Source organism: Ovis canadensis, chromosome 1, assembly GCF_042477335.2.
Source record: "Ovis canadensis isolate MfBH-ARS-UI-01 breed Bighorn chromosome 1, ARS-UI_OviCan_v2, whole genome shotgun sequence".
Lineage (NCBI taxonomy): Eukaryota > Metazoa > Chordata > Mammalia > Artiodactyla > Bovidae > Ovis > Ovis canadensis.
Genome location: NC_091245.1, coordinates 242369372 through 242430319, shown reverse-complemented (window position 1 = coordinate 242430319; position 60948 = coordinate 242369372). Strand labels below are relative to the sequence as shown.

Here is a 60948-nt window from a genome sequence, read left to right as displayed (position 1 = left end):
TTTTAAGCAGTACTGATGCTAACTTTAAAAATAGATGTAATTTAGCGAAATTATCTTTCCCCCATTCTATTTAAATTTTATCCATGTGAACTGCAAGGATAACTCAACCACAATTACTGGAGTGAAATTACCTTGATGGAGGTGTATCATTCGATTCATAGACAGCTCCACAGGACACTCCCTCACCCTATCTTTAGTAGGTAGCATCAACCTCTAAGGGATGCTGTGGCCCTAAGTTCAGTGCTTTAAAGTGGAAATAAGGAATCTAAATGGACTTTTCTAAAATTTCAAGGAATTTTTAAGAAGAATAAAGCATAGGAAAGCAAATAAAATCCATGTATCTGAGATTTCCTGCACTTGAGACATTTTGGCTCTGTCTCTTGCAACTATAAGTTAACAGCTGGCAGGTTAGCAATGTCACTTGCCTGAGCCTTGTAAAGAATAGTAAAGATTGAGAGAAAAAAAGAAAGAGAAATTTCTGCATTAAGCCTTCCCAGTGCAATGGTGCTGTATACCCTCCCGCCTGGCTGACCACAGACTACTGCTTTGGCAGACCGATGCTGCCCAGCTTTGCCTACACAGGAGCCCATGACTGTGAAGGCATCTCTCATTATCCTTCCTGTGACTTACTCCCACCCTGGGGACCTAAGACAGGCTCCAAGCTCTTCCTTCAGTCCCCAACTCTTACCTCTCCAAAGCAGCAATTAACCGACAGCATAGGAACAGCTCCCTGGCTCTTTCCTATCTCCAGTGGTATTGCCACAAGACTAGCAAGACTGGTTTTCCAGCCTGGAGAATGGGAGTTCTGCTAGAATCACATATCGTGTATTCATCTTCTTTGCCAGATAACCTATATGAATTGATCAAAGAGAGAATTTCAGGTATAGAAGGAAGACAGAAGGAACCGTGACAATTAATAAGGTTATTTGGTGGCTATATGGGGCTGTGATGAGCCTCTTAGGTCATCTCATTTGAGCAGGTAGTCACCCCCCTCTAGCCCTATCTGACACTGCCTGAATCACACATCCAGGTATCTGTCCAGAAACATCACCTTTCGTGCAACTAGTAAAGACATGTTTCTCTGCAGCACTCTACAGGGCACTCTCAGTTCCATGTTAAACATACAATATCCATAACTAAAGGTAGCAATTCGTTCTTTCTGACATTTCCTTTATGAGATATTTAAAGGTATTCCATCAGTTTACTATATTTGATTTACAGACAAAATTATTTGAAGAATTCTAGTAAATCACATGAGAATGTTCACTTCCATTTTCTAGGACATTTCCTTTACGGTAATAATGTTTGAAAAATATAAAGAAAAGCATACTTTAAAAAATAATGTTATATTTTTAACTGTGTCTAGACATACAAAAATCCTAGGAGTGCAAAGACCCAGAAAGATGGAAAATTACTGTTGTGTGAAGCATTCAATTTTAGATATCTTTTTAAAGAGCTTAATTTAACCTGTGAAACACCACACCATCTTACACAGTTAATTCTAAAATGATACAGTGTCCAACAACTACTCATCCTACTCCATAAATATGCCAAGACCTCTCATAAATCTCGATGTAGCAATATAAGGTTGTACTGAACTATGCCTGCCAAGAAATGAAACTGGTTTTGATAAAGAGCTCCAAAATATTCTTGAAATCCATAGATTGGGAAGGAATGGGAGGTCTTAAAGCATCACATACCTATGTCCTACTCCATAAACAAGGAATTGTCAATATGCAACAGAGGTTAAGAAGTCAAAGACTGTTTATCACCAAAGTCTTAAGAAAAACCAGGATCCTTCCAACCGTTACTTCAGTTCAGTTCAGTTCAGTCGCTCAGTCGTGTCCAATTCTTTGCGACCCCATGAATTGCAGCATGCCAGGCCTCCCTGTCCATCACCATCTCCAGGAGTTCACTCAGATTCACGTCCATCAAGTCCGTGATGCCATCCAGCCATCTCATCCTCAGTCGTCCCCTTCTCCTCCTGCCCCCAATCCCTCCCAGCATCAGAGTCTTTTCCAGTGAGTCAACACTTCGCATGAGGTGGCCAAAGTACTGGAGCTTCAGCTTTAGCATCATTCCTTCCAAAGAAATCCCAGAGTTGATCTCCTTCAGAATGGACTGGTTGGATCTCCTTGCAGTCCAAGGGACTCTCAAGAGTCTTCTCCAACACCACAGTTCAAAAGCATCAATTCTTCAGCGCTCAGCCTTCACTTAGATCCCCAAATAAGAGTGTTCTTCCTAGTTGACCTGAAAAAACAGACATAGAAGCCTTTTCTCTATAGTTTTGAAACAAACCAAACAGAAAAAGGCTTTAACACAGAAAATATATCAGAATGCTAGAATTAAGAATGACTTCTATTTTCTTCTTTCAACTTCTCTGTATTTTGATAAATTATTTTTCCATGTGTATTTATTACTTTTAGAATCCAAATAAAATTCCAAAAAGCAAAGCTATAACATAAAATATTTTTTACTTGAAGCAATACACATTAAAACAAATACAGAGATATTTTTGCCTTATTGGACATGGCCACCACTTTAACCTCCCACCTGATATATGCTGATACTCATCAGTCCTGAAGCCTGATAATGGCCAGTGTGTCTGTTTATATAACTTGATAATTGTATTAATACTTAGAGGATGGGCTTCCCAAGTGGCACTAGTGGTAAAGAATCCACCTGCTGATGCGATGTGAGAGGTGTGAGTTTGATCTCTGGATCAAGAAAATCTGCTGGAGGAGGGCATGGCAACCCACTCCAGCATTCTTGCCTGGAGAATCCCATGGACAGAGCCTGGAGGGCTACAGTCCATGTGGTCACAAAGAGTCAGACATGACTGAAGTGACTTAGCAGGCATGCACTTGGAGGACACAGGCATGTTTTTTGTCCCTACAATCTACCAAATCCCTTACATATATATTCATCTCACTTAACCCTCATAACCACTTGATGAGGTCCCATTTGCATGCCCAGGAAACTAAGGTCTGGAAGGCAGCATGCTCAAAGTAAAGCAGCTAGTTCTTCCTTTTCCTCTGTTCTCTTGCCAAACACACCCTTAGAATCAATGGAGCAAGAATCTGCTCTGGAATTTTCTAGTGCTGATACACTTCTCCAATATCAATAACATGAAGGCATTTGTAATCCCCTCTTCTTCTTTACCTGCAGGATCATGGCAAGGGGACCCTCCTGAGGGACAAGTCATACTGTACATCTCTCAGATGGAGAGGAATGAAGCTGTCACTGCTGTACATATAACAGGAGTACCTCCCCAACAGAGTTATTTTTATAATAAAAATATAAAACTTGAGAAGTTTCATTTATGATTGTCTATACATCTGTCAATGTGAAGAGGGAGTTTTAAAAGGAAATTCTAATGAGCTATCTGATCAGACAACTTCATTCACTTTATTACCTTACCTATAATTCTGGATAAAGCTGCTGCCTTCTCCAATCCATAATTAATTGAGTTGTGTTCAAGATTAAAGATCCCCTGCCAGACACTTTAAAAATGACTTATAAATGACGTTTATAAATTCAACTTTCAAAAAGCACTAATTGGGCATGTATAGCATTTAGACCCTAACCAGAATAGCCAATGAACAAACATTTGAGCAACCATGTTATCTTGCCCTTTACATGTCTTCAAGTTGCTTTATGAATAGGGGTTCTCTCTGGAGATGAAGGGATAAAAAAGGGGAAAGGAGCAGGGAAGTAATTCATCAATTTCTGTAATGTTTACTTCTTTACCAAGAGTAATTTAGCAGTTACAGTCAGGTTCACTTCATTATACTTTTGCCATCATTTATATAATCATCATTTATATAATGATGGTAAAAGTATAAAATTTAGACAGTGACCATAACAACGTTTTCCAGATTACTTCTAATATTTTTAGTATATTCAAAATAATTTGTAATATAAACATTTTTAATTTAACAACTTACAATGGGGCTTCAAAAGCATAGTTTTTGCCATCAAGGTTCTATGGCCAGATACCCTAATTCCTCCAAGGTTCCAAGTGCAAATTTAAACCGATTTCTTCCATCATTTACATCAAGTGCACGATAGAGTAATATTTTAGAGCAAAGAATTGGATTCAAAGGTCAACTTTGTGAACTTACTAACTCTGCTCCCTTGGGCAAAAGTGAAAGTGTTAGTCGCTCAATCGTGCCAGATTCTGTGCGACCCCATGGACTATAGCCCGCCTGGCTCCTTTGTCCAAGGAATTCTCTAGGCAATCAAACCGGAGTCGGTAGCCATTCTCTTCTTCAGGGGATCTTTCCAACCCAGGGATCAACACCAGATCTCCTGCGCTGTATGCCGGCTCTTTACCATCTGAGACACCAGACAAGTTATTTGCTAAACAAGGAAATTTGCTTCCCATTCCATCTATACATTGGGAATTCTTAATTATAAAAGGTCTGTGAGTAGCATGGAATTCACCTGTCACAAAGAGGGCAATCAGTGTTAACATTGCCACCCTACTCCCCTCCCCAACCAGAAAATGGTGGGGCAAAGGGGTGGGGGCACATTCTATCCACCAGAACCCAAAGAGGAAACTAGCTGTTCCTCCAGATAAGAGTTGAGACATAAAACCAGCAGAGTGTCTTTGGACAGGCAAAGAAGAACCATGAGGTTCCTCCTGCCTGTGGGTTTGATTGCCACCACCCTTGCAATTGCTCCTGTCCGCTTTGACGGGTAAATCTCACAGCCCTGTGTTCCAGACTGTGTTTGGGAAGACAATGAGGAAATGCTCCTTTCCAGTTCACAAGTTTCACCTTTTGCGTTCTTACAGGGACAAGGTACTCCGTGTGAAGCTCCAGGATGAAAAACAAGCAAACACCATCAAGGACTTAGCCAAAACCAGCCAGGTAAAGCATGTAAAGGGCTATCTTATCTTTTCTATTTCCTAAAAGCTGCTTCTTTTGCCTTTTATTTTTAACAGCCACAGAGCTACCAAAAACAAAGATTGGGGGAAATGGTGATAATTGGATAACTCAACTCACTGCTAATCCTTTCATTGTTTCTGTTTATTTTTCTCCAAATTACCACTTCTTTTTCCCAGCCAAAAACTTTGCAAACAACAGCATTTTCTAGGTGGAATTGTGAAATAGGGAGACATTCCTGGCCTTATCATGGCCTCTTCTTCAACCTTGACAGTGCCTGCCTACTCCATTCTCCTTACTACCATCCAGATCTATACCAGTGGTCTAATTTCTGTGGCATAATCATAATTATGATTACATCAAAGTACTGGCTTAACTGATAACATCAATGCACTGTTTGATAATACCAAGAAGTGTCCCTTTCTAAGAGCAGGTCCATTTTGAAAGGAAACTTTTAAAGTTAGCTTTGTCTTTTAAAATCCAATGGACTAAAGTAATCATTTTATCATTTGTTCAACTGCTCCTCTGTACAAGACACACTGTTCCAGCCACCTTGTTGTTATTCAGTCACTAAGTCATGTCCAACTCTTTGTAACTCCATGGACTGCAGCACACTAGGTTTTCCTGTCCTTCACTGTCTCCCAGAGTTTGCTCAAATACATCATTTCAAATTCATTAGATTTTCAATGTCTGTGTCCTAATTTACTGTGTTTAAAACAGAAGAATTGAAGTTCAAAGACAGTAAATTAAATGACCAAGATGACATGTCAAATTTAAACCCAGAATGGAATCCGAGATCTGTCTAGTCAGATACTCCCTTATTTCCACATCAAATCAATCTGCCTATACTAATTCCCAGATGTTTCTCAAATCCATACTTTCCTCTTCATTCCCCTGTCACTGCCAAATTCATGTCAGCTCTATCTTTTTCAGGGACAACTTCAATAGACAATTACAATTTCTCCTATGATCAGGGTTCTAGCCTTGCCTCCCACAAAGTCAAGCTGCAACCTGATTGCTCTAAAATTGGACACTTACATTCCTCTGTTTGAAGGTTTTCAGTGAGAGGTGGCCTAGTACGAAAAGGGCATGGTCTTCAGAGGTTCAAATCTGTTTTACACTAGCTCTGTGTCCTTAGGCAAGTTACTTAACCTCTCTGGGCTTCAATTTCCTCCTCTATGAAGTGGGGACATAATAATCATACCTTCTTTCTAAAGTTGCTATAAAGACTAAATGAGCTAATATTTGGGTAATGCTCAGCTGGCCTGGTCATAATAAGTACTGTAGAAAGCATCTTCTATTGATATCGATGTGGTATTCCAAGAACTTCATAATCTCCAACCTCTTTACTCCACCCTCTTTCTTACCCTTTAAGCACTATTAATACCAAACACTCACCCACATTGGCTCTATACACCTTTTCTCGGGAGAGATGTATTTTCCTCTTTACTTGGCTAAATGCTACTTATTCTTCAAGATCCAGCTCAGGCAGTATCTCCTGGAGAAAGTCTCTCTCTGTTCATCAGCTCTCATGACCCAGATGGGTTGCTTCTTGTGCTCCTAGAAGCAACCTTGTGCTTGCCCCTGGCACGGGTAAGCATGTTGGAAATGCATAGATGGCCTGTCTTCCACATTAAGCTTCTTGCTTCTCTATTATTAACCACCACAACCCTGGCATCCAGCTCTGTACCCGATGCTTATTTAGTTCATGAAAGTCCAGTGAGCCCTAAACTCTTGCACTGTGCTTCCCTGGTGGCTCAGTTGTAAAGAATCCACCTGCCAATGCAGGAGACTCATTTTTGATTCCTGGGTCAGGAATATCCCCTGGAGAAGGGCATGGCAACCCACTTCAGTATTCTTGCCTCGAGAATCCCTTGGACAGAGGCGCCTGGCAGGCTAGAGTCCATGGGATTGCAAAAGAGTCAAGGACATGACTTGGCAACTAAATGACAACAAATCATGCACCACATAACCCTGTTAGGATAGAGAAATTGCTATTGTGATGGCCTAACTCACCTTTAATCATTCTTATACCTCACAGATGTCTAATTTATACTGTAGCCTTTTGATCAAAACAAACCAACAAATATTGGTTGGTTCACAGCAGCCTAATACTGGAGCAGGACTGACCTAGAAGTAGAGTGGGATTCATCTACAGAACAGCCGGGCAGGCTCAGCTATGCCCACAAGCTTGGCACGATGGGTGGAAAGTTAGCATTTTCTCCACATTTCCAAGGTTGGGAAATGATACATCATTTGGTTTCATGATTGAGTATGATTTTCAAGAATAAGAACTGGGAACTTCTCAAATTATTTTAATCTGAATTCTATCTTTACAGTGCTGTTCACCAAATTTCTGAAATTCTCAGCTAGCAGAAAATAAAGAGAAGGGAACCAGCAGCTGCTAAATACTGTGTGGCCCAGATGTCATAGCTGCTTCATAACCTCCACAACACTCCCAATGGAAGGCTGTTAGCTGCGTTTCTTAGGAGGAGGATTGAAACTCGAAGAGTTTTAGTAACCTTCCCAAGGACATACTGCTGGGAAAATGACAGGGCTAGAGAATATGTCTTCACTGGACACAATCTTTCCAGGAATTCCAGAGTTTACAGGGACATCTGGTTCTGAGGGATGCCTGATCCAAGAGCAGGGGCAGGGGAGGGAGAAGCCACATATGAATCCATATTCCCAACCAGAGGCAGATGCTGTGGCTAAATCAGTTGTGAAACAACTCCAACCGGTGGTAGAAGAAAACAGATTAACCGAAAGCTGATCATTCTTTTTGCATTTGAATATATTATGTCCAAAAAAATATGATCATTATAGTAGCTTTTTTTTCCCACTGCCTAATATTCAACAGTTTTTAAATACATTTGCAAAAATCTCATTGGTTTATTAAGAGAAGAGCTCATACTTAGCCATGTTGAACCCAAAATTCTTTTCATTGCGTATCACACATGGTCATTTATTAATAAATATGTGTTGCATGAACAAATAAACAACTGTGAATAACACTGAACTCATCTGCACAGCTTGACTTCTGGTACCCAGATGCCACCCACCATGTAGCTGCTAACATGACTGTGGATTTCCAAATCAGTGCGAAGGAATCCCAGTTTGTTCAGTCTGCGTTGGATCAAAATCAAATGCACTATGAGTAAGTCCTATGAAAATATGCAAATGTGTTAGATACTCAAAGTCTGAGGAGTCTTGAAATTGAGAGTATAATTTTATACTGGGGCCCCTCAAAATGAACACTCTAAGAAGTAACACTTATTGTTGCCTACAAACAGAGTATGGAGGCCTGCTTATAAAAACGATGAGCTCAAACTTGGCACTCAAGTTCTATCTTATGTTTATTATGATCTGCAAGAATGACAGTTATGGTATCTGCCATCCCTAAAACTCAACCCCTGGTGAGGACAAAGAGCACGTGAGCAGACATGGATGGTCTGGTCACATTCATTACTCCTGACAGGTAATCAGCCCGGAATTCAGCACTACTGATGACTACCAGCATTGCATTTTTTTTTTTCATTATTTAAACTTTTTATTTTATACTGGAGTATAGCCAAGTAACAATGTTGCGATAGTTTCAGGTAGGTACACAGCAAAGGGACCCAGCCATAGACATATATGTATCCATTCTCCCCCAAACTCCCCTCCTATCCAGGCTGCCACATGACATTGAGCAGAGTTGTTCCTTGTACCCACACCAGGTTCTTATATTCAAATTCTCCTGATACATAAAAAGAGACCCAAAGTACAATGTTTATCTTTGAGTCAGAGATGTGGGAATATAAAATTTATAATAAATAATTCTTTATGAAAGAAATTCTTCCTCAGAGAAAGCAAAACAACACAGTAAAATAAGACTTAAATCTAAGAGGAGAGAATTCTCAAAAGGCCTAAAATGCAGAAATGAGTCACTGTGGTCCCATAGAGAAATAAGAGGAAATTAGAAATTATCAAACACTAGCCACGGGTCATGCACACACAGTCTGGGCCCTAGGGCAACAAATAAGAAGGGAGCTCAGAGATGAATATCACAAATCAACATATACTAGAGAAAACAAAGTGTGTTTTTATACTTTAAAATATTTAGCAGTTTGATGTACTGCGGGGTCCTGTTTGAACTCCCCCAGCCCTTGTCATTCCAGCAGCACCTTTTACAGGGACCCCATCACTCAAAACTGCTACACATTAGTTCTTTCTTTTTGATTTAACATTTCATGCTTCTGCTACCTAACTTAGTGCTATTATCTCAAAAAACCTTCTACTTCTGGTTCAAAGATCCTACAGTGTCATATTAGAGAGCGGGATTTATTGCTGCTCATCATGACTTGATTGTATTTATTAAATTGCTACAATATCCCTAACAAATTTAAATACTATTAAAAGAAATACACACACAGACAAGTAAACAAAAAACATTCTTGCCTATGGCTTAGAGTCACAGGTTATTATGTGTGATTATTGTTAGTCACTATCTTGGTTTTTGCCATTGTTTCAAGAAGGCTGTGAAACAAATGTGTAAGTTCATGTATGGTGAGAATATATTCAAAAGTAAGTTATTCCTTGGTGTTTAATCACTGTCATATTTGACTCTCTTGCAACTCCATGGACTATAGCTTGCCAGGCTCCGTTGTCCATGGGATTTTTCAGGCGAGAATACTGGAGTGGGTTGCCATTTCCTTTTTCAGGGGATCTTTCGGACCCAGGGATTGAACCCACGTCTCCTTCATTGACAGGCAGATTCTTTCCCACTGAACCACCAGGGAAGTTAATATATGAGAAGAACATATTCAAAATTGTTAATCTAAACATTTTTAATTAATACATTGATAACTTTTTCTATAATTTTATAAACTGTGCCACTAAAATTAGAAGCAGAAACTCTATAAACGTAAGATCACAGAAATTAGTAGGACATTACGGACTCTGGGCTTATGTTGAGGTTGATATGCTATCTTGAATATTTCTAAAAGAAATCACCTCTCATTCAAGGTGTCTTATGCAACCTACAGACCTCCAGGTCTTCGATGAGAAGCTCTCATCTTTCTCTGCTCCAGCCCTACTCTTTATACAGCTGTTGATTTGGGTTGGCTAAAAAGATAGTATGATGAATTTTAATTTTCTTTAATTTTACCTCCAAAACATGCGTACAATACTATTGTGTATAAAGATGTAATGCATACAGAACATTTTTCCCCTCAGTTCAGTTCAGTTCAGTAGCTCAGTTGTGTCCGACTCTTTGTGACCCCATGAACTGCAGCACGCCAGGACTCCCAGAGAATATTCAGGACTGATTTCCTTTAGGACAGACTGGTTGGATCTCCTTGCAGTCCAAGGGGCTCTCAAGGGTCTTAATGTGAATCACTTCCTCCACATCCTCTCCCCTTTTGGTGTCAGTCCAATATATGCACACCAGCTATACAATGTTAAGCCGTCTTTTGTTTTCTGAACTGAAATTCATCTTAAAGGCATTGCCAAATCTGTTGATTATATGTCATGATAAGGAGAAAATCTAGATATTATCATTTCAGTGTTTGAGTTTTTCTCCTGTTTTCAATGTGTTTTTATGGAGATGATTGTTCAATGCTGAGATCAACTGCACCTGAGAAGCTTCCCTCATTATATTTACTAATTTGTATAGCAACCAAAAGGTAAAAACAACAACAACAACAACAACAAACATACTTGGTAATTTCATGAATTTAAAAAATAGCCCTGGGGAAAAAAAATGCATCACTTTTTATTTTGTATCACTGCTGTGTTTAAGAAACCTAAAAAAGGGAATTTCATATTCTCATATTTTGACAAGTACTTTACATTTGCTTGAATAAATATTTTACTATGAAAAAAAAAAAAAAAAAGAAATCACCTCTCTATACTATATACTTCCTGGTGACCATCTCTTGAATCACTTGACAGCCAGATTTCTAAAACATGTGCCTCGATTTATACAATCTTTACTTTACTCCATTAATACAAACCTGACCCAGATTCCTTATGCTCAACTAATTCTTACAAAGTATCTGCTGCTGCTGCTGCTGCTAAGTCGCTTCAGTCGTGGCCAACTCTGTGCGACCCCATAGACGGCAGCCCACCAGGCTCCCACCATCCCTGGGATGCTCCAGGCAAGAACACTGGAGTGGGTTGCCATTTCCTTCTCCAATGCATGAAAGTGAAAAGGGAAAGTGAAGTTGCTCAGTCGTGTCCGACTCTTAGCGACCCCATGGACCACAGCCTCTCCTCCGTCCATGGGATTTTCCAGGCAAGAGTACTGGATCTAGCCCAAGCTAAAATAAATTTTAGCTAACTTTGTATAATTTGATTTGAACAGCAGGTTAAAAATAAAGTAGTACATTTTCCTCAATATCCTGATACTGTAGACAAGAAGCTGACTGCTTGACACTGAGTGTAGTTAGTGGAATAGATCACTGTGACAGGAGACTCCAAGGCAGGAGGCTGCCAGCCATCCACTCTATCGGCCTTTATTCCTCTTCAGCCTTCTCCAAGCTTGGCACAAGTCTGACTCAAACAGAGGTCTGAATCCAGATCCTCATTAACAGTGTGCTTTTTGTTTTGTCATATGCCAAGTACTTTCTTTCTATTTACATCAAGAAGCAAAGTGTTAAACTACCTATAAAAATTAGTTTTATCTAATTAGGATATGATTTCTAGAAATTGGTCCAAATTAGACACAGTTGTGGGAAAGCCACATAATCAGATAGCTACCTCCCTTGGAAATATAAATATGTAAAGTGATCTGTACAGACAAGAACTATTTAAAATCTTATCTCCAAGTACTAATTATATAGATAATTTTATTTGCATATTAATTACATGTGTTACTTGGTGTCAGTCAGTAGCAGAAGTGGGTTCTAAGCACAGAAACATCTGGTTGGGCCAGACACCAGTTTGAATAAAACCACATTAAAAGGCTGGTTTGACACAATGATTTACTTAGACACCCTTCATTAGACAGTGCATATAAACTACTATTTAGTTTAAAGCATCTGTGTGATATTTTTTTTTAATTTCCAGAAAATTAAATTACCAAGACAGATTTTACCTTAAAGTAGCACGTTTGCTCCCTTTCCCACAGAAAAAGAGCAACAGGATAACTAGAGACTGTCAGCAGTGGCACACACATCAGCAGTGACACCCTTTCCCTCCTACTGAATAAAAATTAGTGCCTTAAAGTTTATTATCTAACATAGAAATATGCCTCCAATGTTGGGGGAAATCCATGTCCATAAGTGCCGAGTAGGATACAAGGTAATTCAATTAGGGAGTCCCTGGAGAGAATTGAGATCATGCAGAAACCTGGAATCATGCTTTTTGAGTAGACCTGCCGTCTATGGGGTCGCACAGAGTCGGACACGACTGAAGCAACTTAGCAGCAGCAGCAGCACCCTGCAGGAATGTGGGTATCAGGGAAAGGTAGTCCAAACCAATTTATAACATGACTCTGCCTCCCTAAAACATCCTTCCCCACTGCACTTACACACACACACACAAACACACATACGCACACGCCAAAACTCATGGTAACACATACACTGGCCCACAGTTCTCCATTCCTTCTTTTTTTAAAATTGAAGTACATTTGAGTACAATATTAGTTTCAGGTGTATAGCACAGTGTTTCCGTATTTTCATAGATTATACTCCTTTAAAATTTATACCAATGGCTGGTTCATGTTGTGGTTTCACAGAAAACAAAATTCTGTAAAGCAATTATCTTTCAATTAAAAAAATAAATTTTTTTAAACTTATTACAAAATAATGGTTGGTTATAATTCCCTGTTTTATACAGTATATTCTTACCTATTCTTATAAAAGTAGTTTGTATCTCTTAATCCATACCCCTATCTTTTCCCTCTCCCCACTGCTTTGCTTTCTAAATCTGTGAATCTCTTTCTATTTTGTGATGTACACGTTCATTTGTTTTATTTTTTTAGATTCCATAAATAAGTGACATCATACAGTATTTGTCTTTTTCTGTTTGACTTATTTCACGAAGCATATTATTATCTAGGTCCATCCACTTTGCTGCAAAAGGATAATCTCATTCTTTTTATGGCTGAGTAATGCTCCAATGTATATGTATACCACATCTTCTTTATTCATTTGTCTACTGATGAACACTTGGTTTGCTTCCATATCCTGGGTCTATCTTTTCAAATTAATGTTTGTTTTTTTCTGGATATACACCCAGGAATGGAATTGCTGAGTCACATGGTAGTTCTATTTTCAGTTTTTTAGGGAAGCTCCATACTGTTTTCCACAGTGTCTGTACCAATTTACATTGCTACCAACAGTGGCAATGGACTCTCTGGACTCTCTATTATGTTCCATTGATCTATGTGTCTTTTTTTGTACAAGTACTCTACTGTTTTGATGACCTAGCTTTGTAGTATAGTCTGAAGTCAGTCAGAAAGAGTGATATCTCCAGTTAACCAAATCCAACAATATATTAAAAGGGTCATACATCATGATTAAATGGGATTTATTCAGGGTTGCAAAGATGGTTCAACATTTGCAAATTACTCAACGTGATATACCACACTGACAAAAGGAAAGATTTAAAAAACTCACTTGATCATCTCAGTAAAGATGACTAGGTACCTGCAGTCAGCTAATCTATACAAAGGAGACAAGAATATACAGTGGAGAAAAGACAGTTTTCTCAGTAAGTGGTACTACAAAAACTGAACTGCTACATGTGAAAGAATGAAATTAAAACATTCCCTAGTACCATACACAAAAAGTAACTCAAAATGGATTAAAGACCTAAATATAAGGCCAGACACTCTAAAAGTTTTAGAGGAAAACATACAGAAAACATTCTTTGACATAAATTGCAGCAAAATCTTTTTTGACTCACTTCCTAAAGTAATGAAAATAAAAACAAAAGTAAATAAATGAGATCTAATACAACTTAAAAGCTTTTGCACAGCAAAGGAAACCATAAACAAAACAAAAAGACAACCCTCAGAATGGGAGAAAATATTTGTGAACAAAGCAACCATCAAGGAATTAATCTTCAAAATATACACATAGCTCATGCAGCTCAATATCAAAAAAACAAATAACCCAGTCCAAAAAATGGGCAGATCTAAACAAACATTTCCCCAAAGAAGACATACAAATGGCCAAAACGCACATGAAAAGATGCTCAACATCACTAATTATTAGAGAAATGCAGTCAAAACTACAATGAGGTATCACCTCACACTGGTCGGTCAGATGGCCAGCATCAAAAAATCTATAAACAATAAATGCTGGAGAGGGTGTGGAGAAAAGGTACCCTCCGACACTATTGGTGGGAACGTAAACTGGTACAGACACTATGGAGAATATTCATGGAGGTTCCCTAAAATACTAAAAATAGAGCTACCATATGACCCAGCAATCCCACTCACGGGCATATACCCAGAGAAAACCATAATTTGAAAAGATATATGCACCTCAACCCTCATTGCAGCACTGTTTACAAAAATGAGGACTTGGAAGTAACCTAAATGCCCATCAACAGAGGAAAGATTAAGAAGAAGTGATACATCTATACAATGGAATACTATTCAACCATAAAAAGAACAAAATAATGCCATTTGTAGCAACATGGATCTACAGATCATTATACTGAGTGAAGTCAGACAGACACAGAGAGATGAATATCATATGATATCACATGAATGCAGAATCTAAGAGAAAGGGTACAAATGAACATATCTACAAAACATGAGTCACAGATATACACAGCAAACTTATGGTTACCGGGAGATAAGGGGCAGGAGGGATAAACTGGGAGACTGGGATTGCCATATACACACTACTGTATATAAAGTAGGTAACTAATAAGAACCTGCTGCATAGTGCAGGGAACTCTACTAAGGACTCATAATGGCCTAATTGGGAAAAGAATCTTTAAAAAAGAGTGGGCATATATATTAATATATGTATAACTGATTCACTCTGCTGTATTCCTGAAATTAACACAACATTGCAAATCAACTATACTCCAATAAAATTTTTTTAAATTGGAAGGAGACAGGTAAAATTATCACTATTTGCAGAAGATAAGATACTTTACATAGAAAATCCTAGTCTCTATCCAAGAACTATTAGAATAAATGAATTCAGCAGTTGCAGGATATAAGATTAATAAGCATTATCTGTTGCTTTTCTATATACTAACGTGAACTATCAGAAAGAGAGTAAAAAAAAATTATGCTTAAAATTGTATCAAAAAGAATAAAATACCTGAGAATAAACTTAACTAAGGTGGTGAAAGACCTATACTCTGAAAATTATAAAATACTGATGAAGGAAACTACAGATCCCATGCCCTTGGATTGGAAGAACTAATATTATTAAGACACCCATACTACTCAGAGCAATCTACAGATTTAATGCAGTCCCTATGAAAATACCCAGGATGTTTCTCACAGAACTAGAACAAAATAATCCTAAAATTTTTATGCACCCACAGGAAAAAAAAAAAACATACACACACACACACAAATTGCCAGAGCAATCTCCATTCCTACTAAAAGCAGCATATGGAAGGAGCCATGAAATTGTTAAAATAAGATTCGTTTTGCTTCTTCTCTGAACTAACCTGCTCCCTGATCTTGAGACTTGGGCTTTCTGGAGAGCTAGTCAACTGATCTGGAGAAGGCAGTGGCACCCCACTCTAGTACTCTTGCCTGGAAAATCCCATGGACAGAGGAGCCTGGTGGGCTGCAGTCCATAGGGTCGCTAAGAGTCGGACACGACTGAGCAACTGCACTTTCACTTTTCACTTTCATGCATTGGAGAAGGAAATGGCAACCCACTCCAGTGTTCTTGCCTGGAGAATCCCAGGGATGGTGGGAGCCTGGTGGGCTGCTGTCTATGGGGTCGCACAGAGTCAGACATGACTGAAGCGACTTAGCAGCAGTCAACTGATCAAACTTTGTAGAAGCCTCAGTAGACTAAGGAGAGTTTAGATCTGACAGTAATACCCAGGGCTTTCCCTCCTTATGATGGATAACTGTTGTATAATGGTTCACAGCTAGAGTACTGAAGTGAGACATTTCTAGGCTCAAATTTCAACTTCTGTATTTTAGTTATATCAATGTTGGAAATCTACCTAAAATCTATGAAAATGGGAGTTATAATGGTACCAGATTAATAGTGTTGATGTAAAGATTAAGTGATAAAATGTAAATATCATGCTGAACAGAATTGCGCATAAGAAAGACTCAATAAACACTGGCCATTTACATCACTAAATCCTCAGGGGTGATTATTTATCCTTTCACCTATATTTAGGAATATTTTTAACAAGTTAAGTAAATCTTGGAGTGCTAAAATAATATTTAAGAGAAAGTATTTTGGTTTCATCTACTTAAATCTGGCTGCTGGTTAGTGGAATGCCTCAGGAAAATAACATCTGGACATGGATCTTAATTTCCAGCCTTAGGCTTAATTTCTAGTTCCCATCAGCAGCAATCTGGCACCATTCTGATGTCCTCATGCAGCTGCATATGTGGGAAGGTCGTATTTCAGCTCACACGATTCTCTTTTGCCACTGTTATCACAAGAGCTAAATTGATATGTGTAAGTCTAAAAATATTCTTAGATACGAGCTTCCTGTGACTAATTAATACTGCCATATGTTACCAATCAACCTCTGAGACCATAAAAATCTCTCTTTTGCCTGATTCCTCTGCTTTTAATGCAGGTGGAGCAAAAGCCACAAGCCCTCTTTAGAGTTTAAGACAATTAAATATGGCTGCAGGGACAACCCAAAATATAATCTCCAAACTTTTCAGACTTCATATGAGTTTTAGTGCACAACAGGCGCCCCTTGATTCTAAATGTGTTGTCAAATTTTTCTTTCTCAAAAATCCCAGATTCATCCTAAGTCAAAAGCCAAGCATACAGTGAGATAACTATAATATGCATAATAAAGTGCTTGTCAGTGATGTTAGTGAGAATCAATATTCATGAGCAGTACATGGTCTCATGTCCTAAATAAACTCTAATTAAGAGTATACCTCACTTCTGTTCTTCCTCTAAATTCAGATCAGTCAATCAGCAAGAACAGCACTGCTCTAGATAAATGGGAAGATAGGAATCCAGACACACAACATATCTAAAAGACACGGTTAGAGAATCATGAAGAAACAGTGTAAACTTGATCAAAGACGGAGATGAAGGAAGAGAAAATTTCTGCAAGTGAAAGATAACTGTTTTTCTTTCCTCTGTAAGTGTGTATTTTATCATTTCCCCCTGTCGAACAGAATCTTGATTCACGATGTACAAGAAGAGGTTGAAAAACAGTTTGATGTTAAAGAAGATAACCCAGGCAGGCACAGCTATGCAAAATATAATAACTGGAGCAAGGTATTGTATAAAATGCCTGTACTTCCAAAGAGAAAAATGTCACCCTCAACATTTGTTATCACTTGGTTATCTTTTATTCTAATCTCTCAAAATTGGTTTTGTTCCTAAGATTGTTGCTTGGACTGAAAAAATGGTGCATAAGCATCCTCAAATGGTCTCTCGTATCAAAATTGGAACTACTGCTGAAGATAATCCACTGTACATTCTCAAGGTAAAAGTAATTCAAGAACTACTGATTCTTACTATTGTCCAAAAACATGAATCTAAGAGTTACTTTGTGACACAACTAGCTAGTTTTTATTTATTTGGTGTTTATTTTTGGCTGTGCAGGGTCTTCACTGCTGCTCCGGCATTTTCTCCAGTTGGGGTGAGCAGGGGCACCTTTTCATTGCAGTGGCTTCCCTTGTTGTGGAGCACAGGCTCCAGGGCACACAAGCTTCAGTTGCTGGGGCTCCCAGGCTCTAGAGCACAGGCTCAATAGTTGAGGCACATGGGATCTTCCTAGACCAGGAATCAAACCCATGTCTCCTGCACTGGCTGGCAGATTCTTATCCACTATGCCGACAGGGAAGGCCCTAGCTAATTTTTAGACAATAAAAAGTCTTATTTCTTTGAAGAACATGTAAGCTTTAGACAACCATTCACGAATAGAAGTGACAGATGGTTTTAGGTGGGACCAAGAAAGTCTGTGAATAAACCACTTGACAGACACAGTGGACAGAACCAGACAAGTTTCTTATCCTATATCTTTATTACAAGAGCATATGATGTCCCTGGTGCATAAAAGAGTTTTTCATCCATTAAAATTCGGGGAAATGGACAACCAAATGTCAAGCAGAAAAGAAATGTAAGAATCATATAATTGTAGGAGTCCAGTACAGTAAGTGAGGCATTTTAACTGTGTTGATAGGGATTTCTGTCTATGACTGAGCTGACAACTGCCATTCAGCTGCCGCTGGATTTCTGTACATCTGAAGACATTGCTCCCTAAAGCATCCTCTCAATAACTGAGAAGCCCTTCCATACTCTGAATTCCCATCCATTCATGCTCTCCAACCACTCAAAACAAATATAAATTCTCCAAATGACAGCCCTTCAAATATCCAGCCCTGTTCCTCCTCCCCACTGCAACATAACTACAGAGTCTTTCCCACTTCTTGTTTATGAAGTAAGAAAAACAAAAGAGAGTGGCAGAAACAGAAGCAACTTTATAATCTACATCTCAGACCAAAGGATGTTAGCAATAAAACAAGAAAAACATAGATTGTGATTTTTAAACTGATTTATTTAATTGGAGGCTACTTTACAATATTGTGGTGGTTTTTGCCATCCATCGACATGATTTTTTAAAACTCTAAAAGCCACTCTGACATGAAGAAAAATTTTTGAAAAATAATCTGTGAAATAGATGATGAAAAGATACGTACCATGGTCCTCCCTGAGAAAAATAAGTGCACACGCAATGACTCATGCAACAGGAGACAGGTGAAATAATTGCTTTGAGACAATGAATGAGCTCTTGGACAACAAGAGATCAGCGTGTGAGTTCATGTAAAATAACATCTCAGATTTATTTTTTAAAAGATTGGGGGAAAGAATAAAAGAAGAAAGGCTATTTTTATGGACTGTGGCATTCATGCACGAGAATGGATCTCCCCAGCCTTCTGCCAGTGGTTTGTCTATCAGGTAAGTCAATTGGAACATTCACACAATTCTCCTTGGACTGTCAAGCCTCCAGCACTTCACTGGGTGGCAACACCCCTTTACAAATGAATGCAGTTCCACTTAACTAGAAGAGCCCACATTTGGTGCTGTCAGGGAATAAAACACTCTAGATTTTACTCATCGTTGAGGTTTTCTATATAATTGACACCTTCCTTCAAAATTCTTGAAATCCAGATGATGCCTTATAAAATTTTTTTAAATGGCTACAATATGGTTTATCCTATAGTTAAGTATGGAAAATCTGAAACTATCTTTATACTTAAAATCTACAAAATTGGCCCTACTTAGGTGAATTCAAAGCACAGAACACTAGTTCCCACTTAGATATTTAATTGGTACACACACTTTTGGAAGCTTCATACTTAAATTTCCTTTCCAAGTGAAAAATAACTCACTTTTTAAAGAAGTAAATCCAGTTTATGGGCTTCCCAGGTGGCATAGCGATTAAGAATCCACCTGCCAAGCAGGAGATGCAGGTTCGATCCCTGGCTTGGGAAGATCCCCTGGAGAAGGAAATGGCAACCCATTCCAGCATTCTTGCCTGAAGAATTCCATGGACAAGAGGAGCCTGGCAGGTTACAGTCCATGGGATAGCAAAAGAGTCAGATACAATCTAGTGACTAAACAACAACAAATCCTGTTTATAAGTTTGTTGTTCCTCTCACTCTATTTCTATTGTATTCTAATTCCCATGATCTTTTAACTCTCTCTTTTCTGCCAACTCTTGCATATAACATGCTGCTGGAATACAACATCACAACCACTTTCAGGGCAAGTTTATTTCCACTAGGAATGAATCTGCCAATCGAACTGATTTATCCCAGCAGTTGTTTTAGTTCTTCAGCTGAGGGCCGAGAGCTCTGCTTACTTAAGCCATAAGGAACACACAAGATAGGCCTATAAGAAACATCTTTTCTTGGGACTTCCCTGCGGTCTAGTGGCTAAGAGTCTCAGCACCCAACGCAGGGGGCCCAGGTGCAAACCCTGCTCAAGCAACTAGATCCCACATATCACAACTAAAAATCCCACTTGCTGCAATTAAAACCTGACACAAATAAGTAAACTTATTTTTTAATGAAAAGAAACATCTTGGCTCTAGTGCAGATAAACGTGGAAGAGATTGTCCAAGAATAATGAGAGATTTTAGTGAGCCAAAAAAAGGCCAGATAATCAGAGAAATTTCCATCTGATGTGAGAAAAGTTGATTGATCAATCTAAATATTCTAATTTTTTTATTAATAGAGTGTTTTTCTCTTTAATCCTACTTATAATTAATTCATGAATCCTCTCCAATATTTACATGTTCCTATGCTTACACACTCAACCTCTATTTACCTAAAGATGTGAGGGCAAGAATCTACTTAAATTGTACTGCTAATTTCTCAATTGGCCTCTATTCTTTCTATGAAATGTTTCTTGCATTTGCATTCTACATTTGGAATGCTACTAGTCTCGGTAATTCAATGATCCTTTAAAGAATATCCAGTCTTCCCTTGTGGCTCAGCCGGTAAAGAATCCGCCTGCAAAGTGGGAGACCTGGGTTCTATCCTTGGGTTGGGAAGATCCCCTGGAGAAGGGAGAGGCTACCCACTTCAGTATTCTGGCCTGGAGAATTCCAAGGGGTCGCAAAGAGTAGGACATGACTGAGTGACTTTCACTTTAAAAAATATTCAGTCAAATTCATTTCACTAGTCTGAATAAGTGTAATTTTTTCTGTCATCTATATGGGTCATTTATCTTTATGCAGTTTAGGTGAAATATGTTTGAAATAATGTGACCTTGGGCAAATGACTTAAGGAGTTGTCGTCATTACAATTATAACCACGGCTCTCCATATGGTAACTAAACTTTATACCAATAGCTTAATTTTTTCCTACTCCTACAGGCAACCAAAACTTATGGTAAAAACAAGATTATGACCAAACTCCTGAACCAGATGAATTTTTATGTTCTTCCTGTATTCAATGTTGATGGATATATTTGGTCATGGACACAGGTACTGATCTATAATCTCCTGTTTGAATTTAGATAATATATTATGTACTGACTTTCATGCACACTGGGGCTTCCTAGGTAGCGCTAGTCGTAAAGAATACATCTGTTAATGCAGAAGACAGAGCCGACGCAGGTTTGATCCTTGGGTCGGGAAGATTCCCTAGAGAAGGGCATGGCAACCCACTCCAATATTCTTGCCTGGAGAATCCCATGGACAGAGGAGCCTACAGAGGCAGGCTACAGTTCATAGGGTTGCAAAGAGAGGGACACGGCTGAAGTGACTTAGTACGCATGCATGTTGATTGTTAGGCATTAAGTTTAACGTTTAGCTAACCAATTAATTCCAATTCAAAAACTCAGTTTAGACTAAGGACAGCATGATTTCCTGGTTACACAAGAGTCCTTGAAATAATATGAAATTTTGGCTCCTGAAGCTAATAATGGAGAAAAATGAAATAAAGCAGTAATTATAAAGGAAATGTATGTTACACAATATGGTGAAAGTATTTATGGCTAAGAATAAAAGTCACTTAGAAACATTATGAACATACTGACTTCAAAACCAAAACCACTGTATTCAATCAATTTGGGACAGAATCTGAGGTGAAATAATTATATCCAAAAAAAATCAATAAAAAAGTGACACAGGTATCTGTCTTTTATAGAATTCTTTATGCCCTGCTGCTGCTAAGATTAATTTTGAGATTTCAGACTGATACTATCACAAAAAATTCTTTTCTGAAAATTGTGCTGCAACAATCACAATTTGACCTGAATTATATCTGAATCTTTAAATGGTAAAAGGTGTAATGAAGTTAAAATTCAAACTACAGATAATTTCAGAACATCAGGGATTACTTTTTAATACTCAGAACTAAACAACAGTTTTTAAAACTGTATTTTTTATCAAGGCCTTATAATAGTAACATAAAAACAATGTTTTTGAAAATATTACAAGTTATAAGAAAAATGTATATTTTCTTTAATGAGTCTCAGGTTAACTAGATAAATTTCAAATAAAGCTATAGACACCTGCAGAGAGAATCTGAAATGATCAAACTGAAAAATGTAAACTTGTGTAAACACGCCCATCATTCAATCCTGTAGAACCGCATGTGGAGAAAAAATCGTTCCAGGAACGAAAATTCCAAATGCATTGGAACTGACCTCAACAGGAACTTTAATGTCTCATGGAACTGTAAGTAGCAGACAAGATCTCAAGGGAAATAGCTATAAAGAGTGTGTAGACACTGAATTTAGTTAAACTATCTACTTATTTTAGGAAAGATAGGTATTAACTAAGCATTAATTTTCTAATCTAAAAAATGATAGATACATGTCCATCCCAAACTTCATAACTATCCCATCTCCCCAACTTTCCCCCCAGTAACCATAAGTTCACACTGCTATATTCAAAATGGATAACCAACAAGGACCTACTGTACAAAACAGGGAACTCTGTTCAATGTTATGTGCCAGCCTGGATGGGAGGGGAGTTTGGAAGAGAATGAATATATGTATATATATATATGGTTGAGTACCTTTGCTGTCCACCTGAAATTATCACAACATTGTTAATCACTATCCCAATACAAAGTAAAAAGTTTAAAAATAATAATAAGTGTAAAAGAAAGCTATAACTAAAAATAAATGAAAGGTAATCACCACTACTTTAGAAGTATTATGAATGTTTTGTTGAATGGGAGGAAGTAGGGGGTAGGGCTGTTTATAAAACCATCTCTTATTTAACATATCTAGTTTTCTAAAAATCAGGTGCAACCCAGAAATTCAGATCATCTGAACAGAGGTCTCAACTCCCTTCCTGACCTGGTCTGATAAAATTTGAGAAATACCAGTGGTCAGAACCAACAAATAGGCAGTTCCTCAAATGTTTAGTGAAAAGAAACATCTGGGGCAAAGAAAGCAGAAAGGTTTCATAGAAAAGCAGAGGCCAGAGAGATGTTGTGGGGAGGGAGGTGGGAGGGGGGGTCATGTTTGGGAACGCATGTAAGAATTAAAGATTTTAAAATAAAAAAAAAATAAATAAAACGTTAAAAAAAAAAAAAAAAAAAAAAAAAAAAAAAAAGAAAAGCAGAGGCCTGCTACACCAGATAATATACAGCTGCTACACAAATATGATTTTATAATTACATTCATTCAAGGAGAAACTACCAATACCCCAATTCATAAATTCTTCTTTATCTAATATTGTTAAAAATACCACCTCAGCATCTAATTATATTCTACCATAATGAATATGATAAAAGCATATATCCCTAAGTGAAAGCTGCCTGATGAAACAGATTAAAGAAACTCAGGCTCAAAGAAGGTAAGGTACACCAGCCTCCAACAAGCCAAATCTGAGGCTGAATTGGAACAGACTCCAGGCCCCTAAGTGCTTCTGATGCATTATTCCCATGACCCTTAGAAATGGAAGGAAAATAAACAAGGCTAAGAATAAGAATATTCAAGTGGGCTAAGTCTGCCATACTCTGTGTCATGTGTGCAAAGTACTATATAGTATCAGTAGCACCAGGGACACTGGGAAAGCCCTATAAACCTGGAAAACTAAAATGTTAGAAATTTAAAAAAAAAATGTGAATCTATACCAAAATAGGTAGAGGCTGTACTGGGGGGTAGGGGGAGAGGGAGATAGATTTTGATCTCAATCCTCCATGTCCTCGGCAGCTTTCCCTAACACCAATGATCCATGTCAGGAGATCTATCGGGGTCCTGCACCAGAGTCCGAGAAAGAGACCAAAGCTGTCAGTGACTTCATTCGAAGCCACCTAAAATCAATCAAGGCCTACATTACCTTCCATTCCTACTCCCAGATGTTGTTGTTTCCCTACGGGTATACATCAGAACTGCCACCAAACCACAAGAACCTGGTATGTAGGAAAAAGCCTGCGGTTTATGCATTGGTACCACCACTGCCTTCCAGTCTGTTCATCATTAATAACTTGGGTTATTTTGAAAAAAATTCACATTTTAATACCAAAGAAGAAAAGTCTACCTTAGAGTTAAAATCACAGTCTTAAGTTAGTTTTTCATGTGATAAACGTATATAGATAATAAAACCTTTTGATGCGATTTTAAGTTAAGCCACTGTGAAGAAAGGTCTAGCCTACCAAAGCAGAATTCCATTACTATCCAGATGACTGTGCAGTTAAATGTTTACCATGAGTCATAACATAAAACATAAAGAGCAAGAGCCTAAGGCAACAGCAAATACATCTTGCTATTCCTATCCCAAGACATCAGATTTAAGGAGAGCCATTGTATTTTTATCTTCTTGATCAACTTGGAAATTATATTAATTTTAAGCTTCTGCACCAAAAAATATACTCTGTCCAAAATTTTGATCCACTTGGACTGCAAGTAGATCCAAACAGTCCATCCTAAAGGAGACCAGTCCTGGGTGTTCATTGGAAGGACTGATGTTGAAGTTGAAATTCCAATACTTTGGCCACCTGATATGAAGAGGTGACTAATTTGGAAAGACCCTAATGATGGAAAAGATTAAAGGCAGGAGGAGACGGGGATGACTGAGGATGAGATGGTTGGATGGCATCACTGACTCAATGGACGTGAGTTTGGGTGGACTCCCAGAGTTGGTGATGGACAGGGAGGCCTGGCATGCTGAAGTCCATGGGGGCGCAAAGAGACACGGCTGAGCGACTGAACTGAACTGAACTGAAGCATTCTTTTCCTTTCTATGAGAACTAGTTTGACCATGTTAGGTTAAAAAAAAAAAACTGCATTGAGTGATATTAAATACGTCTAACTGCTACAGAAGAAATAAAGCAGAAAACAGTCAATGTCCCAGATCCCATGGGGCTAGCAAATATAATATCCAGTAAAAGCTGTAATTCTATCCTGCCTCAAAAAAATTTTTTTTAATTTTTTAGAGGTTACAATTGTCCTTCTGACTTCAGTCAACTGTTTTCAACATTTCCTTTTGAGTAGGAGCAGAGATTTGAATCAGTAATTAAAACCTTCTGTGTATATACAATAAATATACAGGTAATATGTGGTCCATATGTGATCTGACTTTGGGAAAGACAAATATCTGACACCAAAAAAACCTCAGAGGAAAAAGAAAGAATATGTTTCTTTAGAAGGAAGGCCAGAAGGAAAAAGGAAGGGAGAGAGGAAAGAGGAGTGAGTATAATGGAAGGACAGAAACACAAAATGAGATATGACTTTATTGTATATAACTAATTTCACATTTAGAAGGCCTCACATTAACAACTGGAGAAGGAAATGGCAGATGGGAGAGGCTTCTCTCCCATATTCTTGCCTGAAGAACTCCATGGACAGAGGAGCCTGGTGGGCTACAGTTCATGGGGTCACAAACAGTTGGACACAACTGAGCAACTTTAACTCACTCACATTAGCAATATTTGTATCTTACTTTAAACAAATTTCTCAGTCATTTGTTTTATTTTGAACTTCAAATGGCAAATATCTAGTAAAACTGACCTTTTTTAATTCCCAGTAAATTAACTGCATTTACATAGTATCCAGTTACTCTACTCTTAACTTCCCTCTCTCTCCAGGCCAAAGCTGCAAAGATCACCACGAATGTTCTATCAACTCCATATGAAACCCACTACACCTATGGCCCAATAGCATCAACAATTTGTAAGTTTTTCCTATTACTGTGTCGTTTCCCCTAATTCTCTTTTACAGATATTAAGGAAAGCTAAAGAATTCATGACATAGAATTAGAACATATGGAATTGCTAATTTAAACTTCAGTTTTAACAGGATATTCTGAATTACATGTGAACTCAGAAGAGAGATTCTACCTTATGATAGGATAAGATTTTTCTAGAAGCACATTATACTGAACCTTTACAAGGTGACAAGGTCAATAGGAATAATTACATCAAGACAAATTTACAGTTTAATTCTTCCACCTTCCTATTCTCTACCACCACCACCACAGCTGTGGCAGAGTCCACCTTTTTTTTTTTTTTTTAATCGTTTAGCTTTGACTGAACTCTTTCTTCCCTGGCCTTGTCCCTGTGCAAGCACAATCTTTCCCCTAGCTCCTGAGTGACTAGGTAGGCCAACACTTTCGGCCACTTTGATCACGTAAAAACAGTCTCCGGTGGCTCGCATCAGCCATTTCCTACTGTGTTCAACTGAAATCTACATGGTGAATTAAGAAAGGAGGTCCCAAGGTCCTAGTTCTGCAGCTTTTTTTTTTTTAATATCTCAAAATCACTTCTTATTCTTCACTTTTTAAACTTTCATTGTCTATCCATTTTGTTAATTATTGATTTAAATTTCTCACAAGTCAGGCACTGTGCTTAGCCCTTGATTTTCACAATCTCCTCACAATCTCCTCTCTTTCACAGTTACTCCTCACAATATTCTATGAGGTATGCAGTACTTGCAGCCAGCTTAATGGGGATACAAGCCCAGGTTTAAAAAAAAAAAAAAAAAGTCCATGATCTTAACCACTGCGCATATAATCATTTCCCATTTGGTTTTACAGCTAAAATAATTAGGCGTTTCCATTTCCAAGCAATAAAAAAAAATTCACTTGGTTTTCACCAAAGACCCTTAATTCAGACCCTGGGAAGTGAGACCATTTCTTCTCCGATTCCACCGAACTCAGTTTGGAAATTCTTTAGTAAAAACCACCTCTTCTCCAAACTATTCCCAAGCTTAAGTCCTTATGCCCAAACTTTAAAAGAAATTTCAATGAAACTGCTTATAGTCTTAACTTCTTACAAAATTTAATTTCTCAAAAACAAGGATTATACTTCAGAGGTCCTTTCAGATCATATAATATCTAGTACAGGGCATGGAACAAAAGCAAAATTGATTCTCATAAACTTACTCAATGAAATGGTGTCATAACTTGTCCAAAAGAAGTGAACATAGATTTAAACCACAACAAAACTAGACTTGATATAGAGTAACCTATATTACTCTCTAGAGCCATGATCGGAGAAGGCAATGGCACCCCACTCAAGTACTCTTGCCTGGAAAATCCCATGCACGGAGGAGCCTGGTAGGCTGCAGTCCATGCGGTTGCTAAGAGTCAGACACAACAGAGCGACTTTATTTTCACTTTTCACTTTCATGCACTGGAGAAGGAAATGGCAACCCACTCCAGTGTCCTTGCCTGGAGAATCCCAGGGACCGGGGAGCCTGGTGGGCTGCCATCTATGGGGTCGCAGAGTCGGACACGACTGAAGTGACTTAGCAGCAGCAGCAGAGCCATGCTAGCCAACATTTTTAGCACAAAGACTATTGCTTAACTTTTAAACACTTCACGGATCAACTGACCAGCACTAAATACAAATGATTATTTCCATTATACTTCTGGAATGTATGGATTGAAAAAATAAACATGTGCATTCTGTGGGTTCCATGTAATAACTCTACTTGGGCATACATTATAAACCACTTCCCTAGCCCAAGCTGAAAGAATAAACTGTAACTAAAAGTCTATATCCTCAACAATTGCTGCGGAATTTGAAAATGTTGCAGTCATCGCAGCATTTCTAGAGCCCATTTACTGAATGTTCCCTTGGTGGAATTGGAAAAATGACTTAGAAAGCCAGACAAGTTCCATTCTTAGAGAACATTCATCAGCAATCACATATCAACCAGCTGTGAGCTTAAAAGGGCTGAAGAGAAAATCCAGTGACACAGCCAATCGCCAGCATCCAAATAGATCTTGCTGCAACATAACCAGGCCAGGGATTCATTACACATACATGTGGATAACAAGATTTCAAAACAGGTGATATACTCAGCTATATGAGTGGACAAAAGTAAGTAAAGAACTGAAGGACAGAATGTCAGCCTACTTAGTGGATACTGGGAAATAGCAGGGCCAGATAAACCAGCCAGGTATGATGTAAGAGTAATTTCTACATCATACTGAGGGAAAACACACAAATATTCTTGGCAGCAAAGAACAAAGGGTTGCGAGCAGGAACAAACTTTGCAAATGGCAGCTAGGGCATCAAAGGATTATTACTCTCACACTTTCAATATACATACATATATACACACACATACATACATACATGTATATACATATATGTACATGCAAACATACATGTATGTGTGTGGGATGTGTATTTGCATCTATGAAAATTATGAGCATACTAGAGTTATGCATTTGCTTTGTATCACAATCATTTAATAAGCAAGAATTTATGGACCACCTGCCTAATAGCCAGGCACTTGAACCTTTGAGAGATAGTTGAAAGACACAACTGCGTTCAAAGAGTTACCTTCTATCTGGGAGGAGGAGATGCCTAAAGATAACACAGCTCCATGCTATCATATGTCACTTTAAAAATAGTAGGATAAAGAGGAAGTATTATTCTATACAACTGTGTTGTATTTTAAGCTTTTTTATTATATATTATAAAGATTTTTTAAGCAATTCAGATTTAAAAAGAATTGCCTCTTCCATATATGGGCTGCAGCAACTTGATAGAGGTATAAAACTCTAAGGAGTCACTGCTTTAATAAAGCATTTGATTAAATGTTAATCAAATATTCATGAGAAGCAGGGGTAGCCAAGCAGTTGACTTGGTAAGAATAGAGAAGAAATGCACCCCACGATTAAAGTTTAGTCATTCCAGTATTCTAATTGTCATTTAACATGTTCCAGGATTTAGGGGAAGCAACTAGCATTTACCAGCATTTTTCTCTTTGATTTGATAGAGACAGAAAAGGAAAACTGAGAGAGCGTTTTTAAAACCCAAACCGTGGAAAGATCCCTGGCCTCCAGAAGAACATAAATATATCTGCAATTTTAACCTAATAAGCAAATAAGTTCAAACTGTAAAATCTAAAACCAGGAGGAAACCTAGATAATCTAATTTATGGATCTCAAGCCTGACTTCTAATCAGCATTATCTGAGGAGCTTTTACAACATGGAGATGATCAGGTCCTATCCCCAGAGATTCAGATTTCATTAGTTCATGATGAAGTCCAGGAATCTGAATTTTCTTAAAGTGGTTGAAGCAAGTAGTTTCTAAGATGAAACTAGAGTGGAAAACCACTGATATAAGCTAAACCCCTCATTCATAAACTATGAAACTGAGATATAGAAAGATTTGATCCTTTAGGGGCAAAATAGGATCAAAACTAAGCATTCCAGATCACAAACTGTACACCATGAAGCAGCACTATTCAGATGACACAAAAATTGATATTAAAAGATCATGAAATGCTGATATTTGCATACTGACAGCATAGCCACTCCTTTACCATCTTAGAAATAACTGAAGATAGTACCTGGTTAGCAAGAATACTTCACGAATTGATGGAAACCAAGAAGTTTGCATCAATAATATCATCTGTCTATGGGTCGCATCATGAATTAAAAAGTTAATTTCAAAGTGCTGTTCTTGTTGCCTTCCCACACATCAAAATCACTAGCTCTGCTCTTGTTTCTCAACTCTAGAGTATCGTTCTCTATACTCTTTCAGTTCAGTTCAGTCGTGTCTGACTCTTTGCGACCCCGTGAACGGCAGCACACTAGGCCTCCCTGTCCATCACCAACTCCTAGAGTTCACCTAAACCCATGTCCATTGAGTAGGTGATGTCATCCAACAATCTCATCCTCTGTCATCCCTTTCTCCTCCTGCCCTCAACCTTTCCCAGCATCAGGGTCATTTCAAATGAATCAGCTCTTTGCATCAGGTGGCCAAAGTATTGGAGTTTCAGCTTAAACATCAGTCCTTCCAATGAATACCCAAGACTGATCTCCTTTAGGATGGATTGGTTGGATCTCCTTGCAGTCCAAGGGACTCTCAAGAGTCTTCTCCAACACCACAGTTCAAAAGCATCAATTCTTCTGTACTCAGCTTTCTTCACCGTCCAACTCTCACATCCATATATGACCACTGGAAAAACCATAGCCTTGGCTAGACGGACCTTCACTGACAAAGTAATGTCTCTGCTTTTTAATATGCTGTCTAGGTTGGTCATAACTTTCCTTCTAAGGAGTAAGAATCTTTCAATTTCATGGCTGCAATCACCATCTATGATTTTAGAGTCCAGAAAAATAAAGTCAGCCACTGTTTCCACTGTTTCCCCATCTATTTGCCATGAAGTGATGGGACCAGATGCCATGATCTTCGTTTTCTGAATGTTGAGCTTTAAGCCAACTTTTTCACTCTCCTCTTTTACTTTCATCAAGAGGCTTTTTAGTCCTTCTTCACTTTCTGCCATAAGGGTGGTGTCATCTGCATATCTGAGGTTATTGAGATTTCTTCCGGCAATCTTGATTCCAGCTTGTGCTTCCTCCAGCCCAGCGTTTTTCATGATGTACTCTGCATATAAGTTAAATAAGCGGGGTGACAATATACAGCCTTGACGTACTCCAGTCTGTTGTTCCATGTCCAGTTCTAACTGTTGCTTCCTGACCCGCATACAGGTTTCTCAAGAGGCAGGGCAGGTGGTCAGGTAGTCCCAGCTCTTTCAGAATTTTCCAGTTTATTGAGAGACACAAAGCCAAAGGCTTTGGCATAGTCAATAAAGCAGAAATAGATGTTTTTCTGGAACTCTCTTGCTTTTTCCATGATCCAGCAAATGTTGGCAATTTGATCTCTGGTTCCTCTGCCTTTTCTAAAACCAGCTTGAACATCTGGAAGTTCACAGTTCACATATTGCTGAAGCCTGGCTTGGAGAATTTTGAGCATTACTTTACTAGCATGTGAGATGAGTGTAATTATGCGATAGCTTGAGCATTCTTTGGCATTGCCTTTCTTTGGGATTGGAATGAAAACTGACCTTTTCCAGTCCTGTGGCCATTGCTGAGTTTTCCAAATTTGCTGGCATATTGAGTGCAGCACTTTCACAGCATCATCTTCCAGGATTTGAAATAGCTCAACTAGAATTCCATCGCCTCCACTAGCTTTGTTCTTAGTGATGCTTCCTAAGGCCCACTTGACTTCACATTCCAGGATGTCTTTACCACTCTACATTTTGAAAAGATGAAAATCAACACTCCCGAATTTGTAGCTTAACATCCAATATCTAACCACTAAGACATCTGAACCGAAATTATACAAGGGGCAATAGATGTGGGGAAAAAAAAATTCAGTCCATGTGCACGCATCTAGAGCTCCAGCTCTTGCTGAAAAAAGAATTTTTACTCTTGTTGACATAAAAGTGCATGTTATCAGTTTAAAGCATATTGATATGTTTTTTAAAACATATAAGTTAAGCCACCAGTGTCACTTTATGTGTATTTCTTTGGGATGAAACCAGATTGTTGGTTCAGTTCAATTTTATTTTGACTTGGTTTGAGTGTATTACAGTGAGTTCCTTGTGCTTAACATGCCTTGAAAAGAGTAGGAAATTTTCTTCTTATTGTAAATATTTAAGAAAATGTTGTGAGCAGAGCAAAAGTTTACCCTGCAGAACTTGATGAAGACTTTTTATTAAGAGGACTGCAGATTGACATTTGGTGGGTAGGACAGTACAATGGTTAGTCATACAAACTCTGAAGATGTGCAACTTGGGTTTGGTTCCTCATTCGACCACTTACTAGCTATGGATCTTTTTTGTAATTGAAGTATTTTTTTTACTTACACTATTATATTAGCATCAGGCTTACAGTACATTAATTCAGTATTTTTGCAGATTATAGTTTATTACAGGTTATTATAAGATAATAGCTATAATTCCCTGTTATACAGTATATCCTCATCACCTATCTATTTTCTACATCTAACTATGTTGTCTTTGAGTAAACTGCTTAATTTCTCTGTGCCAAAACTTCCTCTTCTGTAAAACAGCAATTGGTGCCAAATCATAAGGTTTTGATAGGAGTTAATGAAATGAGTTACCATACATAAAGCACTTAGAAGGGTGCCTGGTATTTAGCAAGTGTTTGTTATTATAGTTTATAAATATATCCACATATTTTAGTGGGTACAGATGAAGATAAATAAAAGGCTAAGCAACATGTTCAACTAACTTGTATAATAATATATTCTTAGCAAGTAAAAAGCTTTCAATGTTGTATTTATATTATGTCTTAATATAGTTTTCATTTGCAAATTTAAGGTTTTAAAGATACAAAAAGTAGTATCATAAAAGAAAATGTATTACACTCAATAACATCACACAATTATGAAAAGTCACAAATTACAAAAACTCTCAATCACCACCATTAATCTTAATGAGAGATGTCACATAAAGTAAATTTGTAAAAATGAAATATCCATATTCTTTAACTCTGAAATCAAGAGCAGTTTACTTAACTGCAAATGGGAGGCTGGTACAGCTAGAAATTGGCCACATTTATTGAAATGTCTAGCATGCATTGGAGAAGGAAATGGCAACCCACTCCAGTGTTCTTGCCTGGAGAATCCCAGGGACGGGGGAGCCTGGTGGGCTGCTGTCTGTAGGGTCACACAGAGTCGGACACGACTGAAGTGACTTAGGAGTAGCAGTGGTAACACACTCTAAATCATCATGCAAGATACAACCCCTATCTTCCCTACCTCCATTGCTATAGACCTCTTACCTTTATGTTCTTTTTTTCTAATGAACTTAAACTCAACCCTAGCTGAAAATGGCAGCCTTCTTGATCACTAAAGCTAGTGTATTTATCTTAGCTAACATGCTCCAAAACCTCCCTGCAACACTGGACCTTGTTGCTATACCATTCTTGCCACTCCCTTGGCTTCCTTGACACCAAACTCACCTGGTTTGCCTCTTCCTTCTTCTTTTCTACTCTGTCTCTGCTGACTGCCTCCAAAGCAGCTATTTTCCCAAAATAGATATCACTCAGGTATTTCACCAGGTTCTCTCTTCAGGTTTCCCGCTTTCTTATTCTTTCCTGGAGAGGGAAGTGCTCTCTACCCTCACAGGATGGAGCCTGCATTTGCCACCTAGAGGCTTCAGATGCCCAGCCAAGAGATCACCTTTCACTCATGCAGCAGTTACCTATAGGGATCAGTGGGAGCCCAGCAGCATCAGAGGAACCAACAAGATGAAAACAGCAAGTCAAAGGCTCTGAAAACTATATTAACACTGGAACCAGAAGTCACTAAAGAAGAATAGAGCCTGTATGCTAAACCTAAAAAGGGTGACTGCCTGCTAAAATAGATTTCCATTAAGATTTGACATAGTAGCCAAAGTGTCTAAGATACAGTCAAAAATCACTTATCCTGACAAAAATGAAAAAAAATCACAGCTCGAATGAAAAAAGACAATCAACAGATGCCAACACTGAAATGATTTCAGTGTTAGAATTATCTGACAAGAATTTCAAAATCATTATCAGAAAAATGCTTCAACGAGCAGTTACAGATAGCCATGAAACAAATGATAACATAGAAAATCTCATCAAAGAAATGCAAAGAAGCAAATAGAAATTACAAAACTGAAAAACACAATAACTTAAATTTTAACAACTCACTGGAGAGGATCAATAGCAGAATGAATATGATGGAGAGAAGAATCAGTTAACTTGAAGACAGAACAGTAGAACTTAACAAATCTGAAGAGAGAAAACAAGTTGTAAAAAAAATAAACAAAGCCTAAGGGACCTGTGGCATAATAACAAATGATCAAGCATTCATGTCATCAATTATCAGAAGGAGAGGAGAAAGAAAAAGTTGGACAAATTATTTGAGGAAATAAAGACTGAAATTTCCTAAATTTCATAAACACATATACCAACATACTTGAGAAATGACTGAACCACAAACAGAATAAGTTCAAAGAAACTCACATCAAGCCACACGGTAAGGAAAGTACTGAAAACTAAAGACAAAATAAAAGCTCTTGAAAGCAGTGAAACAGAAATAATCTAAGGGGGAGAAACAATTCAAATGACAGCAGATTTCTCATTTGAAACCTAGAAGGTCAAAAGGAACGGATAACATTTTTCAAGTGCTAAAAGAACTATCGATCATAAATTCTATATTCAGCAAAGACATCCTTCAGAAATAAAGAGGAAATAAAGACATTCTCAAAGGAAAACCAAGATAATGTGTTACCTGCAGACCTACACTTTAAAGATGGGTAGGGAAAGCTCTCCAAATAAGAAATAAATAATAACAAAAGGCCTGAAACTGTGGAAAGGAAAGAAAAACAACAGATAAGGGAATGAATGAAGGATAAATAGACTATCTTTCTCCTTATGATAGTTGAATCAATATAACTCCATCTGATGTGAAGTTTAATATATGTAGAGAAGTAATTGAGACAATTGTATTTTAAAAGTGGGAAGGGGGAAAGAATCTAAAGGCAAATAGGGTTTCTGTATATCACGTGACATGCTAAAACACTGATACCAGTAGATTGTGATAAATTATGTGTACATATTGTAATACATAGAACAACCACTAAGAAAAGTATACAAACTGATACACTCAAAAACAATATTATAAATACATCAAAATGGAATCTTAAAAATATTCATGTAACCAAGAATAAGGAAATAAAAGAAATAGAGGAATAAAAAATGGAGGGATCAAACAAAAATCAAATAGTAAGATGGTAGATTTAAGTTATATCAATAATTTACCTACATATATGAATTAAAAGGCTGAAATTGGCAGAGTGGGTTCAGAAAAATACAACAATACATTGGCTACAAGAAACCCACATCATATATAACATAGGCTGAAACCAAAAGGCTGAAAAATGATATATCATGCAAACATTACCCAAAGAAGGAGTGCTATACTATACATCAAATAAAATAAATTTCAGAACAAAGAAATTTGATAGAAACAAAGAACATTAATGATAAAAGGATCAATCCACCAAGAAGACATAATGACCCTGAACAAGTGTGTGTAAGCCAATTTCACCTAGGATGCTTCTTCTAGTTAATTTCCAAATCCATTTTCCCAGACACCTTCCTTTAAGGCACAGTAAATCAGAGAAAGGTGGCAGTAACCCCTGGCTTTCATCAACTTCCCAAACTTTCCAACTCACATGTCAATGCAGAAGCAAGGCTTCACATATCCTCCCGCGTCAAACACTGTGTATTTGGCAGGTGCTGTGCACAGAACTGAGGGGGAAAAGCACGCAAAGCCAACTATTGCCTCAGAGATCCTGCATAAGCCCCGCCCAGGAGTTCCCCCTACCTCCTACCCCAGGGCTACACAAGGTTCTTGCATTTTATCAAGGCTGGACATCCAATAGTATTTCTCCGGCTGTTTCAGGCCACACAGCTCCCAGTGTTCTGCCACCAGTTCCCAGATCCTAGTAGGAGGAAACTATCCCCTGACTGATGCTAAACACCTCCTTTTGTCTTCCTTGCTTTACCCTTTCTTTTCCCCATCACTGCTCTCTCTGAATTTCTGTTCCTGTTAATAGCATGTGGGTTTTTTTCAAGCTACCCAGATTGAAATATCTATCATTTTCTTCAAATTCTGTGACTCTCCCATTCTGGCTTTTCTTACAACAAGCCCCACCAATTCTGTTCCCTGTGTGATGACTCAATGCTAGTTCAGGTTTCACTCCATAATATCTCCTAACTGGTCTCTTTCCAGTGCCGTTGGAAGTACAGCACTGAAATGGCTATAACTGGTTTCCAAACAAAACATTTTTCCTGACTTACCAGGCTTTCTGAACTTTGCCCACAAATTCTTGCTGTTCCATTTTCTAGGCCAGCTGGAACTCACTGGTCCCTAAACCCTTCCATGCTTTCCATCCTTGTGGTTCACTGGCTAGAATGCCTTTCTTCAATCCCCATCTGGAAAAATACTAGACTTTCTTCAAGGCTCTCTCCAAATACAATCTCCATCATGAAAGTGGTATTTCAGCAGGTGTTGAGCATGAAATGTCATCCCCTTCACCAGGCCTAATCTCTTTCCTCCTCTGAATCTTTACAAGATACTGTACCTTCCCTATGATTCTTTAATAGTCTGCCACATCTCTGCTGCTGCCGCTGCTGCTGCTAAGTTGCTGCAGTCGTATCTGACTCTGTTCAACCCTATAGACGCAGCCCACCAGGCTACGCCGTCCCTGGGATTCTCCAGGCAAGAACACTAAAGTGGGTTGCCATTTCCTTCTCCAATGCATGAAAGGGAAAAGTGAAAGTGAAGTCACTCAGTCGTGTCCGACTCTTAGCGACCCCATGGACTGCAGCCCACCAGGGTCCTCCGTCTATGGAATTTTCCTACTGATTTGCATGTTTGACTTCTTTCCCCACCAACTCTAAGTTCCAAACACACGAATAGTATCTTCTTCATCTCCATACCCTGTACTACCCACCCTCTAGCATGTTTGACTTCTTTCCCCACCAACTCTAAGTTCCAAACACACGAATAGTATCTTCTTCATCTCCATACCCTGTACTACCCACCCTCTACAGTTCCCAGTAAAGTGCATTGCACATATTAAAGGTTTGGTAAATACATATTGAATAACTTTAAAGCCAACCCTATCTCTCTAACAAAATATTCTTTCTCTAATTCTTCATCACAACTTTGAATTCTTATCTTTCAAATCTAAAACGTTAGTATCAGTTAAGTAATTTCATATACAAAGAAAGTGAAAGTGAAGTTGCTCAGTCATGTCCAACTGTTTGCGACCCCATGGACTGTAGCCTACCAGGTTCCTCCCTCCATAGCATTCTCCAGGCAAGAGTACTGGAGTGGGTTGCCATTTCCTTCTCCAGGGGATCTTCCTGACCCAGGGGTCGAACCCGGGTCTCCCTCATTCCAGGCAGACGCTTTAACTTCTGAGCCACCAGGGAAGATTGTTATAGAAATATATATATATATATATATCTTTTTATATACAAAAAATATATATTTTTCTATTATGTAAGTCAAAATGTATAAAATGTATTTATATACACTTATAGAAAGCTTGTATATAACCTCTAGATATTTATATTTCTGGTCTTTTTAACAAATAATATTCTTAGTAAAATTTCACGAAAACTGACATGGAAATGTTGGATTAGGGGGATTAAACACATCATTAAAATAACTGATTTAAACTTTCTCCTAACTATGAAATATTTTATCCTAGCAACATAAATGAAACAGACCTGAACTATTAGAAGGAATCTAATTTCTCAAATCCCATATGCATTGTCCTCCCTAGTGGGTTTTCAGTGACCCACCCACTCCGGAGTTAGTCTCCTTAACTGCTTGCATTTGCTCAGACCACCTCCATCTATGACAACATGCACCTAGAAGACAGACTCAATTTAGACTCAAAATGATCCAAGCAAAATGTAATTCTGAATATACAGCACATATTTAAAGCATGTGGTGGATTCTAAAGCCATGATAATTTTTTGCTCAGCACTGCAACCTCCTGCACAGAGCAGCCTGGTGGGCTATAGTCCACAGGGTCACAAAGAGTTGGATACAACTGAACACACAGCCACGCACTATGCTATGCAGACCACTACTCTCATTCATTACTGCAATTAATTATACATATAATTATTTTTCATTGCTAATTTTATACCAGTGAATTTCTTTTTCAAAAACATGTTAACATTTGTTTCTAATTAAATATTTACTGCTTATGTTTTACAGACCCAACATCAGGTTCTTCTTTAGACTGGGCTTACAACCTGGGCATCAAACACACATTTGCCTTTGAGCTCCGAGATAAAGAAAGATTTGGTTTTCTCCTTCCAGAATCTCAGATAAAGTCAACATGTAAAGAGACCATGCCTGCTGTCAAATTTATTGTCAAGTATATCCTCAAGCATACTTCATAAAGAATTGCCTCTGTTTGGAATAAGCCAGTTAATTCTTCCCATGCCTTTCACTAGAAAGCCAAGTCTTTGCTTATACCTAGATTGGTTTCCACATCACCTGAACAGGTCCTTTCTTGCTCACTTAAGTCCTATGTTATTTCTTTTTGCTCTTATTTACTCTCCATAACATCCTAACTAATAGCTTTAGGTGAAAGTTTAACCAAGTTAAGCTGTAATACAGCATAAAGCATTACTTTGAGTATTTTGAAAGGTAGTAGACTCTGGGTCATGAGACGAAAATGAGAACCTTCACTTTCTTCAGAACCACTGTCACCATGTGGCTTCATCATTTCATGTTCCAATATAATAAAAATAAATCATATTCTAAAACTTAAAAATAAATCATATTCTAAAACTTACCTTCTGTTTTTTACAAATTATGTTCTCTACTTTCCTCTATTAGTATTAATAATCATCCATTAATTCTTTATATGCATTCTGTTAACACAGAAGAATATCTTCAATTTTTAAAAACATTTTGCCTGCATATATTTAATACAAGCAGACCATGTTTATATCTTCACAATAGCAAAAGGATGTTCTAGAAGGAAATAAAGTAGTTTATTTGGAAATGAATCTCAGTGCCTTAAACAACCAATCCAGTTCTTATCAACATTCTAATCAATGTATATTAAATTCAAAACAGTTTAAAGTGTCATAATCAGAGGAATTACCTGCAAGAACACCTCTTGGCAGTTACAGACACAGCCAGAACGTCTGATCAGCTGCAATCCCTAATATAGTACAAATTGGAAAGAGAAAGTCATGTCGACTAAGGTCAATCGGAGTAACTTATTACCTTTATACGTCTATAACCGTATTGCTTAAGATAGTGCTACAGAATACCTTTTCCCTAACTTTATTCTTCTATATCTCATCATATGATAACACTGGTATCCACATTCTGAAAATTCAGAAAGAGATGATTGACAAGAATTTAAGGGAGATTTAAGTAGAGAGTTCCTTGACTTTCTAAAAAATTCTCAAAACAATCTGTATAAAAATTTAGAGGATCTTAAAAGATTCTGAGAAACCATGTTAACAAATAATCTGGGACATTCCTTATGGCTCCTTTAAGGCCCCACAAAAGAAAGAGTGTCATTAAATCTATAAGGTGATGGTATATCTGATAGTTAGAAGGTAGGTAAAAGTTTCCCATGCAAAATTGTCTAAAACCTATATAGGGAAACCTATATAAAACTAATAAAATTGCTCTACAGATAGAGGAGGAAAATGCGACAGAGGCAAAAATAGATAAAACATAAAGCCCTGATTATATGACTAAATTGTCCTTTATAAAAAATATAATATCTATACCTAAATATTTAGCATTCAAAACGGGCTCAGAACACAGGAATGTAAATGTGTTCCATTAAATTTGCCATATGAGAATTATACACTCATTCACACTTACTCAGCTGATAAAGGACTGAAAGAAATCATAATCTTAAAATGTACATAAAATATTTCTAATTCCATTAGGCCTTTAGGTAGTAGAGATAAGAGAGATAATCCCAATTGTTGAATATCATCCAGTGTTCACCCAGTTTATAAAAGGCACAAAAGTTTTACTCACCATTTTATTTGAGCCTTTATATAGCTTAATATTTCTTTTCTCAATCAGAAAGCATTTGAGTGACAAAAACTAAAAAATCCTTACAAGATCGTTCATATCTTAATTAAATACCTTTTGGATGATATCTTAGATATTTGCTTGACTTCATGTGAATTGTGAAAATAAATATGTGAAGAAAATACCTACAATAAAATTTAAAAACTAAAATTTCATTGTATTTATGAAAAAGTTTGAGTAGTCAGTAGTTGATTCTTCCCTTGTCATTTCTCATTTATCAGTAAAATGACTGAGTGTCCAAGTTACAAGTAGAGCTGTCTCTTAAAGTATTCTGGACAATGTCTCACAAAAAATCTGCTAAAGTATCATTCCTATTCTAGTGTTCATACCACCAAATTCACTCAAGAAACATTGTTTTATATTTTGAACATTTTTATGGCAATGATCTAGTAGCCGAGACATATGTCTTCATTGCAAGAGAAACTGAAATATCTAACTGATTATTTTCAGTAGTGCAAATAAATTTTAGTTTCCAATGGGCATTATGACTTCAAACTGATTTTAAAATGCCACATCAGGGACTTCCCTGGTAGTTCAGTGGTTAAGAATCCACCTGCTTACGGAGGGGACTCAAGTTTGATCCCTGGTCCAGGAAGATCCCACAAGCTTCTGGACAACTAAGCCCAAGAACTGCAACTGCTGAGCCCGTTGTGCCCCAGAGCCCATGCTCTGCAACAAGAGAAGCCTCTGCAATGAGAAGCCCGTGCACCAAGAGAGTAGCCCCGACTCACTGCAACTAGAGAAAGCCTGTGTGTAATCAAAAATAAATAAATAAACTTTTTTTAAAAAAAGAGCCATAATAGAAGTATATTCCCCACCCTCAACACACTGGATACATTCTATAGCTACATAAGTACTCACTGGCTAAATAAATATGAGACTTACTGACAAGAGTTTGTTTCTCACTTAAAACAAACATTTATGCTTGATTTTCTTTAGATGAAATTCCCAAAGAAACTTGCAGGAGATCACTGAAAATGTACAAGTTCTCTTTATTCTCAGGTTCTGCTGACTTGTTCTTGCTAAGTGTTTAAATTATTCTGGTCATTCAAATGGATGAGTGTTGGGTTTCTGCAGACATAGGAAAAGATCAAAGACAGAGAATTTGTTGATTTCACCATGTGGTTCTCAGTACTATAAACTAACCTTTTGCCTTTAACATAGAAAATAAAAATGAAAGTTTTTCTAAAAGAGACCATGCCAAAAACCTACAGTGAAATATGGTAGTATTAAATTGATGCTAATTTCCCAGGACACAAATAATAAAAAGCAGTAGTAGTAAACAATCTCAGTTGAATACTCATTTATACAAATGTCTATAAGTAATAACATCTAGAAACTGCCCAAGTTTATAAATTGCTACATGTGAGTTTGTGTGCTCAGTTGCTCAGTCATGTCCAACTCTTTTCAACTCCATGAACTGTAGCATGCCAGGCCCCTCTGTCCACGGGATTTCCCAAACAACAATACTAGAGCAGGTTGCCATTTCCTCCTCCAGGTGGTCTTCCGAACCTAGGGACAGAACTCGTGTCTCCTGCATTGCTCCTGTTTACCGCTGTGCCACCAAGGAAGCCCGATTTAAGGGTTATTGATCCTCAAAAGTTTATCAGCACAACTGAAAACAAAATCCAACAATTTGAAAAATACATGCACACATAAAAGTAAAACTTAACTCCAACCCTGGGATCTCAGAGTTTGTATACTAACTTACATCTCTTTTGTAGTTACTTGTTACCATTGATTTTCTCCTTTGTTTTTTTAAACAATATTCAGAAAAAATACATAAATGTATATTAGATAGCTTGAAAATATAAAACATTTCCAATTATAAAAAACAATTATATTAGATATCCTGAAATTTTACAAAATAATTATAGCATGCCAATGCATTTGTTATAATAGGTGGCCTGAATATCTCCCTGCTCTGAAGTGCCACCTACAGCTTCCCTAGTTGTTCTGACCCTAAGCTGGTGCTTGTTCAAATGTAATATATGGAGAGTGACATTACCAAGACGGCCAAATACTCACTAATACATCCCCCTCAACAACAATAATTTGGCATCCATCCCAGGGACAAAGATGCAGAATCCAGCTCCTTATCCCAAGGTGAATAGACATACAGACCCCAGTACCAGTTGTGGACCCTGAATGGCCCATGAACTGGCTCTAGCTCCTCTTGGCCACAAACCAGGAGTCCCTATAGAATACTGACTTGAACAATGAGCTACTTACTTTATGGAAGCCCAGGAGTTCAGTGGAGAAGCTTCAGTATACCACCAGAGGAAAAAAAAATCCAAGATTAGACACATTGGAAAGGAGAAGAGGAATAGTTTGACTTTACCCTCATCAAATTTTCCCAAAGGTGCCACAACTCAGTCTAAGAGAACTCTTCTTGGCCTGTGATTTATCCCACAGAGGAAAAGGAGGGTATGTGAGTGAGCACCTGGCTCCCTCAGCTATGTGGGACACTATCCTGGAGGCCCATTTCTCTCTGGTCTCATCCAGCATACTGAGTCATGAGCTGCACGGCTGGGAGCAGTGAGCAGCTAGAACAGCAGCTAGGAGTAGAAAGCATCCAAGAGACATGAATGATTCCAACCACATCACAGATTCCATTCTGGAGGCTTACCTATGAGTCACTGGGATATCCTGCCCACAGATTTCCCCAACCAGCACAGCTACTCCAAGCACTTCACAAACACACACACAGAAACACAAATATACACACCTCACGGCCAGCTCCCTGTGTATGCTTCCAATAGTAGTAGTGAAAACACACTTTAGCAGATAATGAGCACATACTCAAAACAAAGCAGGTCTGAATCTGTGGGCCAAAAAGAAACCACAAGCTTAAACTTGAGCACTTCTCTTGAGAAAGTAAAAGGGAGGGTGTCAGCACCCAGCATGGCATACTGCAGGATCAAGAGAAGACATACAAGCTTAAAAATTCTGCCATAAGAGGTAGTAAACAGTATGGAGCAGGCTATAGAAAGTCTAAGAAAGTCTCAGAATTCTTAACAGGACTGAAGGAGAGTTATTTCTCTCCTGAAATCAGTCAGTAAAAACTGGAGGAAGTGACTGCTACTTCAAATGTGAAGACAGCAACATACAACTTCAAGGAACATTGAAAGTCAAGGAAACAGGATACCACCAAAGGAAAACAATAATATTCCAGTTCAGTTCAGTTCAGTTCAGTCGCTTAAGTCATGTCCAACTCTTTGCAACCCCATGAATCGCAGCACACCAGACTTTCCTGTCCATCACCAACTCCCAGAGTTCACCCAAACTCATGTCCTTCCAGTCCATGATGCCATCCAGCCATCTCATCCTCTGTCATCCCCTTCTCCTCCTGCCCCCAATCCCTCCCAGCATCAGCGTCTTTTCCAATGAGTCAACTCTTCGCATGAGGTGGCCAAAGTACTGGAGTTTCAGCTTCAGCATCATTCCTTCCAATGAACACCCAGGACTGATCTCCTTTAGGATGAACTGATTGGATCTCCTTGCAGATCCTGGGACTCTCAAGAGTCTTCTCCAACATCACAGTTCAAAAGTATCAATTCTTCGGTGCTCAGCTTTCTTCACAGTCCAATTCTCACATCCATACATGACCACTGGAAAAACCATAGCCTTAACTAGACAGACCTTTGTTGGCAAAGTAATGTCTCTGCTTTTTAATATGCTATCTAGGTTGTTCAGGGCTTCCCTGGTGGCTCAGAGGTTAAAGCATCTGCCTGCAAGGCGGGAGACCCGTGTTCAATCCCTGGGTTGGGAAGATTCCCTGGAGAAGGAAATGGCAACCTATTCTAGTATTCTTGCCTGGAGAATCCCATGGACGGAGGAGCCTGATAGGTTACAGTCCGCAAGGTCGCAAAGAGTCAGACACGACTGAGCGACTTCACTTAGGTTGTTCATAACTTTCCTTCTAAGGAGTAAATGACTTTTAATTTCATGGCTGCACTCGCCATCTTCAGTGATTTTGGAGCCCCAAAGATAAAGTCTGACACTGTTTTCACTGTTTCCCCATCTATTCCCCATGAAGTGATGGGACCAGATGCCATGATCTTCGTTTTCTGCATGTTGAGCTTTAAGCCAACTTTTTCACTCTCCTCTTTCACTTTCATCAAGAGGCTTTTTAGTTCCTCTTCACTTTCTGCCATAAGGGTGGTGTCATCTGTATATCTGAGGTTATTGATATTTCTCCCAGTAGTCTTGATTCCAGCTTGTGCTTCTTCCAGCCCAGCGTTTCTTATGATGTACTCTGCATATAAGTTAAATAAGCAGGGTGACAATATACAGCCTTGATGTACTCCTTTTCCAATTTGGAACCAGTCTGTTAACTCACCCCAAAAACATGGAGATCTACCATTTACCTGAGAAAGAATTCAAAATATCTGTTTAAAGGAAGCTCAGTGAGCTATAAGAAAATACATACAAAATAATCCAGGGAAACTGAGAAAACAATACACAAACAAAATGAGACATTTAACAGAGATAGAAATCACACACACACAAAAAAAAGAGTCTAGCAGAAATTCTGGAGTTGAAGAATTTAATGAATAAAATGAAAAAATACAATAGATAGCATCAACATCAGAATGGATCAAGCAGAAGAATCTGTGAACAGAAGAAAAGAACTTTGAGCTTATCCAACCAGAGAAGAATTAAGAAGAAAAGTGAATGTTTATGTGAATTATGAAACACCATTAAGAAAGGAAATCTGCAGATTAGAGAGTCACAGAAGGAAAAGAAAAGGAGAAAGAGAAAGAAAGCTTCTTTAAAGAAATAATGGTTGGAAACTTCAAAATCTGGGGAGAGATTTGCCCATTCTAGTTCATGAAGCTCATAAGTCCCCAAACAAATTCAATGAAAAAAATCTTCTCCAAGATACATTGTAGTAGAACTGTCAAATATTAAAGACAAACACAGATGCTTAAAAGGAGCAAGAGGAGGAAAGCTTGTTATTTACAAGGGAATCCCCATAAGTCTATTAGTGAATTTCTTCAAAGAAAACTTACAGTTCAGGATCAATTGGAATGATATATTCAATGTGCTGAAAGAAAAATACTGCCAACCACAAATACTTTATCCAAAAAAGTTTTCCTTCAGAAATGAAGGAGAAATAAAAACTTCCTGAGATAAAAATTGAGAGTCCATCACCACTAGACTTGAGTTACAAGAAATGGTGAAAGAAATTCTTCAAGTTGAAATAAAAGGGCGCATTAGTAACATGAAGACATATGAAAATATACAATATACTGGCAAAGACAAGTATACACTCAAATTCACAATGCTATCTTTAATATGGTGGCATATTAACCTATTTAACTCTAGTAATAAAGATTAAAAGACAAAAGTATTAAAAAAAATAACAGCTTCAATAAACTGTTAATAAATATATAATATAAAAGACATCAACTGTGACATCAAAAACAAAATGTGGGGAATTAAAGGGTAGAGTTTTTGTATGCAATTGAAGTTAAGTTGTCATCAGTGTAAAACAGACTGCAAGGTAATTTATGTAAGCCTCATGGTAATCACAAAGCAAAACCCTATAGTAGATATACAAAGGATAAAGAGATGGGACTCAAAGCATACCACTATTGAAAGTCCTCGATTCTAAAGGAAGACATTAAGAGAGGAAAAAAAGAGCAAGGGAAGAACAACAGAGCCAGAAAGCACTAATTTGGCACCATAATTACTTATCTATTAATAATTACTTTGGAGGGAGGTGGGAGGGGGGTTCATGTTTGGGAATGCATGTAAGAATTAAAGATTTTAAAATGTAAAAAATAAAAAACTAAAAAGAAAAAAAAAAAGAAAAAAAACTAACCCAAAAAAATAAAAATAAAATAAACTTTCAAATTAAAAAAAAAAATAATTACTTTGAACTGAACTGAATGTAAATAAATAAAATTTTATATTAAATTATATAATCAACAGACATAGAATGAATAATAAACCAAGACCCAACTATATGATGGGCTTCCTTAACGGCTCAGACAGCAAAGAATCTGCCTGCAATGCAGCAGACCTGGGTTCAATCCTTGTATTGGGAAGATCCCTTGGAGAAGGGAATGGCTACCCACTCCAGTATTCTTGCCTGGAGAATCCCATGGACAGAGGAATCTGGTGGGCTAAGGTTCGTGGGGTCGCAAAGAGTTGGACACAACTGAGCAACTAAAAGTTTCACTTTCACTTTCACCTATATGATGCCTACAAGAAACTCACTTCAGCTTTAAGTTCGCCCACAGGTTCAAAGTGAAGGAATAGAAAAAGATATTCCATGCAGATGGAAACCATTTTACTCAAAATGGATTAACAACAGAAACATAAAATCTAAAACCATAAAACTAGAAGAAAATTTAAGTAAAAGGCTTCATGAGATTGCTCTTGGCGATGATTTTGGAATATGATATTTAAAACATAAACAAAAAAAGCAAAAATAAATCAGTGGGGCTACATCAAACTAAAAGGCTTCTGTGCAGCAAAAGAAACAATCAACAAAATGAAAAGGCAACCTGTGGAAATAGAGAAGATATTTACAAACCATCTATCTGATAAAAAGTTAATATCCAAAATATACAAAGAATTATACAACTCAATAGCAAAAAAAAAAAAAAAAAAAAAAAAAAACCTGAATTGAATAAAAAAATGGGCAGAGGATCTGAAAAGACCTTTCCGAAGAAGACAACATTTCCATTAGTGTTTAGCAATCCAGTACTTTGGCCACCTCATGTGAGGAGTTGACTCATTAGAAAAGACTCTGATGTTGGGAGGGATTGGGGGCAGGAGGAGAAGGGGATGATAGAGGATGAGATGGCTGGATGGCATCACTGACTAGATGGATGTGGGTTTGGGTGAACGCCGGGAGCTGGTGATCGACAGGGAGGCCTGGCATGCTGTGGTTCATGGGGTCGCAAAGAGTCGGACACCACTGAGTGATTGAACTGAACTGAACTGAACACTAACCGTGAGGGAAACGCAAATCAAAATCACAGTGAGATATCACTTCACACCTGTTAGGATGGCCAATATAAAAAAGACAAGAGAAAACAAAGTGTTGGCAAGGATGCAAATAAAAGGGAACTCTTGGACTCTATTGTAGGAATGTATATTGGTACAGCAACTATGGAAAGCACATGGAGGTTCCTAAAAATATTAAAAAGAGAACAACCATACGACTCTCCTTCTCTGTACATATCCAAAATGTGGTGACCCAAGGACCAAAGAGCAGATAAAACCAAGGAGAGTCTTGGAATGCAGGAACAGAAGAAGACGCTTATCATCCTTCCCTCCCTCATGTTGTAACTGTTAATGGATTTCAGATCCTCCTGGAGAAATATCAATAACCTCAGATACACAGATGACACCACCCTTAGGGCAGAAAGCAAAGAAGAACTAAAGAGCCTCTTGATGAAAGTGAAAGAGGAAAGTGAAAAAGTTGACTTAAAACTCAACATTCAGAAAATTAAGATCATGGCATCTGGTCCCATCACTTCATGGCAAATAGATGGGGAAACAATGGAAACAATGAGAGACTTTAATTTGAGGGGGCTCCAAAATCTCTGCAGATGGTGACTGAAGCCATGAAACTAAAATACTCTTGCTCCTTGGAAGAAAAGCTATGACCAAACTAGACAGCATATTAAAAAGCAGAGACATTATTTTGCAACAAAGGTCTATCTAGTCAAAGCTATGGTTTTTCTAGTAGTCATGTATGAATGTGAGAGTTGGACTATAAAGAAAGCTGAATACAGAAGAATTGATGCATTTGAACTGTGGTGTTGGAGAAGACTCCTGAGAGTCCCTTGGACTGCAAGGAGATCTAACCAGTCTATCCTAAAGGAAATCAGTCCTGAATATTCATTGGAAGGACCAATGCTAAAGCTGAAACTCCAATACTTTGGCTACCTGATGGGAAGAACTGACTCATTGGAAAAGATCCTGATGCTGGGAAAGATTGAAGGCAGGAGAAGGGGACGACAGAGAATGAGATGGTTGGATGGCATCACTGACTCGATGGACATGAGTTTGAGCAAGCTCCAAGAGTTGGTGATGGACATGGAAGCCTGGTATGCTGCAATTCATGGGGTCACAAAGAGTTGGGCACGACTGAGTGAACTGAACTGAGCAGTATAACCTATCCTATAGAGAGAAGGTATTTGCCTTACTCTTACCCCCACCCAGTATATGTGCCTCATCCAATCAGCAAATGATCTATAAGACCCTTATCCCACTCCTTGTACCCTGGGTATAAAAGTGGACCCCTTCTCAACATCAGTTCTCCCTTGAGTTAGCTCACTGCTTTAACAGCATCTCCCACTCTATATAAACTTTATTTCCCTCTCATTCTGTCTCATGTCTGGAAACTCTTTTCCAACCTGCACCCAGACCATGACACAAAGAAAAAGAAATCAGGATCTCAAAGAGATATTTGCACCCCCTATGTTCATATCAGCATTATTCACAATAGCCAAGAAACTGAAACAACCTAAGAGTCGAGCTATAGATGAATGGATAAAGAATAGTATTATTCAGCCATAAGAAAGGAGAAAATTCTGCCATTTGTAACAACATGTATGGTCTTGAAAGCATTATGGTAAGTGAAATAAGTCAGATAGAGAAGGGCAAATAATATATATCACTTATATGTGAAATATAAAAAGCCAAACTCATAGAAACAGAGTAGAATAATGAATGGTTGCTAGCCATGGGAGGTTGGGGAATGGGGAAATACTGGTCAGAGTACAAGCTTTCAGCTATAACATGAATAATTTCTAGAAATCTAACATGTAGTATGGTGACAACAGTTAATGAAATTATATCCTATACTTCAAAGCTAAGAGAGTACATCTTAAACATTCTCATCACAAAAATAGCAATTATGTGAGTGATACAGGTGTTAACTAACCTATTGTGGTAATCATTTCACAATATATGCATATATCAAATCAACAGGCTGCACGTCTTAAGCTAACACAGTGTTAGGTCAATTATATCTCAGAAAAACCAGAGGGAGAAAAAGCAAAAGTACTTGGTCCTTATAAATGCTGTGACATTTTTAATTGCACATGTTACAATATTATGAGACAACTTTACATACTTTCCCTAAAGGGGAAAAAAAAAAAAAAACACTGAAAAGAGAGAAGAAGCAGTATTCTACCACTCTGGGAAGAAAGAACTTGGATAATTTAAATTCAGATTACCTCTTGTTGCAAAGGATGCCTTATTTCCATTCCACTAGTGACAAATAGAAAATTATTAGTGAAACTCAAATTAGGATAAACAAATACATTCGACCTTCTAAATCAGAAGGTTTTATTATGTAAAACCATTTCAAAAGCAACAAAATTTACCAAATAGTACAGCTAATGAATACATGGCAATTTTTCAGACTATCCTTTATGCTTCTTTCTCCTTTTTTTCAACACAATTGTATCTCATGATTAAAATACCAAGTCACTTTTCTATAATGAGTAAAAATGAGTCATAATAGCATCTTGAAAATTTCGGCAGCATATAGGCTACTGACAGAAATACCTTAGGCAAAGCTTTTGGGAGACTTTCTTGCATTTCATTGTCACAAAATCCATTATACCAGCACAGATATCACCCTGCCTGAGTAACATCTATTTGAGGGTTATAATTTTGTCATAAAAATGTACTCTCACATGAACTTAGCATAAAAGGTCTCCGTCCAGAAAATAGGAATTGAAATGGATATATTATCACTTGAACTGCTTTTTTGCTCACTTATCCTTCAATTACAAGCCTTAAGTTCACTGGTGTCAAGAGAGGTTAAACCAGAAAAATGTAAAACAATTTTTGAAATATGTGAGGGAAATTTGACAGTTAATGTTCCAAATGCATTATTATTGCCATGGTATTACTGAAGGGTGTTACTGATTCATTTTACCTTGTGGATTAAAGGCTTAAAAGACTGTTCATGAAACAAAGAAAAAAATCCATTTGTATCATTTCATATATAAAAGAAACTGCAAGTACGCTGGTTTCTTTTCTAATTTGATAAGTCTCCCATTTCTTTTTTTTTAATCTCTGCTTTGCAAAACAAATTTCAAGAGCAATCAAATTTAATGGGGCAAAGAGGGGGAAGGTGAGAAGGAAAAATCTGGGGTATTGTAATCATACTGGCAGTAATGATCATATGAGAAGTAACATTTGCATAGCATTGGATAATTTAAAAATTGCCCTCACTTGCATGTCTGCATTTGATCACAACTCCTCTACGAGACTGAGTTGGGAAGAAGCTAGGATTATCCCATTTTATGTATTAGAAATTAGAAACCGTGGCTCAAAGTATTTAAGTGACTTGCATACAAAAAGTTGTCACTTAAAACTAGACCTTCATACTTAAAATTCAAATTCTTTCTCTTAGACCACACTGTCCCATGGTTATCATGTTCCTAGAAGGCAGAGAGAGAAAGAGGTTGTCTAATGTGTGAGTCATCAATTTAGGTTCTAATTCTTGAACCTTGCCAAAGGTGTATCATCCTAATGACCCATCAGACACTCTTCTAAATGGTTTAGACTTGAACCTGTACTGAAACCACCTAAGAAGTTTAAAGGACAGACTGCTGGGCCCCTCCTCCACAGTTTCTGAAACTAGATCTGGGTAGAACACAATAATTCTCACTTTTAACAAATTTCTAGATAATGCTGATGCTGCTGGCCCAGGAATCACACTTTGAAAAACACTGATATAGGGTAATTATAAATGTTCTACAATAAAAATAACTCATCTTCCAATGACTGTTTTTCTCAATAATTATAGTGATCTTTACTGACATGTGCAGTTTATTTACAAAAAGTAATTTACTCACATGTCTTATCTCCAATTAAAATTGTAGACAAATCAAATAGTTGAAATGGGGGAAATATTTTCATTTCACTTTCTATCTTTCCAAAAAAATGTTTGTAAATAAGTGTTTGAACAAAGATTTACATGTTTCAAATCCATTATACACTAAAACAGTTTAAAATATACATAAATAGATATGTATAGTAAAGAGTCCTTCCTTTGAAATTTCATTGATTCTACAGATTTTAAGATAACTGGCATCAATTTATTTTTATTATTTATATCACATATTTTTATTTATTAATGTATTCAATTTTTAAATGTTTAAAAGCTTTTATGTTAAAGTCGTGGCCAAATCCATTTTTAGAACATAAAAATAAGACTTCTGCCAAGGCCCAGGTTCACTGTGGCTACATCCAACTGAGGAAAACTGGTTTGGTTTAGAGTTAAAAATTCCTTCAGCAATGACAGTAGCTTTCTTAACAGTAAAACTGAGCAAATTCTATGCTCAGTATCTGCAGAAGTCTTTTCGGAGTTAACAGCATTTGTTTCAGGGAAGACTACAGGGAGGACTCCAGCTGACATGGTTCTTTGGTTGTCACAGAAAAAGCTCAGACAGGACGATGGGATAATCTGAGGACTTTCTTACCCCCGGGCATCTCTTGATGTTGCCACTGGGCAAAGCTCAATTGAATCTGCTCCAATTAATCTTTTACAAAGACAGAGAAACGAAGAAAGATAAGGAATACATGTCTGGTCATTTTTACAGAAGACTGGGGAAAAAGGGTTAGGAAGAAAAAAAGGAATAAAATCAGATTTTCCCTAGCTACTTCCTCAAACATCTACCCTCTCCCAGGATTATTTAAATATTCTGCCTCTAAGTTTCATCTTAACCCAACTGTCCATTTCATTTGGTCTACAAAAAGCAAGGTTCTGAGATGAGTCACCTTTCCTCAGACTGGGGAGCAGGGTAGCCTCATGATTCTGGCATGTCTAATGTGTTCTTATTTACTACTTACTGGGTTTTTTTATTAAAATAACCTCACAGAAGTTAAAGATCTTTTATTCCTTTATCTTATTCTAAACCAAATAGGCTTCTTACATACATTTTGAAAGACTAATAATTCAGGAACATTTGAGCATACAACAGATGTAATGGAACATAGAAGGACTCTGAAGAAGGACTCAATGGCAGGTCTGAAGAGAGGTTTCACCTGTTATGAAGTTACTGTGAAGATTTCAAATAAGTATATAAAGCATGTGAAAGTGTTAGTTGCTCAGTCATGTCCAACTCTTTGTGGCATCATGGACTATAGCCTGCCAGACTCCTCTGTCCATGGAATTCTCCAGGCAATAATACTGGGGTGGGTAGCCATTCTCTTCTCCAGGGGATCTTCCCAACCCAGGGATCAAACCCAGGCCTCTCATACTACGGGCAGATTCTTTACCGTCTGAACCATGGGTGATCAATTGCTCTTATTTGCTCAAAAGAAAGACGTTTCCTGGGATATGAGCCTTACAGTGCTAAAACCAAGACTGTTCTGGGAAAACTGCAACAGTTGGGCACTGAAACACTTCTCAGGCAAAAGTAAATAAATATTAGGATGCCTTCCTCTGCCCCTCCAATTCTTGAGAAACATTTCACCAGATATTTCTATCGATATTTATCAGTAGTTATCATTTTGCTATTAGGTGTTAACTCCTTTACATGAACTGTAGCCGTTGTTCTTTAAGTGAACCCTTAGAGCTAAATACCATTTTAATTACTCCCATTTTGACAGATGCCAAAATCGAGAGACAGAGCAGCTGAATGCCCTACTCAAAGTCACAGAACTAAAAAATGGAACAACTGGCATTCAAATCCTAGCAGACAAATTTTGAAATGTGCAGACTGAACACTTCCTACTCAGTGTAGTCCTCAGACCAGTAGACTTAGCATCGCCTAGGAGCTTGTTAAAAATGCAGACTCTCAGCACCACACCCACCCTGGACTAACTGATCCACAATCTGTACTGAAACACTAATGCCTGAGATGTTTACAGCTTAAATCATGAGCTGTAGATAACATGAGCAAATTTCCTCATTCCATGCCCCTAATTTGTGAGGTCACAAATCTGAAGTCTAGAACCTCTAAAAGCCACACAGAGACTTAGCAAAGGAAACTAAAATAGAACTTGCATCTCCAGAAGTAAACAAATACCCTAGGCACTCTTGAAACTGAAATAAAGCCAAATAGTGCTTTGTTAAAGCATGGGTTTAGGGAGATTTCCCCCCAAAACACATCTATTTAGAATAGGACCAAAACTAGACCTTTCTTCTGGTATAAGTGCATCAGGAATTGAAGAGAGCAAAGACCAAAATATCAAAGCACTTTGCAAAGGAACTTTGAGCTGATCTACTCTTTGTGCTGTGCCAGTTCTTGGCTTTCACATAAAACTGAAAATAGAAAGAAAATTCATAATTAGGAGTCTAGCTTATGTTTAGCACAGATTTAGACTTTTGAATATAAATATAAATTAACCAGTATTTAATGTTCTTTTCAAAAACAGGAACTCAGCAGAGATAGTCTATCAAGCACTCTTACAGAAAGCTGAAAGCACAGCAATAAAATCTCATTCCAGGCTGAAACCAGACACACAAAGTCAGAAGTGATGAAGTCATTATCATTTGCTAGATTAAAAACATTCAGTCTCAATAACAACTCAGACCCAGTTCAGAGCAACAGCTTCAGTCTATCAGAGTAAATATTTTATGTGCCAGAATATGTTGGGTACACAGTCTGTACCAAATTATGTGTTTAATTAGCTGCACTTCATCAGATGCCTTTATACCAAGGCCATCTCTTCTGTATGACACATTTCTTCCACATAAAAATGAATAAAATAGTCACTGAAAATAACTGCATTTAGGAAATAAGGCTATAATTCCACCTTCAAAATTCCTTGGCTTAAATATAAAAATTTTTCTCACAGTGTTTCTTTTTAAAATAATTCATTCAATATCTTAGTTTTTCATTAATTTTAAACTGGACTTTTAAGACTTTAGCTTCAGGTATCACATATTAGTCTGTATGAGAAAGGAATTGACATTTCTGGAGCTCCATGCCAGACACTTAATATCATTTGATTTAATCTACCAACAGTGTTATGAGACAGGTATAATTAACCACCCTATAAAGAAGAAATCAAGACCCAGAGAATCTAAGAGAATTACCCATGGTTCATGGTTTTCACTGGACGGGCAGCATTAAGATTTGAACCCAAGTCTGAGCCTCAAACACAATGCCTTCCAAAAGTGACCCTACGTTCTTGTGGTACATCATTCAGGGCCTTCGGAGCTTGCAAGTGAACTGTTTCCTAACAAGTGAGAGTTTACAGGCACCACAGGCTCACAAGGAATGAGCAGACAAAGGGAAGGTTTAATGCTCCTTCCAGCCACCTTAGACCCTCGGCTTCATCCCATGATAGCCATGGAAAAGCAAATGGTTACAGTTCTTTCCTGGAGATGAAGAAGAGGGTCGCATGGCTCCAGAAGGTACAGGTCCACCCAGGAGCTGGTCAGTGTCACCCACTGGGCCAGGGACAGCAACTTCCCCAGGAATCTGGCTGTCTCAAAGAGCAGGTTGCCAGGTTCTCGCTCAGATGGGTCCCACTGAATCTACGACTCTTATTCAGACTTTCTATACATAAGTAAGCCACCAAGCCTCTCTAAGGACACTGCTAAATAGGTCAGTCACCAACCTCCTTGCAAACATACATTCAGACCTACATTCAAACCTCAATCCCACAACCAAGTTGCCTGCTCGTAAGGTCTATAGACTTCAACTAACTTATCAGACAATGTGGTGACCAGAAGGGAATAAGATCGAACTGTAAAACGGCATTTGCTTGGAAGGCCCCGGTTCCAAAAGAATGTGTCCTAGACTCCCCCAATTCAAAACCACTGCTCAGACCTGGGCCCCTTATGGAAATTTTCCTAAAGATTCCGGTCTATATGAGCATCCTCCTTTGCAACTGCTCCCAGAGTTTGACTCTGGTAAATTACCCCTTGTGCAGGGTTACTCCTGAGCATACAGCTATACTCCTGGCAATCAGCTGCTATTGCAAATTTCTTTTTTCTTCCCTGTGAGACCTAACACATCTATGGCATAGTAAAGGAGAAGACCAGCGCTGACTGAAGACCAGGCTGCTTCAGCAGGGTCTCCAGGGATGGCAATGCCTAGGTGGAGAGACCAGAGTTCAGAATCCGATGTGCAGAAGTGTGATGAGGAGTGAAGAGGCTCTGCTAAATGAATGCATGTCAACCAGACTCACTAAGGTCTGACTTCTACAGTGAGATTGCCAAGTTATTAATTGACGGTGGGCCGATAGGGGTCTGGAGTGAACTAGAGAACACAGAGTAGACACGCTTAGGAGAAACAGACAATATCCATCCCAAGCAGGTGATGAAGAAGCAGAAATGTGAACAAAAGCTGGGGGAATACATGTCACAAAATTATGCTAAGTCTCAACTGTATGCATTTTGGCCTAGCAAGTATCACGGAAAAAACAAAACCAGCAGAGCACCTCCCAGCAGCTATCACTCTGTCTTCATCATCATTCTTTCCATTTCTTTAAAATAGTAAGGGTGCTTCTGCTTTTCTCCCTCAGAAAAGCCTGGAAATTGGGGTGCAAGGGACAGTAAATGTCCCCAGGGGTGACATTAATGCCCCTAGACCACCTGCCTTCAGAGCCCACTTTCCAAATATGTTCTCTATGCACCCATGTCCTTGCCTCAGGCTCTGCTTTTAGGGGAACCCAAACTAAAAGGGAAATAAAGGCAGGAGAACTGGCCAAATCATCCAGAAGAAAGAAAGGCTTATGCAAATAATCCATGCACCACCCAGGATTACCCTTAAGGCCCTAAGGATCAATTTGTCAGAAACTTTGCTGATTGGGAACAGAAGGTGCTTAATTTCTAGCAACATGTGATTCAGTTGAGGAAATTAATAAAACTAGTTGTTTATTAGTCAAACAGAAAATGCTAAAGAAACTCCAGTGATGACACTATCACTGACGGTCCTTGTTGGTTATTCATTTTAAATAGAACAGTGTACATGTCCATCCCAAACTCCCTACCAATAAGGTTGGGGGAGAATGTATACATGTATATGTATGGCTAAGTCCCTTTGCTGTTCACCTGAAACTATCACAACATTATTAATCAGCTGTACCCCAAAACAAAATAAAAAGTTTAAAACAAAAAGAGGAACCGAAACCTATAAAGCTATGTATAGTTGCCAATAACTGTATTTGTTATGGGAATGCAAAGCTGCTGTTATGCTTAACTTTCAATAGACTTTATTCTTTGGAGAAAATTTAGATTCACACCAAAATTGGGCAGAAAACACAGAACATTCCTATAGAACTCCTGCCCCTACACATGCAGAGCCTCCCTCATCAACACCCTGCACGGGGGTTACTTTTATGACCACCAGTGAACCAACACTGATACATGTCTGCCACTCAAAGTCCTTATTTACATTAAGGTTTACTCTTGTTGTTGTACATTCCATGGGTTTCATATTTAATTGCAAACTGCAAAATGATAATGACAAAAATAAGCTCTTCCCCCAAAATGTTATGGTATGTGCTCAAGAAACATGAACGGTTTGCCACTGAGCTAGCTCAAAGTCCTCTGAACAGATTTATCCAGAAAATCTACCCAACCCATCAGTTAGGTTAGTTCTTGAGACATTGCAGAAATGTGTATTAAGATGGGTAAAGAATAAGCTCATTGACAAGGACAGAATCTCAGTTATTCCCAGTGGCCTACCTGAACCACTGCAAATCCTCACAGACCATTCAAATACTCTTTGAGGATATAATAGAATATGAGTTGACATAAAATCAAGATTAACTCCAACCAGAATGGCAGAGCAGTTGTTAGCAGGTTAGAAGGAAAAAGACAGGAGATAATGATGGAGCACTCTTTTAAGAAATGATCTGTCACCAATGCTGATGGGTGGAAAAACACAGACACTGGGGCCTCTAAATGGAGAAAAATGATTCACAAGAGCAAAATTCTGAATATGAGGTTATTTCAGGAATAACAGCAAATTGACAGTGCTCATATTTGCATCTTTATATATGGACAACTGCGATATGTGTTTTTTAGCACACATATTTTTGAGAGCTGTCCAAATAAGTCTAAGAGTCTTTTTTCCAAAGTGTGGAATAAAAATCCTCAGAATTAAAAAATTTTAGCTTTTTAATGGTAGCTTTTTTCTTTCTTAGTGACACCATGGTTGGCATCTTAACTTCAGTAAAATATAATAAGTGCTTACAAAATCAGGTAAACCACCACTGCTTTCAGAAGTGAGAAGACTTAAGCATCATGGAAAAACCTCTGCTTGATGGCCCATCTCAGCTGCCCCAAGCACCAAAACAAGTGATTGGGAAAAGTGGTCAGAATTCAAAGTAAATTCATGCTCTTTGCCCTTTACCTGCCCACCTGCTGACAGACAATGTCTTCTAATTTTCAACACTGGATATCCCAATTAAGTGTTTCTCATTAACAGAATCTGATCTAGCAGGCTAGGGGTTTCAGAAAATATTGCTCTTGGGTATTATGGTCTGAAATGTGTCCCCCCACAATTCACATGTTGACAGCCTAACCCCCAAATGTGATGATATTTAGAGACAGTCCCTTTAGGAAGTAATTAGATTTAATAAACAAGGTCATTAGAGTGGGCCCCCCCATAATGGAATTGGTGCTCCTATAAGAAGATACCAGAGAGCTTGCTCCCTCTCTCTATCCACCACATAAGGTCACTGTGAAAAGGCAGCAAGCCAAGCAGAGAGCTCTTACCAGAACCCAACCATGCTGGCACCTTGATCTCAGGTTCTCAGCCACCAGAACGTGAGAAATAAACGTCTGTTGTTTGAGCTGGCCAGTCTATGGCATTTTGTTATGGCAGCCGAAGCCAATTAATATGCGAAGCTTTTCCCCTGAAATGCAGTGCAATCGGTACCTTTAATATAAGGGCCAGGGATGAAGGTGAATTAACAATAGACAATCTACAGAGCTGCCTTGAGGTTTATGATATACAAGATTATTGCTCTCAATTCTTCACTCACTTCCTAATAAAGTTACACATCCTCACTCTTTGCCATGTGACTTTTCACTGCCTCCCACTGCAGGCACAGTATATATCCCAGCCCACTACAGCTGGGCTTGGCCAAGTGATTTGTGTAGGACAACAGAATGTGAGCAAATGTGATGCAAGCAGAAGTTTTAAATAAGTCTGCATGGTGTGGCCGGCTGACTTACATTTCTGTGGTCTGCAATGAGAATAGCATGCCCCAGACAGCCACTGGTATTGGTGAAGCAGACGAGACCCCAATCCACAGACTCGAGCCAACCTAAGCAACAGAAAACCTAGGGAGAAAAGGAATGTTTATTATTGTAAATCCCCAAATCTTTGGCATGGTTATGCAGCAAAAAGTAATGCAGGGGTTAACACAGAGTATCTAAAATAGTGCTTACCACATATTAACCATAATTATTTCAGGAATCCTATAAATTATACTGAACAATTAAAATGTAAGCAAGATATTCAGAGTCTCTGTTTAAAGAAAATAGCAGGTATGAGTAGCAGGCCTTCACCGTGTAAAAATGGTACCTTTTTGCATTTTTCTAGATCAAATTAAATCTAGTTTGAGTACCAGTCTTCAGAGCTGGAAAGAAGCCTAACAGCTGTTCTTTTCAATTCCCAACCCTTTCTTACATGACACAAAACCCCAGGACTATATGGTTCTAAACAGAGGGGGAGAGTCATAATTTCAGACAACTTCTGGAAGTAACACTGACTACAAAAAATACTTTCTACATTTCTGGGAGATCTAAGACTTCAAACTATATCAGTAATATGTGATCTCTATATTGGTAGAATCTGAGGGAGTAAACATCACCCATTGTCTTAATTTATATTTATATTCCTAATTACTTAAATTAGAATTAGAATTAAGAGGATTTTACAGGGCTATTTGGAAGTAATAGTGGTTTTAAAAAAAAGAGAAGATGGTCTATCACCATTTTAATTTAATGTATCCTTAAAAATGTAATCAGACTAGTGTAAAAAAGACAGAAGAGGATTTGTCTTAAGTGATATACAACAAGTCTGTGCATATGCAATTAAGTATACATCAGAATAAGTGTATAGAAAACCATTCAAAGAATAACATCATTCTTTGAAGGGCAATTTGGTAATACTTATCAAGAGCCATAAAGCTTTTATATCCATGGACCTTGTAATCGCATTCTTAAAATTAATCTAAGCCAATAAATCAAAAGAAAAAGATATATTTTTAAAGATGTTATACTTATCTCTAGTAGTAAGAAGTAAAAATAACCTAAATACACTCAAAAAATAATCTAATCATAACACAGCTTTAATAAATTTTAGTATATAATTTTTAGAATATTATGCACCATATTAAGAATAAACACTGCTGCTGCTGCTGAGTCACTTCAGTCGTGTCTGATTCTGTGCAACCCCGTAGACAGCAGCCCACTAGGCTCCCCTGTCCCTGGGATTCTCCAGGCAAGAACACTGGAATGGGTTGCCATTTCCTTCTCCAATGCATGAAAGTGAAAAGGGAAAGTGAAGTCGCTCAGTCGTATCCAATTCTTAGCGACCCCATGGGCTGCAGCCTACCGGGCTCCTCTGTCCATAGGATTTTCCAGGCAAGAGTACTGGAGTGGGGTGCCATTGCCTTCTCCAAAGAATAAACACTAGAACCATTAAAATAAAAAGAACAAAGCAAAAGAAGTATACTCAATATAATAAGGTGGAAAAAGCTTGCAGGATAAAAAAATGTTATTGTATATGGTTAAAGATGGGGGATGAACACAAACAAAGAGCTTTGACATACCATTTGATATTCTACGTTTATATTCTAAACACTTTGTAAAAATAAAATCATGAGACAAAATCATATGTTACTTTGCGCTGGGGGAAAAAAATAATCTTGGCCCCTAAAAACAAAAGCAAAGGGCGGTGGATCCATTTCCAGGTCCTACTAGGAAGGTAAGCAGGCAGTTATTGGATCTCACACCCAAGATCAACCAAAGACACCAAAAAAGATATAAGAAATCCTTGAAATAAAAGACAGAAGGCTGTTCTGAATTACTGCAAGACAGAAGGAGTGGCTTTAGCCAGCACAAGGAGCAGCCCAGTATAATGTAGAAAAATGTACTCTTGGGACAAGGAATACCTACCCTACTTCTGCAGCAACTCAGACTTGGTCCAAGTGTTCCTCCCCACCAAGGCAAAATCAAAAGCAAAAGCCACTGTGACATGGTGTAAAAAAGAAAAAGAAAAAAGAATAAGGTAATGACTTTTGGAAGTTGTTACATTTAAGAAAGATCCTCACCTAAAACTGAGAGGCAAAGAGCAAAACCCTGCTTTCTTTTTTTATTTATTTATTTTTTAATTTTTACTTTATTTTACTTTACAATACTGTATTGGTTTTGCCATACATTGACATGAATCCACCACGAGTGTACATGCGTTCCCAATCCTGAACCCCCCTCCCACCTCCCTCCCCATAACATCTCTCTGGGTCATCCCTGTGCACCAGCCCCAAGCATGCTGTATCCTGCATCGGACATAGACTGGCGATTCGATTCTTACATGATAGTATACATGTTTCAATGCCATTCTGCCAAATCATCCGACCCTCTCCCTCTCCCTCTGAGTCCAAAAGTCCGCTATACACATCTGTGTCTTTTTTGCTGTCTTGCATACAGGATCATCATTGCCATCTTTCTAAATTCCATATATATGTGTTAGTATACTGTATTGGTGTTTTTCTTTCTGGCTTACTTCACTCTGTATAATCGGCTCCAGTTTCATCCATCTCATCAGAACTGATTCAAATGTATTCTTTTTAATGGCTGAGTAATACTCCATTGTGTATATGTACCTCAGCTTTCTTATCCATTCATCTGCTGATGGACATCTAGGTTGCTTCCATGTCCTGGCTATTATAAACAGTGCTGCGATGAACACTGGGGTACATGTGTCTCTTTCAATTCTGGTTTCCTCAGTGTGTATGCCCAGCAGTGGGATTGCTGGGTCATAAGGCAGTTCTATTTGCAATTTTTTAAGGAATCTCCACACTGTTCTCCATGGTGGCTGTACTAGTTTGCATTCCCACCAACAGTGTAGGAGGGTTCCCTTTTCTCCACACTCTCTCCAGCATTTATTGCTTGCAGATTTTTGGATCGCAGACATTCTGACTGGTGTGAAGTGGTACCTCATTGTGGTTTTGATTTGCATTTCTCTAATAATGAGTGATGTTGAGCATCTTTTCATGTGTTTGTTAGCCATCCGTATGTCTTCTTTGGAGAAATGTCTATCTAGTTCTTTGGCCCATTTTTTTGATTGGGTCGTTTATTTTTCTGGAATTGAGCTGCATAAGTTGCTTGTATATTTTTGAAATTAGTTGTTTGTCAGTTGCTTCATTTGCTATTATTTTCTCCCACTCAGAAGGCTGTCTTTTCACCTTGCTTAGATTTTCCTTTGTTGTGCAGAAGCTTTTAATTTTAATTAGATCCCATTTGTTTTCTTTTCTTAGAATGGAGGAGAGACTGACTCAGTTTTTCATTGCCTGGACCTCTCCACACTAGGACTCATGCATATACTTTAACACCCTGAGCTGGTGGTAGTGATAGAGACAGGGGTCTGGCC

The 60948-nt window shown here is 38.0% G+C and overlaps 1 protein-coding gene across 1 annotated transcript; it reads left to right on the top strand.

Moving 5' to 3' along the window:
- The first annotated feature begins 4609 nt into the window (after positions 1-4609).
- On the top strand, positions 4610-39544 carry CPA3 (carboxypeptidase A3). The gene is made up of 11 exons (XM_069590415.1): positions 4610-4701; positions 4799-4874; positions 7922-8046; positions 17191-17293; positions 17403-17504; positions 18878-18979; positions 20904-21014; positions 22121-22211; positions 23702-23904; positions 25576-25660; positions 37535-39544. Exons 1-11 carry the CDS (start codon positions 4634-4636, stop codon positions 37720-37722), a joined length of 1254 nt encoding a protein of 417 aa, XP_069446516.1. The 5' UTR covers positions 4610-4633; the 3' UTR covers positions 37723-39544.
- The last annotated feature ends 21404 nt before the right edge of the window (positions 39545-60948 follow it).

Coding starts and splice junctions, on each gene's coding strand:
- CPA3 (XM_069590415.1), top strand. CDS start 4,634: ATGAGGTTCCTCCTGCCTGTGGGTTTGATTGCCACCACCCTTGCAATT. Junction 17,505..18,877: donor ATCCACTGTACATTCTCAAG/GTAAAAGTAATT, acceptor ATTTTTTAAAAG/ATTGGGGGAAAGAATAAAAG. Junction 22,212..23,701: donor CTTTAATGTCTCATGGAACT/GTAAGTAGCAGA, acceptor TGTCCTCGGCAG/CTTTCCCTAACACCAATGAT.